Source organism: Gordionus sp. m RMFG-2023, chromosome 4 (assembly GCF_954871325.1).
Source record: "Gordionus sp. m RMFG-2023 chromosome 4, tfGorSpeb1-WG-v2, whole genome shotgun sequence".
Lineage (NCBI taxonomy): Eukaryota > Metazoa > Nematomorpha > Gordioida > Chordodea > Parachordodidae > Gordionus > Gordionus sp. m RMFG-2023.
The window spans coordinates 23700488-23761435 of NC_088778.1; the positions used below are offsets into that span (position 1 = coordinate 23700488).

At 26.0% G+C, this 60948-nt stretch overlaps 2 protein-coding genes across 2 annotated transcripts; both read right to left on the reverse strand.

Moving 5' to 3' along the window:
• Nucleotides 1-11213: 11213 nt before the first annotated feature.
• LOC135928743 (uncharacterized) lies at nt 11214-13962 on the reverse strand. Its single transcript, XM_065465198.1, has 4 exons — nt 13851-13962; nt 13657-13701; nt 13556-13609; nt 11214-11557 (listed from the first exon to the last, which is right to left on the reverse strand). The coding sequence occupies exons 1-4, from the start codon at nt 13915-13917 to the stop codon at nt 11214-11216; spliced, it is 510 nt and encodes a 169-aa protein (XP_065321270.1). The 5' UTR covers nt 13918-13962.
• An 8261-nt stretch (nt 13963-22223) lies between these two features.
• Nucleotides 22224-59420, reverse strand: LOC135927891 (uncharacterized). The gene is made up of 20 exons (XM_065464135.1): nt 59207-59420; nt 51972-52030; nt 44869-44943; nt 43096-43129; nt 37640-37722; nt 32958-33039; nt 32472-32666; nt 31272-31402; nt 30809-31077; nt 30177-30339; nt 29654-29750; nt 28776-29058; nt 28390-28526; nt 27551-28234; nt 27227-27418; nt 26911-27115; nt 26297-26631; nt 25377-25496; nt 23731-24366; nt 22224-23581 (listed from the first exon to the last, which is right to left on the reverse strand). Exons 1-20 carry the CDS (start codon nt 59316-59318, stop codon nt 22755-22757), a joined length of 4719 nt encoding a protein of 1572 aa, XP_065320207.1. The 5' UTR covers nt 59319-59420; the 3' UTR covers nt 22224-22754.
• Nucleotides 59421-60948: the final 1528 nt, after the last annotated feature.

Consider the following 60948-nt stretch of genomic DNA (forward strand, 5'->3'; position numbering starts at 1 on the left):
GGTTAGTATTTGAGAGGTTTTTTTATAGGTTACTTTTTCAGAGAATTTAACTTTAGTTTTTGAGAGTATTTTTTTCTAAGTTTAATTATTGAGATGATTATTTTATAGGTTAGTAGGATTTTTTTTTAAGTTTAGTTTTTGAGAGGATTTTTTTTAAAGGTTAGTTTTTGATAAGATTTTTATTAAAGTTTAGTTTTTGAGATGATTTTTTTATAGGTTAGGTTTTGAGAGGATTTTTTTTGTAAGTTTATTTTTTGAGATGATTTTTTTAAATTTTAGTTTTTGAAAGGATTTTTTTAAGTTTAGTTTTTGAGACGATTTTTTTTTAAAGGTTAGTTTTTGATAAGATTTTTTTTAAAGTTTAGTTTTTGAGATGATTTTTTTTATAGGTTAGGTTTTGAGATGATATTTTTTAAAGTTTAGTTTTTGAGATGATTTATTTATAGGTCAGGTTTTGAGAGGATTTTTTATGTTAGTTTATTTTTTGACAGGTTTTTTTTAAATGTTAGTTTTTGATAAGATTTTATTTAAAGTTTAGTATTTGAGAGGTTTTTTTAAAGTTTAGTTTTTGACAGTATTTTTTTTTAAAGGCTTGTTTTTGATTAGATTTATTTTAAAGGTTAGTTTTTGAGAGGTTCTTTTTAAAAGTTAGTTTTGGATAATATTTTTTTTAAAGTTTAGTATTTGAGAGGTTTTTTTATAGGTTACTTTTTGGGAGAATTTTTTTTAAAGTTTAGTTTTTGAGTGAATTTTTATTAAAGTTTAGTTTTAAGAAAATTTTTTATAAGTTAGATTTTGAGAGGATTTTTTTTGTAAGTTTATTTTTTGACAGGATTATTTTTAAATGTTAGTTTTTGATAAGATTTTATTTAAAGTTTAATATTTGAGAGGTTTTTTTATAGGTTAATTTTTGAGAGAATTTTTTTTAAAGTTTAGTTTTTGAGAGAATTTTTTTTTTAAATTTGGTTTTTGAGATGATTTTTTTATAGGTTACCTTTTGAGAGGGTTTCTTTTAATGTATAGTTTTTGAGAGGTTTTTTTAAAGTTTAGTTTTTGACAGTATTTTTTTAAAGGCTTGTTTTTGATTAGATTTATTTTAAAGGTTAGTTATTGAGAGGTTTATTTTTAAAGGTTAGTTTTTGATAATATATTTTTTAAAGTTTAGTATTTGGGAGGTTTTTTTATAGGTTACTTTTTGGGAGAATTTTTTTAAAGTTTAGTTTTTGAGTGGATTTTTTTTAAAGTTTGGTTTTTAAGATGATTTTTTTAGGTTAGATTTCGAGAGGAGTTTTTTTGTAAGTTTATTTTTTGACAGTATTTTTTTTAAAAGCTTGTTTTTGATTAGATTTATTTTAAAGGTTAGTTTTTGAGAGATTTTTTTAAAGGTTAGTTTTTGATAATATTTTTTTTAAAGTTTAGTATTTGAGGGGTTTTTTATAGGTTACATTTTCGGAGAATTTTTTTTAAAGTTTAGTTTTTGAGTGAATTTTTTTTAAAGTTTGGTTTTTAAGATGATTTTTTTAGGTTAAATTTTGAGAGGAGTTTTTTTGTAAGTTTATTTTTTGACAGTATTTTTTTTAAAAGCTTGTTTTTGATTAGATTTATTTTAAAGGTTAGTTTTTGAGAGATTTTTTTAAAGGTTAGTTTTTGATAATATTTTTTTTAAAGTTTAGTATTTGAGAGGTTTTTTTATAGGTTACTTTTTGGGAGAATTTTTTTTAAAGTTTAGTTTTTAAGTGAATTTTTTTTAAAGTTAGTTTTTAAGATGATTTTTTTAGTTTAGATTTTGAGAGGATTTTTTTTGTAAGTATATATATTGACAGGATTTTTTTTAAATGTTAGTTTTTGATAAGATTTTATTTAAAGTTTAGTATTAAAGAGGTTTTTTTATAGGTTAATTTTTGAGAGAATTTTTTTTAAAGTTTAGTTTTTGAGAGGATTTTTTTTAAAGTTTAGTTTTTTAGATGATTTTTTTATAGGTTACTTTTTGAGAGGGTTTCTTTTAATGTTTAGTTTTTGATAAGTTTTTTTAAAGTTTAGTTTTTGTGTGAATTTTTTTTAAAGTTTGGTTTTTAAGATGATTTTTTTAGTTTAGATTTTGAGAGGATTTTTTTTGTAAGTATATATTTTGACAGGATTTTTTTTAAATGTTAATTTTTGATAAGATTTTATTTAAAGTTTAGTATTAAAGAGGTTTTTTTATAGGTTAATTTTTGAGAGAATTTTTTTAAAGTTTAGTTTTTAGATGATTTTTTATAAGTTAGATTTTGAGAGGATTTTTTGTAAGTTTATTTTTTGACAGGATTATTTTTAAATGTTAGTTTTGATAAGATTTTATTTAAAGTTTAGTATTTGAGAGGTTTTTTTATAGGTTACTTTTTGAGAGGGTTTCTTTTAATGTTTAGTTTTTGATAAGTTTTTTTAAAGTTTAGTTTTTGAGTGAATTTTTTTTAAAGTTTGGTTTTTAAGATGATTTTTTTAGGTTAAATTTTGAGAGGAGTTTTTTTGTAAGTTTATTTTTTGACAGTATTTTTTTTAAAAGCTTGTTTTTGATTAGATTTTTAAAGGTTAGTTTTTGAGAGATTTTTTTAAAGGTTAGTTTTTGATAATATTTTTTTTAAAGTTTAGTATTTGAGGGGTTTTTTATAGGTTACATTTTCGGAGAATTTTTTTTAAAGTTTAGTTTTTGAGTGAATTTTTTTTAATGTTTGGTTTTTAAGATGATTTTTTTAGGTTAAATTTTGAGAGGAGTTTTTTTGTAAGTTTATTTTTTGACAGTATTTTTTTTAAAAGCTTGTTTTTGATTAGATTATTTTAAAGGTTAGTTTTTGAGAGATTTTTATAAAGGTTAGTTTTTGATAATATTTTTTTTAAAGTTTAGTATTTGAGAGGTTTTTCTATAGGTTACTTTTTGGGAGAATTTTTTTTAAAGTTTAGTTTTTGAGTGAATTTTTTTTAAAGTTAGTTTTTAAGATGATTTTTTTAGTTTAGATTTTGAGAGGATTTTTTTTGTAAGTATATTTTTTGACAGGATTTTTTTTAAATGTTAGTTTTTGATAAGATTTTATTTAAAGTTTAGTATTAAAGAGGTTTTTTTATAGGTTAATTTTTGAGAGAATTTTTTTTAAAGTTTAGTTTTTGAGAGGATTTTTTTTAAAGTTTAGTTTTTGAGATGATTTTTTTATAGGTTACTTTTTGAGAGGGTTTCTTTTAATGTTTAGTTTTTGATAAGTTTTTTTAAAGTTTAGTTTTTGACAGTATTTTTTTTAAAGGCTTATTTCTGATTAGATTATTTTAAAGGTTAGTTTTTGAGAGGTTTTTTTAAAGGTTAGTTTTGGATAATATTTTTTTTAAAGTTTAGTATTTGAGAGGTTTTTTTATAGGTTACTTTTTGGGAGAATTTTTTTTAAAGTTTAGTTTTTGAGTGAATTTTTTTTAAAGTTTGGTTTTTAAGATGATTTTTTTAGGTTAGATTTTGAGAGGAGTTTTTTTGTAAGTTTATTTTTTGACAGGATTTTTTTTAAATGTTAGTTTTTGATAAGATTTTATTTAAAGTTTAGTATTTGAGAGGTTTTTTTATAGGTTAATTTTTGAGAGAATTTTTTTTAAAGTTTAGTTTTTGAGAGGATTTTTTTTAAAGTTTAGTTTTTGAGATGATTTTTTTATAGGTTACTTTTTGAGAGGGTTTCTTTTAATGTTTAGTTTTTGATAAGTTTTTTTAAAATTTAGTTTTTGACAGTATTTTTTTTAAAGGCCTATTTTTGATTAGATTTATTTTAAAGGTTAGTTTTTGAGATGTTTTTTTTAAAGGTTAGTTTTTGATAATATTTTTTTCAAAGATTAGTATTTGAGAGATTTTTGTTTAGGTTACTTTTTGGGAAAATTTTTTTTAAAGTTTTGTTTTTGAGTGGATTTTTTTAAAGTTTAGTTTTTGAGATGATTTTTTTATAGACTTATTTAGAGAGGGTTTTTTTAAAGTTTAGTTTTTGAGAGGATTTTTTTAAAGTTTAGTTTTTGACAGTATATTTTTTAAAGGTTTGTTTTTGATAAGATATTTTTTAAAGGTTAATTTTTGAGAAAAGGTTAGGTTTTGATAAGATATTTTTTAAAGTTTGGTATTTGAGAGGTTTTTTTTACTTTTTGAGAGAATTTTTTTTAAAGTTAAGTTTTTGAGAGGATTTTTTTTTAAAGTTTAGTTTTTGATGATTTTTTTTATAACCTACTTTTAGAGAAGGTTTTTTTAAAGTTTAGTTTTTGACAGTATATTTTTTAAAGGTTTGTTTGGATAAGATTTTTTTTAAAGGTTAGTTTTTGAGAAAAGGTTAGTATTTGATAAGATATTTTTTAAAGTTTAGTATTTGAGAGGTTTTTTTTACTTTTTGAGAGAATTTTTTTTAAAGTTAAGTTTTTGAGAGGATTTTTTTTAAAGTTTAGTTGATGATTTTTTTATAGGTTAGTTTTTGAGAGGATTTTTTTTTAAGTTTAGTTTTTGAGAGGATTTTTTTATAGGTTAAGTTTTTTACAGGATTTTTTTTAAAGGTTAGTTTTGGATAAGATTTATTTAAAGTTTAGTTTTTGAGAGGATTTTTTTTAATTTAGTTTTTGAAAGGATTTTTTTAAAAGTTTTATTTTTGAGATAATTTTTTTATAGGTTACTTTTTGAGTGGAATTTTTTATAGGTTAAGTTTTTTACAGGATTTTTTTTAAAGGTTAGTTTTGGATAAGATTTTATTTAAATTTAGTTTTTGAGAGGATTTTTTTAGAAGTTTAGTTTTTGAGAGGATTTTTTTATAGTGTAATTTTTGAGATAATTTTTTTATAGGTAACTTTCTGTGGGGATTTTATTTAAATATGATTTTTTATAGATTACTTTTTGAGAGGATTTTTTTATAGGTTAAGTTTTTTATAGGATTTTTTTTAAAGGTTAGTTTTGGATATGATTTTATTTAAAGTTTAGTTTTTGAGAGGTTTTTTTTTTAATTTAGTTTTTGAGAGGATTTTTTTAAAAGTTTAGTTTTTGAGAGGATTTTTTTATAGTGTAATTTTTGAGATAATTTTTTTATAGGTAACTTTTTGTGAGGATTTTATTTAAATATGATTTTTTATAGGTTACTTTTTGAGAGGATTTTTTTTAAAGTTTAGTTTTTGAGAGGATTTTTTTTAAAAGGTTATTTTTGTTAGGATTTTTTTGTGGGTTAGATTTTGATAGGATTTTTTTTAAGGTTAGTTTTTCAGAGGATTTTATTTAAAGGCCTTAAAGTAATTTTATAAAGGGTTTGTTTTTGTTTTTTTTAATGGTTAGGTTTTAAGATGATTTTTTTTAAAGTTTAGATTTTGATAGGATTTTTTTTAGGGTTAGTTTTTTAGAAAATGTTTTTTAAAAGTTAGTTTTTGAGAAGATTTTTTTTATGAGTTACTCTGTTCGGTTCGTTTTTTATCACTTCCTTTCTTTTTTTCATTTTGTTTTTATTTGTTTATATATTTCTTAGTTTTTGTTTATCCTTTAATTTTATTTTACTTATATATTTTATTTTTTTTATTTTATTTTTCATAGTTATTTTGTTTTTTTTTACCTTTATTTTTTATTATTATTTTAATTTTTGTTATTTTAGTTTCCATTTCTGTTTTAATTATGGATTTATTTTGGATTTATTTTGTTTTTTATTATTTTTTTATTTTACATTTTGCATTTTGTTTTTATTAATTTTTTGTATTTGTTTTTTGTTTTTAATTTTGGTTTTGGCCTTTTTGTTTTAAATTTATATTTTTTTTAGATTGTTTTTATTTTGGATTTTTTTATGTATAGCTAATGTTTTTGTTTTTTATCCTTTTTTTTAATTTTTGATATTTATTTTGTTTTCGTTTTTGTTCAATTTATTTTTTGTCATGAATGTTTATACATAGTTTTTAGTTTGAATGTTATATATAGTTTTGCCATGGAATAGCCATTTTTTAAATTAGATTTTGAGATAATTTAATGATTTATATTTTGACTTTCATTTAAAGATAATTTTATTAAGTTTTAATATTATAATTTTTTTTAAGGTTTTTTTTAAATATTTCACACCTATGTTTCCTCTTTTTTTCTTTCTATGCTCCCCTAAAATCCATCTCCCACCTTCACGTGGTGGGGAGCGAACAGCAATAGCTGACTAACGGGAGCTCTGGTAATCAGGTAAAGTTAGAGATGAGTTATTAGGCTAAACGAGCCTTAAGATATTAATTATTTTAAACCATCATGTGTTACTATATTCGTTAGGAAATAATCCGCTAATAACATCTACCTAAGTTAATAGCATACTTAGATTTTCCTAATGCTGTCATATAGGTAGAAATAACAATAATAGGCTTCTACGAGTCTTTGCATGTATTTGTTCTATACTGAGAAATTTCTTAACGTAACTTTTGCAAGAAACTATTGATTTCTCCAACATTATATGTAAAGTGGTATCATAGGATCACCTAATCCTGGTAATGTCATCAGAGTAAAAATATAAATTTCAGAGGATAATGGTTCGAAACTAGATAATATATATATAATCATCATTAATTCAAGGATTTAGATATATTTATTCAAAAGAATGGAGATATAATACTTTTGGAAAGATGTCATTGGACGAAAAAAAATTAAATAAAGATGTTTAGAAAATAAATAAAAGTTTTATGGAAAGATTGTTTGTGTATTTGATAGGCTTAACTTTCAAAGATAATATTTTAAGACATTCTGAAACTTTTAAACTGGGCATTAAAACAAGTTAATGTTCATTGCAAAGTTAAATGGAAAAGGAATTAAATTATCACACATTAGGTATAATTTCAGTGTTTCATTTTAATAGTTGTGAAGATTATTTTTAGAAATTTAGATGATTATATAATTTTTTTACCTCAATATAATGGATTGTAAGCAATTTATTAAATATTTTTATGAAATTGATTATAATTGTTTTATTAAGTGTGATAATTAAATAGATATTCTTAAAAAAATATGTAGTAAACTCAAACATGGTCTTATCTACTATTTTATTTGGATTTATCCCCAATAAATTTTTAGAGGTCTCTAGACTTATTATTTTGTAGATCTTTGGGTATATTATATATTTTTTTAAATAATTTAGGATTTTCACTTATTTTCTAATGTCTTTAAATTGTAGTTATTTTCAAATGCATTTAACTTCTAATTTTTCTTTCAAATTCTTCTATATAGTGGTATATAATATATAATATTTTTGAGGGAGGAGGGGGCGGTGAGTGTTTAATTTTTAGCTTAAAATTATATTTACGAGAAAAGTAATTTTCTATTGAAAGGGAGACTTTCTTTTCCCGTTACACGCATGTACAAATATTGTGTACGCATGTCAAGCTTCATCAGATGTAAAGATGTTTAGCTACCATTTCTACGCTCCATCAAATATACACATGTCAAGGGTGCTCATTATTCTCATAAACAGATATATATTTGATTAAAGGATTTTATGATTTACAAGAGAAATATACCTTTAGTTTATGTTCCTACTCCACTACAAGCCATAGGAATAGCTTTCCCGAAATCTTATCTAAAATTTAAAAAGAAACTAAATTATTAAATTATATCGTGCATTTCTTTTATTTGACCCTATATAATATTATTTGTAAGAGTTAAAATTGTTTAGAAACAACGCTGATATTACCTATCTTGTCAAATATTCGAGATTAAAAAAATTAAAATACATGCACATGCATATTCTATTATCTTAGAATGACGTCTAGGTTAAAATAATTACTGTATATTTAACCCCTAGTCTGAAATCTTTTATTTAAGCTTAATCTTATGGTCGAATCCGATATTTTTGAATATCTGTGTTTTCAAATACGCGTTTTACTTTAATTACTATTAAATTTAATTCAATTTCAGTAAAGTCATATGATAATTCACATCAATTACTAATCCTTTTTAAGTCACAATATAACAATAATTAATTAATACATATATACAAAAGACACTACAAATGGGAGAAGAATTATAGACATGGTCAAAATAATCATGACTACGACTAGTTTTTAAAATAGATTAAGTAGGAAAATAACTATCAAATTTTAAGTTTATGACTTATTTTAACATCAATATTAAAATTTTATAATCATTTATAAAGACCATAATAATAGTATCAACAATCAAAAAATTATAATCAAATTTTAAAGATGATGTTTTAAATCAACATTTTTAAATTTTCAACCATTTTTTATATTAAATTTTTTTTAAACTAATTTAATATTTATAACTTTGAATAAGAATTGCCCCAATTTACACTTATCTCATTTATTTCAAGGCACACCTTTTATTATATTAATGACTTGCAACAAAAAATATGAATTAATATTTTTCAATGCAACGAAAAGCTTTTGTATAGAAACGAAGACTTTCACATTATTTCTTAGAGCGTTCTATGACACTTGTCGATTCACCGTTTTTGTTCATTTCTATAAATTTACCAACTTGTGAGCGCTACTTTTTTTATTAGCAGTAGTTTAGTGCGCCATTTTAAAAAAAATAGCGATAGCTGTTGCTCGTTACTTTCAATTTTGTATAATAAAGACACGTATAAATTTCTAAAATTATCATCTTTTTAATTAATTTAATTTTGAAATTTAAATTTATATTTAAAAATTGCATTATAAATCTAGTTTTCAAAATAATTTAAAACTATAGAGATTGAAATTGAAAATAATTTTGGTACAGATCATATCGACAAAGTAATTTCTCTGAATGATTAATAAGGAATTTCCTTTTCCTGGATAAACATTTTAATCTCGATAAAAAAAATAACACTGGGTATAAATTTTATTGAAAGATGTGCTGGAAGGTAGATTTTATCATAAAACAAGAGTAGTAGCCTCAACGATGGAACATTTAAAAGTAATATATTAAACAAATTTAATATCAAAGAATAGTACAATCCCTAATCTTTAAAACGAAATTTGAATCAAAGCTATAACTATAATAGGTTTTGACTTAGATGAGCTTATGTGAAAGTTAATTTTCTGGCCGTCCAAACATGGTATGTTTCAACTGGTTATAAGATATTATTCAAAATGTTATTAAAAATTAAAAATTACAATAAATGATTAATTTTAACATTCATTTTGTCATCAAATATATAATTTATAATTATTATGGATGTTTTAAACATGCTTAAAAAACCAATCGTCTATTTATATATTTACAAATTTTATCAAAACATGCTAAAATTATTTATTTCAATCTTTTTGTATTTTTACCAATTTTGAGAGCAATCATAAAAAAATTAAAGGGTGGTGGTGACTAGTTGGTAAATATGGTCATCCACTAATCTCCTACATATTTATTATTTCAACTATTACTATTATAACTTTAGACTGGCTTTAGACAGATAAAAAAAACGCCAATAATTATGGATGAGTTTTTTTAAATAATAATATGAAAATCATAGACACATTTTTTTTTAAATCTAAAAATACTCAAATGAATAATTTTTACGATTGTTGAACTATTATTAAACCATAGCTAGTGTTGTTAAACGGCTCAATTTGAGCTGATTTTTAAAAACGGCAAACACAATAAAAAAAAATATTAAACATGCCTAAAGATTTTGTAGATGGCACCGGACATCCATTAACTAAATCTCGAGACGTAATCAATATTTTCTGGCTAAAATATAGTTAGCCGCATCTTATACTTTTTGATCGTCGCTCTAGACTTAGGAATGACATTATAGAAATCTTATTATTTATTGAGATGCCATTAAAAATAAATACTTATATATATTTGAAATTTTAGTCATATTTTTTATTTGTGGAAATAAGTAATAAAATATTTTTAAAATAAATTCTAAAGTAGCGTAAAAAGTAGTCTTAGCTACTGTTTTTTAAAGTAACTAATTGCGTGCTACTTTTTTGAAAACGCTCTGCTGTAGAGATAAAGCGCTACTTATAAAAAGTAGCTTTTAATAACAATGCTTTTGTTCCATTTCCTTGGTAAAAATTTGTATTCAAAAAATATTTTTATTGTAAAAAATATGAAATATAATATTTTGAATGAAATAAGTTATAACAGTTTTAAAACGACAACTTCCGCCTTTTCTCATCTCCAAGGGCAATAATAAAAAACAATATCTCAGATAACGATTCCCAGAGAACTTCTTTTATTTCCAGTAACCTTTTCAACCTAATTTAAAATATCATCAATTTTTACAAAGTTTATAATTCTAGTGTTTATTATTAGCACTAAACGTCTTTTTTAAATCATACCTAAAACGATCCCCAAAGATGACAAGATGATGTGCCAGCAGCAATCCATATTATCATATATATTATGAACATGTGATTATAAACATGTAATGTTTGAGAAAGATATAAATGTTTGTATGTATGATTATGATATAATAAACAAGATTATATCATTATTATGCTATATTAAATCACGAAATATTGTAGCAAATTTTCTCTAGCAATAAGATGATGTAAAAATATTTCTTAAATGTATAAATTAATTTATGGCTAATGATATATTACCATTTGGGAATTCTTAACTAAATTATCAAACAACGACCAAATATATTATTAATCAATTTTTTAATATAAATTTAACCCGGGCCATAAATATATTTGGAGCAATTTACCCTGCTCGAAAATCCTTTATTCCCGCTCGGCTCAGCGGAGGACTTCAGGTCCAGAGGGGCTGCGTCGATATCGAATAAAAATATCTCACTCTAACACTATGAGCCATCACTCCATTCAAAAATCTATATTTTTTGTATATCATGGCAATTCTCCAAGTATATTATAAATTTATAGAAAGTCGTTTTTATTACATGCCTGTCGACTAGCATTAGCATAAATTTATCCTTTTCCACTTTTTAAATTTTTATGATTTTACAAAAAATATAACAATTTAATATTTCGCTCATGAACCTAAATATAAACTTAAATATTTTATACTAATTGCGCCAATATGCTGGCATAGGTTTTTATATTATAATCTTTTTATAGATGTTTTTGGTAAATCTAAATTATAACTTTAATCTTTTTCATGATAATGGGAAGGATATCATAAAACAATACAATATACATATCGGCGTAATTTTATTTAATAACATGATATTAATTTGTACAAGTAATACAATTTAAGAATTCATAATAACCTATTGTGTCGTATCATATTCGCTAACAAATTTTGGTTAGTATAATAAATAATTCTATTACCAAAACCAAGACCAATAGGAACCTTTACAGCTGTTAGGTGATGAACTGTCTCTACATTTATTGAAACTCCCATTTACATTGTTATCTGAGTTGAAAAACATTTTGATCACTAGATAACCGATGACATAACTAGTTATTATGAGAAATCCCATTGCATTAACTATGTTCCAAACTTTAATCATAAACAATTGACTCTTGATGCTCTTCATTTTGATGTCATTAATATGAGTCTTCTCAAGCTCTTCTTTCAACATTTGTAAATTATCTTTCTCTTGTTTTAAAAGTTTGTATTCTTGCTCCAACAAGAACATATCCTGGTAATTGATAGGGCAAACAGGATCTAATTTTGTAAATATTTTATTAATTTATAAACAAGTAAATAAAAATTTAAAACCCGGAGCCTAAATTTATGCTCTGAAAAATGTTTCTCAACCTTTATTTTATTGGATAGATATGTAAGTTCAAAAGAATCTCTAACAATTCAATTGGCCTGATGAAATTACTAAGTGGATTATTATGGTTCCATGTCAATTCAGCGAAACTTTTATAGAGCATACTATTCTGCGAAGACTATTTCGCGAATGTTTATTATGGAAAATGAATTTTACATGAAAATTTTTACCGCAAATCTATATTCGCGGCAAAAATTTTATAATGAAGTTATTATGCGAAATCTAAATGGCGAAGACAATATAGCGAAAACTATTTCGAATTTTTTGGGTAAAAACGAGGCAAAATATCCTCTCCACACTTAGGACCATGAATGAGAATGTATTAATCGCAAAGTACTCGCGATGGTTAATTCACGACAACTAATTCGCGTGCGATGAACGACATTCGAGATAAAAGTTTGACTTAATTTTTCAGATAGGGATTATTGTGCTTTAACCCTTATTTTTAAATATTTCTGAACTTTATAATTAAAATTAAAATATCAATAATGCGAGACCTTCTTTAATATTTGATATGCTTGATTGGACCTGTAAAGGATCACCAAATGTTTTCAAATTTAGGTTCGAGTCCAACCCTAAAAATTGAGCAACAGGAATTTTTAAAAATATAATTTAGAATGTATACGAAGACATGAAGTAAAAATAAATTTTTGAATAGTAATACAAGGTAAAAGAATTCTAATTGTGTGTTAATAATTTGATTAAAATGATATATGACTAGGATTGAAGAATGGAGAAGAAGGTCTATGAAAAGTTGCGCTCCTTCTTTCCCCCTCCTAATAAAAGATAACTTTTTTATTTAGTCTGCATTGCTTTCCCTTGCCAATCAAAAAATTTATTTATTTCAATAAATATCAAATTTTTTTAGATAATTAACTAATATATGAATCATTTATTTCTCCATTAATTTTTTTTTTTTAAATGTGTAGACAAAATTTAAAGATTTAAATTGAAACATGAGTTTTAAAAAAAAGATTTTTAAAGATAAATTAATATAAAAAGTAAAATCGCAAAACACCATCTACTATTTAATGATTATCTCATAAGCCAAACAAATAATGGAAGGGTTAGTATAAAATGGATATCATTGGTGAGTGAGTATTTGTGGGTCTTAGATTTTAAGAAGATATGTAAAATTCTAGAATAAGGATACCGCTTTCTACCATAGGTTCTAACATTAATCAAACTTAATGGGACTTAAAGGTTGCATAGCAAGATAGTACATTTTAATTCTTTAGCCATTTAATAAATTTTTGCAAGTGCCCGATGAACTCTGTGATGATCTTTGAAAAAATTATCCGTGAATAGGAATACTTTAGTCACATTATAGACGGAGTTACAAAGAATAATATATTACATCTCAATCTAATGCCTGTAAAAAGTGAAGAACTTTTCCTGAGGAAAATGGATATCGAAATTTTGGGTTCACGATGGCTCAAATAATTTATGCATGCTTTTCATAATTGCATAATTCTAAATAGCTTCGAAAAATAAATACTATAACGAACAAATAATCTTTCCATTTTAGATCCCTTACTGAACCCGTAGATATTTAGATTGTTATCTTAATAAATATGTATGAGTAAACCCCCCCCCCCCTCCCTCTTATTTGTAGCAAATACCTTTTTTATTGTAACCATAAAATATCGCGATATCTAGGCGATGCATAATATTCGAATTACACAATTTTATATATTACAGCTCTGCTATTGTTTATTGATTAATTACACACGACACACCCCTTGGGCGACATCGCGTCATCTTCGCGGTTACTATGAACGAGGTCTAAAGCATCATTAAGCATAATAAAATTAAAGCTCCTAATTTTTATTTACGAAGAAAGATTTTATAAATTGACATAAAAGTTATTTTAAATGTATACTAACTTTTGCAATTTCTGCCCGAATAATCTCTCGGATCATCTATGCTATCAATTTCACCTTTAATAAATTTAGAAAATAAAAAATGTCTTTACATATATTATCACCATTATCACGATTTTGTTTCAAAGCGCAAGTCTTTTTGATTCTTTCTTGAGTTAATATTGGACAACATAAAATTATATTCAGATGCAAAAAAAAATACATTTATAGTTCAAATTAAATTATATAGTAATATTTTAACCGGTTAATGGATATTATACAAATTAACAAATTTATTATCATGAGTAATTAACATTACCATTTGGATCTGAAGGTTTTCTGCCCCAAATAGAATCATTTGTACGTTGGCTTTGATCTGCATTCATTTGCTACGAATGTTTAGATTGCTTTTCATGAGATTTACTATATGGTGAATGTAATGAAGCATTTCCAGATTTTCATTAGATCCACCTCTTATAACTTATATAGTATAATTTTGATGATTGTTTCTAGAATATAGAATAATAATTTAAGTATGTAAAATTTAATTTTTATTGAAATATGATAATAATTTATATTAAATATTTATTCTGATCAATAATTAGTTCAATATGAGGCGAAATTATGAAATTTGTCGATTGATCAGATTTCCTATTAATTAAAAAATTGAACCGACAAAAAGAAATGTCTTGATTATTAAATATTTATTCTGATCAATAATTAGTTCAATATGGAAATTATGAAATTTGTCGATTGATCAGATTTCCTATTAATTAAAAAATTGAACCGACAAAAAGAAATGTCTTGATTAATAAAAATTCACAAACCAATAATGTTTTTCAAAAATTTGTGGCAATCATTAAGGAAATTTTAATGAATAATTGTAAATTTTATAAATATTAAAAAAATATTTCCTAAAAAATCTATTTCATTATATTATAGAGCCACTAATTATTATGAATAAATTAGAAAATCTGAGGAAAATTTACAATCTCAAGCTAATATTTTAATTAATAATCACAATATGGTTATTTCTTTGCATTTTAAGGGTTGTTTAACTAAAATACTAAATGTATAATGTAAATTCACAAAATATTAAAAAATTTATTAGATTTTGGCAGTTAAATATATAAAAATCTCTAAAATATTGTTTTTTTAAATTCGTTTTAATAGAAAGCAATAGAAAACATTTCCTATTTCCTACTGATATCTTAAAATCATTTTTGTCTTCATTATGTTTTTCTAAAATCAAACTTTAAAAATATAGCGTGAAGTTAGCACCGCACATTAATAATTTTCACATATAAATTTTTAAAAAGGCATCAATTTGTACTCGATTCGTACCGTTTTAAACTCGATTTGAACCATTATTGTTTTCCAAATATTGACAGTCCAAATTATGGCGCCAAAAAATAAATCTTTAAAATAAGTTTTTTTAAAAAATAAAAGATAATTTTTAAGCGCCATTAGGAGGAAAAGAAGGTTTCTGTTACTTCCTACTAAAAAAATAATTTAAAACCTATTTTAAAGTATTTTTAATTTTTGGCGCCATATTTTTAACGGTAAATATCTGGAAAACCGTTATTGTAATTTAAAACGGTACAAATCGATCCCTTTTAAAAAAATTTGAAATTGCAAATGTGTGAGGCTAATTTCTAGTGTTATTAAAAGTTACTTTACCGTTATATGTATTTCAAAGGTAACTAGTTACATTATAAGGTACTTTATACATCATTCATATAACGCATTATTTATTTACTGAACGCATTTATTTAATATAAAAAAATTAGGATATACAAATTATAATCAATTATTTAAGAAAATATACAATTTATTTATATAAAAAAATAATTAAACCGAAAAAAAAATTGGAAAATAGAATATATTTATATTATATCGATCATTGAAAAAAAAACATATAAAAATTATAGATTAATAAATGTTTATTTGTTTTTAACAACAAATTGATTTCAAAATTTTTACTAAGAAACCCGCTCATCTACAGGTGCACTTGATGTAAGAACAGCGTTATATTTAATAAAAATTAATTTTAAATTTGGGAAATCATTATAAAGATAATGTGTTATTATTGAATTTCATAAAAGTTTCTATAAGTTCATTATCAACCGCTTTAGGTCAAAAAATCCAACTCATCAATGGTTTCAACCATGATTCATTTATCTGAAGGGTATTTGATTAATCTCTTGTTGAAGGAAATGTTTGATATCTACATTATAATAATTTGTTTATCTTTCATAATCTTGGTCTTTCCTTATTAGTAAGTAATGATTATTAGTATTTTATTCAAAATTATTTAATTCTAAAATAATCTGATAATCTGTCTTTGTCGTTCCTTATACTAAGTTCTATGATCTAATTTAGTAAAATTTTTAAAATAATACAGTTATTACTTATGAAATTCCAGAGTAAAAATATTACTAGCAACTTGAGGGCAAAAAATATAGAATATATTGTAAATTTGTAAAGAAATATAATTTAAGAAAAAATAGGTTTATTACTTGAATTTAATTACAAAATTAAGAAACCCAGCAATGTAACAATTTAAGGAAAGAAAATCTATTTGGACGGGAAATTATATTATTGTTGCATATCCTTTGCCAACACAATCAGATATTTAAACAAAATTTTAAATTAATAAATTTAATTTAAAATGATTTTATCACACCCTTGAATAGGACTGCCCACCTGAAATGTAGTGGACAAAACTAGCTTTAATTACCTAGATTCGACCATTGGAGGTGAAGTGCTATAATTCATTTCAGAGATAAATTTCTTGCCAGATTTAATAGGATGAAAAATATTTTAAAATATTTACCTGCTCATCAAGCTTTTTATTTACTTAAAATTTTTTTATTCATTCCTAAAATTTTACACGCCTTTCGTTCATCAACAATTTTCATGTTCCCTGAAATATTATTAAATCTTGAAATTCATTTAAAAATTACTCGAATATATTTTATATATCAAATTCTCATCACTACCCTGGATGCAAGCTTCCCTTCCACCAAAGCTAGGTGGTATAGGTATCTATTCCCCAATATCCTTAAGCATTTCAGCCTTTTTATCCTCAGCTGCTAAATTTTGATACACACTTGGAGACTATCGATTCATATCATATGGCAGCATTAGACCTCTAGATCAAAATTGCGCTAAGCTTCTAAATTCTATAAGATAAGGAGACTGGAATTTACCATTCATCATTGCATCTAATACTTACACTTCAAAGCTGTTCGAAGATAATCTCCATCGCTCTTTTTCTACCTAACCCAACCCCGAGTATTCCTAATGACAACAATACGACTCTTTTGCTGGATCAAATAATTCCAGCCTCAGTCAGATGCCACTTAATTATGAATGGTTAGAAACTATACCTTGTCCTAATTTAAGCATGTTACAAACCAGTGAAGAACTTAGAATAGTTATAGGTCTTCGTTTAGGCTGTGAAATCCTAACGCCGACATCATGTTGTGAAACTCATATCGATAGCCTTGGGCACCACCTCCTATACTGTGGTTTTTCAAAAGGCAGATTACCCAGGCACTATGCTATCAATTCGATCATCAATAGAATCTTGAAATCACACATATTCCTTCTACGCTGGATCCCTCTGGCCTCAGCCCTGATAATCAAACGACCTGATGGAATGACTTTTGAACCAAGGTATACACTTCGCTTAGAATTATACATGTGTAGATCTTTTTTCCAGATCATTTTCTGTCAACTCCATAACAAAAGCTGAAAATACAAAAACAAATAAATATAGCCACCTTAATATCTTTTGTTTGTTCCGGTGACACCAGTGGATCATTTAGATCCCAAGTCCTAAAATTATTCAAAACAATAGGACAAGGTTACATTTAATCATAGGTGTTTCAAAAGAAGACTTCTACCTACGACAAAGAATATCAATCGAAATTTGTCGATCCAACTGTATATCTATACATGGGTCATTAAACCCCGCCGACCAAATCTAAATATATTATTTTATTTTTCAATTTATCTTTTTTTTATTATATATTTTTATATAGAATATAGATATAGTATGTTAATTATAATTTTCATATTCATTTAATAATTAAGTTACAGTTTCTAGGTTACAATTTTTAAAAGATAACTAGTTACACACTAATTTCACACTGTATTTTAATATTAAAGCATGATTTTAGAAAAAACTAATAAAAATGATTTACAGCATCATTAATAAAGGAAAAAGGTTCTGCATCAAATTTTTTAGAAAACTTCTTCTAAATATTTTATTTTTGGAGCTAAAATTTTAACGGTTAATATCTTGAAAACGGCAATGGTCATATTGAACTGAAAAAGTACAAATTAAATATCAAGAATCTAAAAGTGCCTGTCCAATTTTACGGATCAAGGGAAAGTTGATGTTTCCAAATCTTTTTAAAAAACCAAAGGTATGGATAGCATTATAAATTGTGCTTGAAAAGTAGATATTTATTTTAAATACGATGTGATCTTACAAAAAATTGCTTTAATAAATGTTTAAAATGCGAGAAAAGAAATTGTGGGTGGAGTAGGATTAGGAAAATTGTGATAATTTTTTAATTTGTGGATAAAGCACTTTTAGCGTAAAGTTCTGCCAACGTTAATGGAGGAGATGAAAGCATATTTTAATAAATATAAATAAGAATAACGGAATAACCACGTGTAAATTAAATAGTCCTAATCAAAATTTTTAAAAAGGCGAGACCCGGCCGATGATCCGGTAAATGCGGATTTTAAAATCTTTAGATTTTTGGTAAACGCCTCCCGATAAATCCTATCTTTCCCACCGTTTACAAACCATGTAGAGGCTCAAATTATTTTCAAACTAGTCAGCTAATATACAAACTTGAGGCTTGGAAAACACTAAAACTCAAAAGAACTTTTCCGATCTATTAGGTAGGTTATTGTATTAACTTTTATTTCGGGTTGGGTCGAGTTGAAAAAATATTTTTAATAAGATGGGCCAGTTTGGTATTTTTTTTATTGTTTCCTAATCTTTGCCTACATTTTATTTAAAAAAATCAACCCATTTTTTAATTTTTTAATTTAAAAAAAAAACTTACTTTTTCATTGATTTCCGTTCTCTGGAGAAATTTCTTATATTTTTTTAAAAATTTTAATCTGAGTTTTTTCCGTTTTGGTTACCTTTACATCTTTTTTAAACCATTTTTGTTTTTAACTTTATTTTTTATAATTTTCATCTGATTTTGCATTTTCCTTCCCATGTATATTTTGAGTATTTAAAAAAAAATTTAGGCTGATATAAAAATCCATCTTGTATTTTAATTTTTTTGCTCACCCAATTATATTTTACTTTTCCTTTTTGAGGGAAAGACACAGCGTTAGGATATTCAACTCGCAATTCTAAATTATATTTTAAATCAGTCCTTTTGTTTTTAGATCATGTATTACTATTTTAAGCCATTTCTTAATTTTTAAATCTAAATTATGGTTTTCTCACTTATTGAAAATGGCACCCTAAACGTTTATATACAATAATATTTGTATATTTTATTTTAATTTTGAATGTAATAAGGTACCATACCCATACTATATAATATGCAATTTAAGCAGCATTTATAATATTCGTATATATATTTACATGGTAATGTAAAATGTTTGCAATATGTTAAATAATCATTTTATCACCCAACCCAAAACCAAGAGGCACTTTTACAGTTTGAACCCTCTTTGCAATTTCCGAAACTTTCATTTTGGGAGCTATCCGAATCGAAAATCATGTTATTCAATAAATATCCGATGAGGCAACCAATGATTAGAAAATAACCCATCGCGTTTACTATGTTCCAAACTTTGAACATTGATAACTGTTTCTTAACATTCTTCATTTGGGTCTCATTAATGCAAGCCCTTCCAAGTTCTTCCTTTAATATTTTCATAATATGGTTCTCTCTTTTTAAAAGTTTGTATTCATGCTTCAGTGGAAACGTCTCTTGGTAGTTGGTCGAAATTATTGTGGTTGTCATTGCATTGCTCTCCCCATCAGAAATAGCTTAAATTTTATATTATTTACTAATAGTTAAATTTAAATAAATTATTTTTATTTAGAATGTAGACCACCAATACCAGGTTAAAAATTTATACTATGAGCCGTTTTACAAAAAGAATACTAAATTCTAAGAGATTTCTGAAATTCCATAACAATAATGATAAGAGAAAAAGTGATTATTGTTTATGTTTACTTCGGTTTATATCGTGCGAAGCCATTGTATAAGGCTCTGAGTGAGAATCCTTATATTTCGAATATGAGTTTGATTTTTTGAGGCAACCCGTTGTAGATGAACAACTGCTCTCGCTAACACTGCACGCTCTCCGCGTTTTCTTAGTACGCTTTAAAGCCTTGACGCTACCAGGATCAATAATAAACACCTTTAAGCATTTTGTAAAAATCAAATCCGGAAACTTGTTTGATAAATCCAACTTATCAGCGCCTAATAAATTTTCACAACCACCCGAAGAGTTAGTCGTGGCATTTTCATGAGTCTTACTTATCGTTATTATTATCATCTCTTTGATTAAGCCAGATTTTATCCAAAATTGGTCATTCTTTGATAATTCTAATATAACATTAACTTTAATCGAGGATTGTGGCGGAATCAATCCACATTTAGGATAAATTTTGCAGGCAATAGGACCATCTTTCAGTTGTATTTGATATATTATATTTTGAAATGTTTTGTTTTTCAAAAAAATTGTTTTCTTGAGTGATTCATGGTTCCATGGTCCCTTGAATATAAGTTCTTCTTGAGGAGTTAAAGATAGAATATTGTCAACCATAAAAAAGAATACTATATTAATTTTTTTTAAATCGACATTCTCCGAAAAGCGTTTATTAATTATTTGAACTCGTAAGATCTTAGGTTATAAGCATTATAAGTAACAAATAAAATGTTTAGGAGGAATCACATTATGATTGTTGAATATATTGTTAAGACATCATATTATTCTAATTTAATTCATTCATATCTCATAGAGGATAGCATGTAAAAATTTATCGGGAAATTTTTTTTAATAGAAAGTCGTCTAAAGACTTGCATGAACTTTTAATGCCATTTTTATTGTTCCTAGGTATCAAATTTATTATTGTGTAATTCAACCTGACAGGCCCTATTTAGTAGCCAGAACATTATAGAACCATATATTCCAAACCCATAATTTCTAAATGATAACCTGTTTGCCCCTCTTTTTTGACCAGACCAAATTTAAAATAATTCTGAACTAAGACTCATAAACGATTTCTTTCAAATATTATTGATTTGTAGCGAACTCGGTGACATTTTTGTCAGGTCAAAATCCTTGTCTGAACGTTTTACCATCCGAGGTCGAGTGTAAAGGCTCAAAATCCCATAAATATTGAAAGAATCGAAAAATTATTTTTAGGTTAATAATAATATTGATTTTGAGAAAATAGTGAGGAATCGAAATTTATTCTTAATTATAATTTTTTATTTTACTTTAATAATTTATCAAAAACAGTATATAAAACTATACAAATTTTTTTTTTAAAAACATAAGGGGAAGAAAAAAGGCACTCAATGAGAACCGAGGAAACATACTATTTGTCTCGGAACACTGTGATTTGAGTTGTTAACATTTTTAAAGAGGATCCATGATCTCTATTAATCTGAATTTTTTTTAACTTAAAATCTTTAAAAAATGATATCCGGTTGGGGGGGGTGGCTTAGAGATACATTAGTAGAAATAACGATTAGGACAGAGTAAAAATCTGAAAAGTCGTGGTACTTTCCAATTTTTGACCTTTTTATTCTAATGATCAAATGAATGTTTGGGTTAGATGTAAACAGGGAGACACAATTGAAATCTCAAATAAGGTGTTCCTCTAAACCGAGGAATATGAGCCCATCTGGTATTTTCCAATCAGACAGGGATAGGTAAACGTGTTACAAGAAATTTGAGAGTTAACAATGATGATTTATTTCTATTCGTTAGACAAATAATAAATAATCTCTCTTTTTATTCTATTTCTATTACTTTACTCCTATTTTTTTTTCTTTATTCCTCTTAATAAACCTCCATGCACTCGTCACTTTTTAAAAAAAATCATATAACCCTTCCCTGCCTAGTTGTTTCTTTTATTCCCTTCTTCTAATTTTGTTATTCTAAAATATCTACAGAGTTGTCTAAAAAAATTTACACACTATCATTTTATTTATAACTTAAAATTGTATATAATCATTAAATTAAAATTGAAAATATTTTTTAAAAAACATGATAATCTTTTATATCTAACAAGGAATAATAATATTATATATCAATTATAATCATGGGAAGACTTAGATTTATTTAAAATAATATACAATATAAAATCGTTGAAAAGTTTTTTGGAGACCAAATTTTAAAAGAACGTTATTAAGCGTGAGCCAATAAATCATTGTGTTTGAGAATATTATTTTCATAATTGATGAAGGTATATATTTTTCTTTAAAAAAAAATTATTTTTGATCTTTATTTCTTCAAATGTTTTTCAAATATTTAACCGAAATTGTTGGATAGGAAAGAAGCCAAAACTTTTACATATTTATAAATAATTAAAAATAGGAAAGAAAAAAAATAAAAAAATTCAACTTGGAATGATTGGTTGAGCAATTTCAAAAATATATCAAACATTATTAGTGTCATATAAAGCGGGTAACATTTTAGTAATTAATTATTAAAATAATATGCATACAAAAAAATATATATTATAAAACCCTGTATCACATTTTGAAGAATTTTTTTTATAAAGAATATTTATAATTACAAATTAATTATTATATTTTCTATTTCTTCAAAAAAAAAATTTATATATATATATATATTTACAAAATTTACATTTTATCACTGGGTTAAATATACTATAAAATATGGCTTTAACCTTGCATAGAAACGATACGATAACAAAAAATTAGTAAATTATTTAATTGCTGTATAAACTACTTTTTCTTCTTGGTTTTTAAGCATTAAGCAAAATGTTTCCAATCTTGAAAGCACAGTCTTTTCTGAATATGCTTTTGATATTTCATAGGGCATTATAATGTCGATGTTTTAAACGCAATTTTTGATGAATTAAAAGTGAATGATAAACTTTTCATAATAATTATTAATATTATTTAAAAAAACGTGACAATAAATATTTTATATTTAGAAATATAAATAATCAAAATAAAATTATCGGCTATAATTTAATCATAGTTATGATAATTAAAATAATATAATAATATTTTATATCTCCGAGGTTTAAAGAGAGTAAGGATGTTGTTGCTTTACTACTAACACTAACGGATGCATAAGATGTCCTAACTTTAGCTCCCAGTAAAATGGGCATAGGAAGTTCCGACATTAAAGTGGGATTATGAGAACTTATAAGAGCCGATAACCTACGAGCTTCCCTATTACAAATTTCAACGTGTAAAGGGGAAGTAGGAAAGGGAGATTTGGATAGAACTACGAGTTTTTCCTTGTCAATTAATCTTTGGCTATGTAAGGTGTGATTTGTGTCCAAAGATTTGCCTTCTTGAACTAGTAGAATAAGGTTTGGGGAATCCGTCAAATCTAGGTTCGAACTTATAAATTGTCTCCTTTTAGACTCGATGTTGTCGACTTTCTCAGAGTCTTGAATTTTAGCATCATTTTTGGAGTCAAAAAGGCTCTTTTTTAAACTCTTCAATGCTAAATATATCATGTTACGGCCTTTTTCAAAATTGCCAACAAAGCGCGACTCTTCATTTTCCCTCTCTTTAACCCTATCGTCACCTTCTCTTTCCCGTTTCTTTAACGAAATATGATCCGATATTTTAGCCATGGATAATGGACTTAAAATGGGAGCAACTAGAAAGACTAAATCTTTCTCTAAGCTTAGATATCCATACAAATCGCATTCAGAAACCTTCAAATGTCGTCTAAGTTTAGCCGTGATCTGATTTACCGTTATAGGTCCAAACTGAGTTTCCTGAGCTAAGCTATTAACTATCTCCTGGCTGTATAATACCCTTATTTCAGCAGCTGATGTATGTTTTTTTTTAAAAAAAAATGAGTTAAATATTGTGTTAAAATTCACGATTAAAATAAAAACTTCTAAAGCTGAGAAATTTATAATAAAATAATATTAATATATATATTTATTATTTTAAATATTAAAGAATAGCTATTACCGCAAACTGGACAACAAGCTCCGGGGGGTGTAATGCCCATGCAGCTAATAGTGTACTTTTTCTTCCTATCTCCCCTTTTATTGCTCTCTTTATTATTTAATCTTTCATTCCAATCTCTGTTTCCTCGATTTTCGAGATCACTTCTATAAAAATCCATGTTTTCTTCCGTGAGATAAACTGTGTTTTTAACATTCTCGCATAAGGAATTTCTTCCTCCCGCTCCTCCTACGTTGATTGGGCAAGTTGATTCGACTTGGTTAAAATCAAAATTAGAATTGGGCATCAGATTGTCTAACATTATAGATTGAGATCCATATGAACCTGAACTTATAATTCCAGTAGTTAAGCAAGGACCGGCATAATCAATTAACGCCCCATTAAGAGAGGCTTGACATTCGTCATCGTACGTTTCCCCGTTATAACCACACACTGGTTCTTGGCTTGTATCTATTTGTCTATACAATTGACTTAATAGCGGCTGGGGATTCATCTGGCTAAAATCATTTTGGGTGTTTGAAAGGAAAGATAATTTGTACACGTTCTGCTTTTGGATATAAGGGTTGTATTCTGATCCTGAGGTTAGTCTGGTGTAAGTTTCAAAGGGCAATCTCTTGAGGCACTTTGTAGTTCTGATAGCTTTTTTAAAAAATATTCTGGAACTTATATTAGTTATATGAAATTCAAAAGAAAAAAAAAGGTATTATATAATATTTTGCAATCACCATAATTAAAAAATAACGATCCCATTATAGTTTGTGCTTACATATAATTAATGTAATAGAGAGTAAAATTTTAAATTCATTATCGATATTATCTTTATTATATAAATAATATTTAATTTTTTAATTATAAAATTTTTTTAAATTTGTCTAGTTAATTTATTTAAGCTATTGCCATTTAAGAAAAAATAAATATTCGAAATTTACAATTAATAATTCAAATATGTTTTAGTTTTTTATAAACAAATAACTCACTCATTTTTTTAAGTTGAAATATTGATAAATTGAGAATATTTCTCTAAAAAAATTAAAATTTATCAATTATTTCAAAACTAGTTGGCGCTACCTACATCTATAAAAACTAACAACATTTACAGTATTTACATGATTTATTTTTATAGCGTTTTTTAAAATTCACATGTGCTCTTTTTCAAAACAAAGAAAAAGGTTGTATAAATGAAAAATAACATGACAAAAAATTGCATTAACAAAATTTAAATAATCCTTATAATTATCTTAAAATAAATTAGTGGCGTACCCAAGGAGTAATAAAGTGGGAAATTTCCCTACTCATTGGAAATTTGTCTGTTCTAGTAAATAACATATTAAAGCTAGTATAAATGTTATAAAAATATAATATAATATAGCTAAAGATCTATAATAGCAAGTTTTAAAGACCTCCGGTAATATTTATGGCAAAAACCACCATCTAATAGTACCCCCCCCCCCAAGTAAACGTATAGATTAATTTAGAAAAAATTTGCTTATAAAATTAAACATTACATTTCCTATTACAATAAATATGCATAAAGAAAACTAAGGATGACTTCAAACGTAATCATTTTCGTTACTATAATGATCAGTTCTATATATACGTATTATAAATCTATGATTATTATAATATTATTTTTTTGAGTTACAACTTACAAGTTTGAATCGACTCGGAGGTGTCTGGTAAAAATAATTTGTAATCATGATCGCGAAATACGGAACAAGTTGCATGAGATCGGCCTGCATTTTGGTTCGAACAATCCAGGTTCTTGTTAACTATAAAATTCCAAGGATTAAAATGTTTAAAAAACCAAACAAAATAAACATGGGTATAGATAAATAAAATTAATTTTAAAACCGTCCATATTTTATATTTAAAAGAAAATTAAGTAAAATCTGTTACTAGCGATAACTTTTTTTAGATGAACAATATCTGATATAAATTAAAATTTATTAATGTAAATTATAGAGCATGTGTATGCTTAAAGCAAGGGTGCCGAACTAAATGACGAAACCGAAATAGCAGTTATAATTTTGCGAACTGATATATATATAAAATTAACAAGGAGAGAAAGAATAGTCATAAATACTATGGAACCCGGTTTTTGAAATTATAATTATTTATTTTAAATGATGGACATAATTTAAAAAGTTTCATTTCTTATAAACAAAATATCCAAATTACTATATTAAAATATTATTATTCGTGTTTTTGGGGGAATGTGTAGTCTTAATTCCGTTTTAATTAAATTATAGTTTATGAATTGGAATATAGTAATAACAATTCTTTAATAAAGTATATATTTTTATGTGGTTTTGTTACTTAATTTGTTATTTTATTTTTTAAAATATTATTTTTTTATTAGATTATTTAGGACTCAATTAAATAATATTTGAATATGATAATAAACTTTGAAAATCCAACACTTATAAAAACCGGAACGAACCGGCATGGATTTATAAATCGGTATAAACTGGTTTGAATTAGTTTACAGATTACCGTAAGATAAAACTAAAAGTTTTAAAATATGAACTGAAATGCGACTGAACCACTAATCAAATATTAAATAACTTACGGCACAAATATTGCGGACAAGTGGAAATGGAAATTTTGATGTTATTGTTATCAAAATGGTGTCTATTGTGTTTTTCCGATATGAATTTAAGATTATCGATGGAAGATGATAGGCAAACTTGCCTTAAAGGTACGCAAGCTAAATTGTTATTATCGCCGGTTGCGTCATTTTTCTTAAAAACGATTACCTTATCATTCTTGTAAACGGAATATTTTACTCCACAAGGATCCATATAATCTAATTCACTCAAAGGTCTACACACATCGGCTAAAGCGTTTGAACCAGAGCTAGGACAGGCACCATATTCGTATGAGTCAGGGGTTAAACCGGCACATCTTAAAAAACAAATGTATTGATCAATGTTTGTGCGAGTTTGACATTAGTACAAAATTATATTCATTCAGGAAAATTGTGAAATCAAGAATCAAGGAGAGTTTTAAAAAGGGAAAATGAATTAAATAAAATATGTATTTATTTAGTTTTATTTTATTTGGTTATGATAATAAATATCAGTAGGTTATAAGAAAATGCATGAATAAAGCTCAGCTAAATATTGAATTAAATTAACTAATTTCGATACCCTTGAAATCAAGTATAAAATAATCCTTTCGTACTTTGCCAAACAAGAGCTATGGTAGGTTTTGCCATTGGTAGCACATACCGGAACGTAATGATGGGGGCAATTGCAAGGGAGACCCGTGTAACTTAGTTTTTCTTCCTCCGTCCAAAAGATGGATGGGCAATAACGGAGTGTGCACACGACTTTACCGTTATGGCACGAACAAAAATTGCAATCCATCGTGAATTGAGATAGGTGCACTTTTTTTATGAGTGAAGATAAAATGTTATTTATATTTTAAAAATTTGGTAGAAAAAGATTATATACTGATTTTTTTTTATATTTTATTGCATTAAAAATTTATAGTATACTCTTAACGCTATCCTGAATCCAACAATGGTTGATACCATAACAGTTAATGGAATGACAACGAATTAAATCGTTTTTTCTTATGGGGGAACACAGGCAGACCCTGTGACAATTCAAACCTTTTCCATTAATCGGCAACTGAACGAAGGAGCCATGAGGTATGACGAATGAAGAAACTTCTCCCAAGGTGCAACCTAATATATAAAGTTATTTCATTTTTGTAAATGAATTAATTATTGAAATGATGCAAAGTATATAAATGCGAGAATTATTTTATTTTTTTTAATTGAGTTAAAAACGCCTATGAGCCAATAACAAAAATTTACCAGATTGGCAAGCGTATCCTCCTCGCCGTTCTATAGTTGTATCGATATTAGAGTAATGTTGATAATGTCCATTTCTTAGTTTAATATCTCCATTATCTTGATGGTGATAACTCTCACTAAATGCTCCCCTAAGCTTTCTCTTCCCGAGGTTTCTTTCCACAATTGATCCTTGTCCATGTTTATTTGATTCATATTCTTCTTTACCTTCTTTAATATGGTCCGTTTTGGCACGAGAATAACACTGTTGGGCACTGAAAGGTAATTCAAAATAACCTGTCGTTTGAGTATCCTGCGAATTAGATAGCATCATATCGAGTTCAGTTGGTAAGGTATTCGCGCAAGTGAGGCTTCTATCTATAACACAAACTGATTCTTTACGGCATACATTGGCCTCAGTCGATTTAGTACAAGGATAGTTTGAATGGAAAGCGAACATAGATTTTAAGATATGGGAGAAAGGAGGGCTGACCAGAGGCCAAAATATTGATGAAGCATAATGATAACTACCGATCATAGTTGACGGTAAATTATTGTAAGGGTGTAAAGACGAACTGTACACGGGTTTATTATCGTTAAATATTGCGCTGTATAGAAAATTAGTATCAGTATGAGAATATAAGTCATGAAGATTATTTGTAGGATCATTTATGTTCGCGTTGAAGGGATTGGTGGGAAATGTCGAATCTTTTTATGTATTTTGAAATAAATAATCGTCAGGATAGTTTTATGATTATAAAAGTATAATCTAAAAAATTTTCTTAAAATCGACTATAACTATAATAACATTTTGAAAGGATATTTTAAACAAGAGATAATTTCAAAGTATAATAGTTTTATACTCATATATTCTGATACAGATATGCATGACTGTTCTGGGTCAACGGGTGAAAGTATGTTGCAAAGACCTTCTGGACTTTGCCCAGGCATCAATTTTTCACGATTTAAGCATTTATTTAAAATTTTGATACAATCTGATCTGAATCAATAATAAATATTATTATAATTAAATTACCATTACGTTTAATGTAAATTATTTAGGAAATTGCGATTCCGACAATAGAAAAAGTACTGGCAATGAATTATCATAACCCGAAGCTGTATTTTAATAATGTTATACAACGTTAATAAAATAATGGCTAGCGATTTTTTTTAAATTTAAATACTTACATTGATATAATTGTAAAATATCATTAAATAAATGAATGCCATTTATAACTATAAAAACCTGCAAATTAAACTGGTGTGACTAATAGGATGACAGGGCTTAATCTCTAATACACAGGCTATAGCTCTCCATTGCTCTGGCAAGCATTCTTTGATATCAAGGACAGGTATATCTAAAGCAGGCAAGCTTATGGTGGATGCGGAAAACCAAGATGTTATCAGCTCGTGGGCGGAATTATCTGAGGCTAGCTTACAAGAACGGTAAAGTTCTAGAGGCCTGTGATTAAACAGATGGCCGCAAAATGGTAGATGAATTGAGCATCCCAATGTGCATGGTTCATCCACTTATAGTTTATTTATATTTTAAAATCGTGTTAACTAATAATTGTATTTATTTATTAAAATCGTGTTAACTAATAATTGTATTTATTTATTAAAAATTAGTAATATTCATTGAAAATATTATTTTTTTTGATAGGCATTTTTAACAGTAAAGGGGTCAGGTTTGGATGTGTCACTCTAGCTACAATATATTTTTTGAGGGAGTCTGATCTCAAATTATGGTTTAGAAAAGGTCCCATCCTATCTAAAGTAAAATAATCCGATTATAAATATTTTTACTCTCTTTCTTTCTTTCTTTTAAGATTTATAAAAGCAGTAAAAAAAAATAATTTAAATTTTTTCCGAGATCTGAGTCAGACTCAATCTCGGTTCGAATAATTTCATGCAAAATTGCGAAAAGTAATAGAAATTTTTTAAATAATTAAGGATGCATTTATAATCTGCATTAGTTAAGAATAGCCCAATATGTATATATAATTGGATAGAATTCATATTTTTTTTGGTAATATATGGTGTCGATCTGTCATATAAAAATCCTGCTTCTGGCAGAATTTTACTATATATCGTATTTTGCAATATTTATTTATTATTACATACCTTCGGATAAACAAGTTATTAGATTCGTTTCCACTGGATTATATTGGCAATGCTCGCTGAAATCGCTCCAATTGTTGTTAGCCTCCAAACTGTAGGACTAAGTAATATTATATTAAAAATTTATCTATTAGCAGATTCTATAAAATGGTTAGTATAATATAATTAAATCAAGTATAATTTTTTTTTTAAAGATTTTAGATCTATTCCTAGAGCTTCTGTTTATTCATATATAATGCGATATATTTTTAATTAATCATATAAAGACTACAGTGGCATCACTAGGGATAGGTCATTGAGAGCTAGAGCCCCTCCAAAAAAAATCAAAAATACAAATCTTGAAACAAAATAATTTTCAAAAAAATGGTTTATATTTTAAAAATATTTTGACCACCCATTGAGCTCTGAACCCTGATATATTAGAATAATATTTAAACTTATGACAAATTTTACGGAAGCCTAAATTCAAAAAACTATCGAGTATAGTTAAATAGAACTGTTTAAAATACAAATTCCCACTTATAACTTTAGTGCATAGATCCACGCAAGTTTGGGTAACTGCCTTTAAACAACATTGCAATTTAACGGCGTCCAGACCTGCTATATCGAGCTTAGACGTTTGGTGATAATGATGTTTGTCGTACAGCATACCGTTTTCTTGGTGTTCCATGGAACCCATCCTGTTTTGACTTTAAATTTTGAATTACATATAATAGTTAATGCATTACATAATCTAAGATCGAGAAATTTCCGAAACATCGTTTCATAAAATGATATTTAAACCTCATAAAAATTACATTGTTTATAAAATTTTAAATTTTTTTATAATCTATAACCAGATCGGAAACTGGACGAAAAATGTTTCTTCTATTTCCGGCTTAAAATTTTTTTAAAGTTTCTGTATCCTATCTTAAAATTTGTCGTGATTCTGAGGGTTCTAGCACCTGGTTCCAATAAAGAAACATTCTAACATTAATCACACAACAAACAAGTTAGAACTTTTTAAAATGGATTCTGGTTCAGGTTCTAATATATTTTAAAAGAGCTTTCTTTCTCTCTTTGATTCGAGGTTGTGGTTTAGCAATTTATCCCTAATCTGAGATTTCCAGGTTCCGGTTCTAAACTCTGTTTATATGACATGATAAAATTGCGTAAAACCTATCGCCATTATTCCTAAGCCTAAACATGTCATTGTCCTCCTCGTCCATTCCATTATAATCACTTTTGGAGGAGCCAGATTTCAAGATAAGGTTATCATTATTTCCTTCGCCATTATTCAAAAACATATGCCGATTAATGCCATTATGAGCCATATCCTGTTGATCTAATATATAAGATTCATCTCCATCTAGGTTCCTAGTATCTAATGATGCGTCGTTATTACCGCTAACATCGGAATTTAGTATGAAGCATTGCCAAAGTAAATTCTAGGGTCATTACATTTATTTGCACAAATTATATGGAATAATGTAATTGTATAATTTAATATGTAACCTTACAAAAATGGAGATAATTGTATTTTTACACTCTATTTATAAGCTAAATGGAAACTAGTTGGCCTTAAAATTAATAATTTTAGTTTGCCACGAAGGTAAAATAAAATGTAATCAATATTTTATACATTTGGTAAAGTGGGTCCACACACTTCATTCAATTTATCCACTATTTCTTGTTCGGTAGTGGAGTTAAATAGTATCTCCTTACATTTCTCCCGACAAGTTGCGTTCGAAGATTCCTGACAACATTTTAAATCTGAATTATTATATAAATTAAAATAGTTAAATTTCTTAAATATTCATAAAATATTCTCAAAATTATGATTTTGCCCTCGTTGAAGGAAAATTAAATTTATTAGGGGAGACCAGGGTAAAGAGATTGACGCAAACAATTTTTTAACCTTTGAGTATAAAAACCTTAAATTTGGTATGAAGATGTTTTTTATATCTAATTTCTTACCTACTTTTCAACTTTCCTGGCGTGACATATTTCTTTAAAAATTCCTTTTTTTTACCCAAAAATTATAAAAATAAACCCTCTAGTTTATTTTGCTTTTAGCAAAATAATATGTATTCCTTAAGGTCATAGATATATTAGTCACGCAATAACGATTTGTATACACCTTTAGGTAAAGTTGTCATGGGTAAAACGGCAAAAATGTTCCGTTTGATTAAAGCTGTAAAAAAATAATTTTTAAATAATAACGTTTACACTTAATAAAAAGATACTTTAGCATTTAATAAATAATTTATGTGTTATTTGGGATATAATTTTAAAAATAATCGTAAATAAAGCCATTTTTGGTAAAATAATTTCCACTCCGGTATTGAAATGATTTTATATTTAAAAGGAATGAATAGATGTCAAAATTGAAATATTTTGTTCAAAACAATAGTTATGCTCAATTTTATTTTAACAATTTTACCCTGATTCTCAACTATTTTGGGGTATGGGGTAAATGGCGCACTTCACATAATTAATCATTGCTTCTAAATATTATAGGTAATCTTGCGTCTGAAGGATTTGGCTACATATAAATATTAATTTGTTCTGTTTTGTTTCACAATTTAATGTAAAAATGAAAAATAGCAATCGTTTCACCCTGATCTCGTCTGTCTAAAATTCATATAACAATAAAGCATTCTTATTTTAACCCCCCACCCCTCCCATTCTTTCTTATAATCGTTAAGCACTATGATATTCAGTTATTTTATAATATTCTTCCGCAGCAACCACGTTACCCGTTCCAATCGATACCTTCATTTTAGTTTGCATAATTAGCATCGCAACTATTTTATTAGTATATATTCTAAAAATGATATACTTTCTACTGGGTTACGTGCCGGAGTAGTTTTAGTGTAATTTTGAATGCATCTTAAAACGTGTTTGTCACTGAAGCCGCATTTTCTTTCCACGTACAATTTATCATCTTGAGTCGGGCTAGCTTCTTTCTTGAAGATTCTCCAGCAAGCTTGCTTGCAATCCTCGTTCGCAGTGTTACTGCAACATATTTCTCCCTCTTTAAATTTTGGCAATATATTAAAAAAATTTATCTATTTTTAGATATATCTTTAAAAAAGTAGCTAATAGCGCGCTAAGCGCCAATTAAAACTGATCTACTGGCAATATACTATAATATAACTTCAGGATTAAAATTGTCAAAAAAAACAAGAAAACCAAAATAAATATTCTAGTTCTTTAACCTCTATATTATTTTAAATTTTACCATTACTAAATTAACGTAATAAATAACCTGGAAATTATATCAACTATAATTAGAGAATGTTGAATACAAAAAAAATATATATACCTTCCTGCCTTTTTAAGCATTGATAAAAAGATATTTCATCGCTTTGCCTACAGGATTTCGTCAATTGTGACTTGGAGGTAGACTGTAATATATATAATTTGAAAAGTGTTTTTTTATCTTAAAATAAATAAAATTGATAAGCCTCCTTTTAAAAAAAAGGCTGGCATACGCAATTTTATTCACGCCGGAACAGCCGCCGATTGAGATCAGCGGCGTGAGCCGGCTAGCTGCCGATTTTTCTTATGGCGGCGGCGCGGCGTGTATAATATTTAGAATGTTGTTTAATTTTTATATATTAAATTATTATTATTTAAATTTGAATATTAACATTAATATAATAAAACATGAATTGTATTCTATTGCTTTATATAATAGAATAGTGTATATTATTTACATTCATTCATACACCATATTCATTTCGGCTATATTAATTATTTTTATGGATTTGCGCGTTTTAAACCACCCTATATACAATTATGAAATAACAACTCTCTCTACTAATCAAAAATCAAGTTATGTGTGGAAGTACTTTGGAAATCTTATTTTGAAGAATGAGAATTAGAAAAGCACGATAATGCCTGATTATATTTATTGTGAACCTTGTTTAAAATTGGGGAAAAAAGATGAGGAAGATTCGGATAAAAATAATCCATTTTCACAGTAATTTATTTTAATTTTAGACTTATATATATATATAATTTATATTTTAGTTATGATATCAAATGTTATAGCAAAAATATAAGTACCTGTAACCTTTCTCGTCACTTACTTAATGTGCATAAAATATCAGTAAAAACTAATAATAATAAATCCATTCAAACTCTAAAAATGTTTCTAAAGCCAACGCCAACATGTAGCAAGAATATAAAAGATAAAAAATGGCTCTTAGGTTAGTATTAATGTTTATTAATATTCATTTTAAATTTTTAACTGGTTTGTTAAATTAATTTTATTAAGCTCTATTTGTTCAAAACAACTAAATTTTTTAGTTTGTTTTGTCAGCTCTTATTTTGAGAACTTTTTAATGTACAAACTTAATATATAATTTATTAAAATAATTATGTAAAACTTTAAAACAACTAAATTTTTAGTTTGTTTATTGTCAGCTCTATTTTGAGATCCAATGCATAAACTTATAAATTAATAAAATAATTATGTAAAACTTTAAAACAACTAAATTTTTAGTTTGTTTATTGTCAGCTCTATTTTGAGATCTTTTTAATGTATAAACTTAATATATAATTTATTAAAATAATTATGTAAAACTTTAAAACAACTAAATTTTTAGTTTGTTTATTATCAGCTCTATTTTGAGATCATTTTAATGCATAATTTAAATTTATTAAAATAATTATGTAAAACTTTAAAACAACTAAATTTTTAGTTTGTTTATTGTCAGCTCTACTTTGAGATCCTTTTAATGTATAAACTTAATATATAATTTAAATTTATTAAAATAATTATGTAAAACTTTAAAACAACTAAATTTTTAGTTTGTTTATTGTCAGCTCTATTTTGAGAACTTTTTAATGTACAAACTTAATATAAAATTTATTAAAATAATTATGTAAAACTTTAAAACAACTAATTTTTTAGTTTGTTAATTGTCAGCTGTATTTTGAGATCCTTTTAATGCATAAACTTAATGTATAATTTAAATTTATTAAAATAATTATGTAAAACTTTAAAACAACTAAATTTTTAGTTTGTTTATGTCAGCTCTATTTTGAGATCTTTTTAATGAATAAACCAATGATATTTGGAATAAACTAAAAATATATTTTATTAAATTATGTAAAACTTTATTTTGAAAGTTCAAAACTAAATCAAATTTTTTATTTGTTTCTCTTTTTTAAATATCTTTTTTCTAATAGGGCGAAATTATGTTTTGATGTGCTGCTTAGATTTATTGCCATTTGATTCTATAAGCAATAATGGGATGACAGATTTTCTAAAGGTTTAAAATTTAAATAAAATGATTATTAAAAAATAAATTGCCTAAAAAAATAGAAATATAAGATAATTGATTCCTCATCAGAATTGCCTAATAGGACAACAATTAGTCGGGGAGCACTTGATGATGTTTATTGTTCTATAAAGGCACATGTTTTAAACCTGATTGATGCTGGTCCAAAATTCTGTTCCATTACTTTTGATTTATGGAACGATCATTTCAAGCGGCGAAATTATATTACATTTATTCTTCATCATTTAGATGAAAATTTTGATTTAAAATATTTTACCCAACCCGAAATGTGACTCAAAAGCATACTGGGTGGTATCGAAGAGGAGTTTCATTTAAAAGCCAAAATAATACAAATGGTAACTGATGCAGGGGCAAATGTCAAAAGAAGCGTCAGATTGGGGGATTATGAGCATCATTTATGCTTAGGCCATGGACTACATAATTTGGTTACAGTTGATGGCATAAAAAAAGTTGCCAGAATTGATAATCTCCTTAAAAAAATTAGAGAAATTATTTCAGCCCTCAGATATCGAGTAGCTGATTTGGAATGTGAAATTGAAGATGAGCATCGTAAATGTCTCCAGTCAATTTATGAGACAGGTCATATCTTGGATATTGATGATTCTGATCCATACCTTGATGACCATTTTGATAACGAAGCGGATAATAGAAATGTCATTACACCAACCAATCTATATAATACAAAAACGTTAAAATTAAATTGCCCTACCCGCTGGCACAGCATATTAATTATGCTAGAAAGTGTTCGTAGCGTGAACCAAAATCCTATTAATAATGTTTTGAATAAAATAGGAAAACAATGTTTAAAACTTTTTAATAATGAATGGGATATGATTGACGAGCTTTATGCCGTATTAATTCCATTCCGAGAGTCGATGGAATTTCTTTTCTCCCAAAAGGGATTAACTATAAATCTAGGGTTATTATTTCGCAGTGAAATAGAAACCCACATACAGATCAATATATCTGATTCCTCAGATATTATTTGTTTAAAATAAAATATGCAAAAAGCTTGACCATAGGTTTCCCATTACTGAACTTCAAGTTATTTTATATTTTTATTAAAATTATATTTTGAACATTAGATATTAGCGACTCTCCTTGATCCCAGATTTCAAAATCTGAAAATTGTGTCAGAATATTTAAATTCAAATTCTAACACATCATTGCAATTTTTAACAAGATATTTAAAACTTTTAGAAAATGATAAAAATGCACAAAGTGAAATCCAAGTTGAAGATAATGGGGAGACTTCCAGTTCTTATATCGCCAAAATAGCTCGTAAACATTCCATTCCATGCAGTGATTATAACAATATAAGTAATTTAGAACAAGAATGCCATATTTTGCTAAGCCAAAATAATATCCCAGAAGAGGATGCATTAACCTTTTGGAAGAAAAAGCAACTGGAACTTCCTAGGCTTGCTAATTTAGCTAGGAAGGTTCTTTGTATATCTGCAACCAGTACACCCAGCGAAAGAATTTTTTCCATTGCTGGATTAATACTCAATGCAAAAAGGACTTCTTTATGTCCCACCAATCTTGATAAAATCTATTTATTCATGATAATTATAATTTAGCTAAATCTGAATTCTGATTTATTATATTTCTTACTTAATATTTTGTTTGCATTCCAAATATATATTTGTTATAATAAAAATCAATAAAATATTACTAATATGTGTTGTTTATGTGACTCTGATCTGAGTGAAAATGCAATTCCTTAGTCTATTTCTGAGAATGAGAAAATACATGAATTTAAATTGAAGTGAGACAGGAAATAATTTAAGAAATAAACTATGTTAACAATGTGTTAGAAAAGAGCGCCAAATTATAAAAAAATGTAATACATTGATTTATATTTTTTAATAAATATCGCGCCGCCGCCGCCGACAATTTAGTAGGCGGCGGCGAAATCGGCGCGCCGCCGAACGCCGATAAAAAATTTAAAAAAAACTGCCGCCGTCAATTGAGACATCGGCGCACAGGTCTAGACATACCTAACATTCTAGAACCTCTTCAACACACTATCGCCTGGATAAGTCTTTAATTTTGGATTATACATGCATTCATTCGTAAACAGCAACCTGTTTACAGTAGCAGACTAAAAAGATCAACAAGTGAATTGCTATTCCCACTAAACGGAATAGCAATTCGCCTATCACTTTTCGCCTCTTTTAAAAAATGTTTAGCTCACAAAATAAAAATACAAACACTTAAATCTAGTGAATTCTTATATCTTAGACATATACAATTAAATATTTTTAAATTTAACTATTGCTCCTTTTTAGGAACACAATTATGTTTTTCTTAAAGAAAATTTTTTTTATTATTATTTTGATTCGTAAAATGTTTTTAATTATATAAATGATATACTCATAATTATTTTAAACAATTATACACTCAATCGTTACTCATATGAGCTTCGAAATTTTAATAACCAAATAACTCATGATTCAATTTAATTTTTTTTTCATAGGCCTAATCATAATAAACTTTCATCTTTTACGGTCTCAATAAAAAGTGATTACTATCATTATTATAAGAGAAATTTGATTTGGATAGTTCAGAGATTTATATTTATTAAAATCGAGATTTTATGGTTTTAAAATCGAGATTTTATGGTTATTTAATTATTTATATTAAGTTAAAATAGATAATTTTAAATGTAAAATATAATGTTTGTATGAATTACCGTAACACAACTCAAAAAACAATTTTGTTTGAGTGCCAAATTGCAGCAAGGCCATCCCAGCCATCCATTGGCTTGGTCTGTAGCTATCATTTAAAAATAATTGTGTTTAAAATTTTCTATATACTAAAAAAATATATACTAACTACAAGGTGTCTGGTATACTACTACAACTAAACTATTTGAAAAGGATTGCTAGAAAGGGCTGATGTTTAGAAGAATTTATAAAAATAAATTTTGAGAAAAAAAATCTACTCTCGAGAAAATTTTTATTATTTTTTTTCCTGTTCAATTGAATCTTTATTTGATTAAATATAACTAATATAATCAGATACCTCCGGGCCGTAAAAAATTTTTCTAAATAAACCCGGGCCGAAATTTTTTTTTATCTATAAATTCAGGCCGGGCGCAAAATTTATTTTTCTATCGGTTCAGGCCAAATATTTTAAGTTGCAATTATTATATAAAATAATAAAAAATAATATATTTAAAAATTTAAATAATATATCATTCATTCACTTCTCATATTTCCTATATCATTTCGAAACATCGAAAAATTTTTATACACCCGGGCAAAGCCAAAAATTTCACTTTTTTAAAAAAATCCGGGCCTGGCCGGGCCGAATTTTTTTTTTTTAAATCCAAGCCTGGAATGAATATTTTTTACACTGAACCGGGCCATGAAATATGGATAGAGAAAGGATGAAAATTAAAAAAGAAAATAGTAAAGGAAAACTAGGAAGGAAAATAAAATAAAGTTTAAGGAGGCATGAAAGATTATTCTATGGAAAAAATAAAACTTAGGGGTAGTTAGAATGAATAATCGCGGGAGCAATCCTTTGCAGTAAAAAGGGAGATTCCTTGAGCTGATCAGTCTTTTCGCGATCATAAAGTTAGATATTAATTTTAATTAATATAAATTTAAATTTATTATCAAAATTTTCATTGTACTCCAGCAACTATTACAGGTTAAATTTTTTTTTAAAGTTATAATTCAAGTTTGTCTAAGCGTATAACAAATATCGGGCTCAGCTTTTAACTTTGAAAAACCTGATTTTGAAGGAATGTACATGGAGAAGAAGATTAATAATAATCCTCTGAATTTGTAAGTGTATTTTTTTTAAGAACATAAAAAATCTGCAAAAATTAAGAGAAATTAAGAGAATACGTTTAAAGTTCATGGTAAAATCACGGTATAAGTAATCTGTACATGCAAGGACATAATTTCGACCAAATCAGGTCTAAAATTTAATAAATAATGTTTTATAAAATGATTTAAGTTTTAAAAATTTGGGGGAATGAAGTAGATTCCGGAATTTAGAAGAACCTTGGACACAGCATAAAACAAAATTGTTAGTTATCAGACGAGTTATATACAATGAGCGATAAAATTTTTGCAATTTTATTTTCTATACTTTTTAAGTGCCAAAGCTTAAACGTTCCTGTCCTATTGTCTTTAAGTTTTAAAGACGTTTTATAGCTAAAAAAAATATATTTTCAAGAACAAGAAATGAAGGAAATAGTTTTTGTATCTTTAAACAAATATATATATCCTAAGGAAAAATAACTTTTTTTTATTGATATTCTAAAATATACCATTATAAAATAAGATAATATCTTAATTTTTGGTCATTTAGTTTTTATTATGATTTACCGTGATGGTGAAAGTACAAGGAAAGTTTCAGATTATTAATAAATCTATTTAAAAATAAATAAATCTATCTTAAATAAACAAAATAATGTATTTTTTCTAAACGAGTGCGAATTTTTTAATTCAAAAGAGGCTGCTGTAGCACATAGATAACGAGGAGCCTGATACCAATATTATATTGTTGCCGCTGTGATACGTTATATTATAAATTATTTTAAGTTTTATTATCTTGCATGAATTCGTATGATAAATGTTTCATATTTAATAAATAAATATAGGCTTAATGCCTGAATTTAAATATATATTATGCTGTGGCTGACTTCATAAATTTTAAATAATAAATACACTTAGCTTATTTTATATATATATATTACAAAAATTACAATTAAATTGGAATTTTAAGAACAAAACCATATTTGTTTGAAAAATAGAGCCTGCAAGTTGCAATGAGAAAAGATGAGATTCGTTGTTTGTTATAATTCCTAATTCATATAGTTTATTTTTTTTATATAGTCATAATATTTTTTTTCTTCTTTTTTTTAATGCTAACTAATTGACAAATTCGCTATTTATGTTTAGCAAAATATAACTAAATTTTGTAAGTAAGTTGTAGCCGAGGTTGCCACGCGGCAGGTTCCCACAATTTTTTAATTAACATGCAGATCTGGCAAAAGCTATTGAGCCATTATTATGTAATTTTTTTTCTTCGATCCCTAATGTGGTAAATATTTTTCTGAAAAACAACCACTTGAGCAAAGCAAGGACTAAAAGGACATAGATATGGGTAAGGGATATATATCAGAGACCTGTAGAGATACCCATGACACGACCCGGCCCGGATTTGTGAAAAATAATTAGGCTCAACCCGAATTATTAAAATTTTTTTACCGGTTTCTGGGATTTACATTTTCAAATAAAGAACTCATTTTTTTATGACATGAGTTTTTTTTTAAAAAAAGGTTAGCCCCATAAAATATACCAATTCGGTATAATGAAGTTCGTTTTTCAGCTAAAATGAAATCATTTAATATCTAATAACTTTTAAAACTAACTTTTATTTTAAAATGAATATTATTTCCCATTTAATATCAAAGAAAATTTTATTTTATGTTGTATGTTTGTTTGACAAAAAAAAAATTATAATAATTAATTAGTCTCCTAAATTAATAGCTATTTTAATATTCTCGTAAGAAAAAATTAAAAATAAAAAATTATCATAATTAGTGAATTATATTTTACTTTTCTTTTACTAAATAAAACTAGAAGTATTTTCCAACGACATTATATAAATCGTTTTGAAATAGAAATTAAAATATGAGAAGTGAATATAAATCATTATTATTAAATATCCGGCTCGGTCCGGGCCCGAGTTTATTTTTAAAACAAATTTTATAAATTTATTATTAAAAAAATGAGTAGCGATTATTCAAATAAAACCTTAACATCTAAGTGGCCCAGCGGGGGAAGGGGGGTCATCATTTTTGATTTGACCGGCACAAAGTCAATTTCTTGAAAAAAAGAAGCCATATTTAAAATTGACCACCTCTTTTATATGCCAAATCACGCTAGTTATGACGAAATGTTTTTAATTTATAACCGTGTTATAAAAAAAATTCATGGTTTTTTTAGACTTTATAAAAATCATTATATATATATATTACATATTTTACAAAATATATTTAATATTCGTTAACACGTATTTATATTGGACATTAACAGAATAATTTTAGTTTTCGCTTTTTCATTATTTTTTAAAAATTAGGAGAACGACTATATAATAAGATTATGAAAGTTTTCCGCAATTCGTTTCATATTTATTTTATCTCCAGTAATGTTGTTAAACGGTTCGATTTTTTAAAAAGATTGACAAAATGTTTTAGCTAAAAAAAATATTAAGTAAGCCTGGAGATTTTGCTCATAGATGAAAGAAAGGTTTTTTTTTGGTTAAAATATTGGGTTAGCCGCTTTTAAAAATTGACCCGTTTAAATGAAACTACTCCCCCCGTTATAGAAGAATATAAAAACAGGAACAGTTCTTTAAAAAAAAATTCTCAAAATCATCCATTTAACTAATTGATTCAAAATTCATCTGAAATTAAATTTTAAGGATACCAATATTACTCTGAATAGTGATTGCACTTGAATTTAGACTAACCATGCGCAGAAAGGTTTGGACAACCATTTGCCAAATTTTGAGGCTTACATATTATTTGGCTAAAATCTTAATCGGTCCGTTTTTAAAAATCGGCCCAACACTAGATCTTGTATAAGTTCCTTTTTTTTTGCTAAATTGAGCTAGAAATCCTACTATCAATTCTTATGATTAACTTATTTTTTGGTTGATCGTATTTTTATGCATATTATGAGAGGTAATTTGATTTAAAATTCTATACCAATTTTTATTTTTTGGGTAACTCTCATTATGGCAAAAAAAAAAAAATTTCAAATAAATTATTCTTTTTTAATAAAAATAAAATAAGTTCATAATTTATTCAAAAAAAAAAATTAAAAAATAAGATTTATTATTAATAGTATGTCTCCAGAGAAAAAAAAAGGAACTGTAAAAAGTATAATACAATATTCATACATTTTACAATTATATCCAAAATTTTAGTTATATTCATTTTTTTATCGTAAATAAAAAACGAATATACTCAAATAAAAAACCCTAAAAAGTGACTAATTTATTGTTTTTTTTTTATAAAAGGAAGCTGAAGCTATGTGGCCATTCAAATGGAATTTTTTTTTATAAAAAAAATATGACTAGATTAGTGGTATAAAGCAGAGGCTAGCATGGGTACATTATATGGTCAGAACCAGGTCTATCAAGAAAAAAAAATCTCTACACGACTAGTCCGCAGTAACTATTTTTAGCCCAAGTCCGATCCATTACTTTAAAAAAAATTTAGGTCCATTGGGAAAATTGAAATCAAGGCCATACCTGGATTGCAGATTAAAATAAAAAAAATATGTATTTAGAAAATTAAGGATAATTTGTTTGGGATATCGTTATAAAATTATTTCAATATTGCCAATAATTATGTTTAATATATATATAAATTCAACGAAATAACAAGCTCAATCAGTCCGGAATCGCAATATTTGGGTGGAAAAGGAAGGTTATTCGTTACTTTTTTTGAAAATATATATTTATTGCTTTATTTTTTAAAAGGCCGAGTTTTCATATATATTTCTTTTTAGATTTTGATCATCGTCTTCGATAGCAAAATTTATTAACCGGTCGGACCGTGGGGCGATCAGTTCAGTGCATCGGCCCGGTTTTTTCACTATTTATAATCCAAATGGCATAATCCAATATAGTTGTTAATAATTTTCTAAAAGATATCATATGAAAGCTTGAGAAAGAATGGACTTATGATTGTTTGTAAATGAAAAAAATCAAACTATTATATAGACAAAAAAAATTGAGTCATACGGTCAAAGTGTAAAGCAAAGAAGGAAAGCTCAGAAAATCGGTTTAGTGACAACTTATGTTTTGTCGCGAAACGTTTATAAAATTTTAATGGGAATTCGTAAAAATGATGTGCTACAATTTTTTTTGTGGTGATGGGGTGAAAAAAAAATGCATATCCTAATTTTAAATATATTTTGAAAATGGCTAATTATTATAAGGTTTTATTGTAATAAATTAAATGTTTAAATAGACGATTGTTTCTTAGTTTTTATAAATATTATTCATTCAGTCAAGTGTAAGATTTTATTTAAAAAAGTTTAGAATTACTATCAATCGTGATTTTATTTTGATAAATTTAAAATATCATACATGAATTCAAAATAAATGACTTACCATCGATGATCGAATTCATGCATTTCCAAAAAACCTATAATTAAAAACAAATTATATATAATCGATTCTCCATCAATGTGTTATTTTTTCAACTTTAAATCAATTTGAGCGTAAAAAAATGAATATAAGATTAATGCCAAATCTGTCTGAAATTCAAAGGAGAGACATTCTATACATATTGAAATACATTTCGACAAAATCATTTTATAATGATTAAAAATACAATATTTTTGTAACATGTAAAAAAAAAAATTATTATTTCAAAGATTGTTTCATTTGTCATGGATTTATCTTTATTTATTTTCTATTGGTTTCAATAATAAACTCTAAATCCACATATAGCTTTCTTAATAACATATTGTGTCCCTTTTTTAAACACATGGTAACTCTTCTCGTGACCTCTTTACGAGTTTGAAAATATTTGCGAAAATCTTCGAAGATCTACAAATGTGATTTCATCTTGAAAGATTTTTTATGCATGAAAATTACGAAATATTTACTTTTAAAAAGTTTTATATACAAAAGAAAAGATATGGAAATTTTTTTGGAGGAAATCTTTTTATTATTATTATTAACCTGGGGTTATTACGAGCTCTATTTTTTTCCCCTTCTTCTAAATTATTAAACTTTTAGGCCGTGTTCAGTTTATTTCATAAAAAATCTGTTTAGCCGTTTATAAAACTTCCTCAAAACAGAATAAAAAGAAAAAGCTATGAGGGTAGTGCCCTTAGTTCAAAATCTGAATAGAATTATCTAAACAAAAATAAGTGTCAAAAGTATGACCAACCAGGACTTAGGGTAAGAGTTAATTTTTTTAGTCAAAAATGTGGCTATTTAATGATAATGGCCAGGGAAGTTCCCTTTTTTTAGATTAACAGGAACATTTTACCCAATTAATTAAGTAGGATTTAAATGTATTTTTTTGAAATTAAAATAAATTTGTTTTAAATGATATTGCATATTAAATTTGATCGACATTTATATTTTTGGGGTTCGCCATAACCCTGATATCCACTACATCATTTTTAAATGTTTAATCTCAAATTAGAATATATATTATATAAAAAATGAATAATTTATCGTTATAAAAAATAGCATTAAATTTTATATTTATAAGTCCTTTATTGTGCAATTAAATAGGTGTCTTAAAATATTTTAATTATACACCAAATAACATTAACGTTAGCTATAAACATGAATGATTTATTAGTTTAATATAGTTAGTCACTACAGCAATTACCACGATATTATAATAAGAGAATGCGATTTTTTAACAGTTATTATATGAGTTATTATAGTACAATTTGTGCATACATTAACACCCCCTACCTATGCATAATAGATGATATATATTATGCAACTAAAAATTATTAAATATTTATATTATTAATGAATAACTAATTTTACAAAAAATTATGGAAAAAAAAAGTAATCGCATGCCTTAGATATAGAAAACGGTCAATATATATGATTTTTTTTTCTCAATGGTATGTTATATTATATCTATTATACATTTTTGAGGTGAAAAGTTTAATTAATTCCATTATCGGATATGAACTAATTAGAATGGTAATTTAATCAGGTTGACACGCTTTGCATAAACTTTGCCTTATAAATTTTTTGCTAAATTATTTATTATTAATTCTTATATTTTTTATCTTTCTTTCCTTCTATCTATCTTCTTTCTTTCTTCCGTTCTTTCTTTCAATCATACTTTCTATTCTATTTTTTTTCTTATCCAATTATTTTATACAAGGTAAAATTATAGCTTACAGCTTTTTGAGGACAGAGTGCATGAACATTCGCTAGTTTTTGATATCGTATATCTTTAGGTAGAGACAGAGAAACCTTTATTAAAATATATTAGATATATAAATAATAAATAATTATATATATTTAAAAAGAAAATATTTTAGGCCTAAATATAATATTCAAATTCAAAACAAATCATTCTAATTTTTGTAAAAAAATAAATATATATATTATTTTTTAAACTCTTAAGAGGCAAGGTGAGTTTAGCACCCCAGGGTTTTTAAAATGTTAAATTCAAAAGTATCATTTTGATAATTTGATCTGGGTTTTTTTTAGTATAACTTCCTCATTAATTCTAAACTACTTCTGAAAAATTTCACGCATTTTTTAAACCTTATTTGGTCGCTACATTTATCTCATACATTTTAAAATAAATGGGCGTTATTATATTAAAGCAAATAAATAAGTCTATATGAAATATTAAATAAAATTTATGATTATTGCATTATTTAAATAGATTTTTAAAGTTAAAAATGAAATATAATATTTATTATGGCATTTTTGCTTTATTTTCGATCCTCTTTGCAAAAATTCTTGTATATATTTTTTTTAAATCTTCAAAATGTTTATTATATTTATAAATATAAAACGTTTAAAAAAGCACAAAGTCGCGATAGCTTTTATATGGAACTGGAAGGTTGATCTAGATTTAAGTGTCAGATTACTGATCCCTCTTTTTAATGTAATATGTAACACAGATAACTTTCTAGAGGGATGGGTGGCATCGATAATACTAAATTTCTCACAAATTAAAAATACCAAGGACCTTAAGTATTACAGAGGCATTGCACCTATCCAAATTACTCTAAAAATGTAAATGACAGAATTAAACAGAAAATTAATCATTCTTTCTAATGCTATTACATCTTATAGTAAGAGTATAAATACGAGTACTACAAAACTACTCAAGGTTTTTAAATTCGTCCTTTAAAAAGCTAGAAAATATTAATCTACCATTCTCGCCCTAATGTTCGATCTCAGCCAAGACTTATTTGACACATTAATAGTTACAGAATAAAATATGGTCCGTAATGGAATGGAAAGCATAGGAATTAGACCAACCTTTATTTTCAATAAAAAAATATATATAAGACAATCATAACAATAATACACCATAAAATCTAAACTTCAAATTACAGCAGTTGGGGTTTTAAACAAGGATACATACTTTCACCTATGATGTTCAATCAAATCCTTCAAGCAGGAATAATTAAATAAATATTTATGACTATAAATAAAAATAAATAATAAAAGAAGTATTTATAAAAGAAGATGAAAAAAATGTTTAACCAGAACAAATCTAACACGGACAAAGGTTTGCAATAGGCCTGAAAAAACTTTTGAATATTTAGAATTATAGGGATGTCATTTTGTTTATCGGATCGGACATATTTTCCGTTTTTTAAATATCGGTTATCGACGAATATTATAAAATTTCCCAATCAGATCCGATAAGATCGCGTATTAATAATAATAATTGAAATGATAATTTTATTTTTTTTACAAAAAGTAAGTAGATAATTGAATTTTTTTATTATTTTTAATAAGAATTTTCATGATTTTTTAAAACTTAATAAATATTTTTAAAAAAATTCTAACAATTTATATTGACTAGTATTGTTAAATGACCCGATTTGAATTGATTTGTAAAAACGGCTAACTCAATATTTTATCCAAAAAAATATTACGCAACCCTGAAGATTTTGCTCATAGATAAAACAAAAGTTTGAAACATCTATTAGAGAAATCTCAAGGCTCATGAAATATTTTTCTGGATAAAATATTCAGTTCGCCGTTTTTAAAAATCGTTCCATGACGAGCTATTCAACGACACTTAAAGAGCATGATTAGGCATGAAGTGTGGTTAAACGGATATCGAATTTTGAAAATGTCTAACCCAATATTTTAGCCGAAAAATGTTATGCAAGCCTTGAGATTTCGTTAATAGATGCCTCTTTCTGCCACCTATGATCAAAATCAGCAGGCTTGCATAATATTTTTGGAACACGAACTAGACGGTATTCTACTCTCTATAGGATAGAAAGACTTCTGGAACAAAAAAAAATATTTCAACAATCTTACTAAATTAAATGATTTTTTACATTGATGAATAAAACTAAATAAATAGGCCTAGAATGATAAGAATAGTAAATTTTATATGACAGGTTATGGTATAATCATAAAAATTGAAATATATTAAATATGTATAAGGAATAAAATCAGATTTGATATCGGATTGGCCTCCAAAAAGTGGTATAGGTACATCAATATTTAGAATACATTATCTCACTTCTCTTCTAGTTCATAAAACTCAATTTACTGACTAGAACTAACTAAATGTTTATGAAAGTCGGGTGATCTCTAAATTAAAATAAAAAGGTCTCTTATCACGAAAAAGTTAACCTCGTTAAAACTTATTTTTAATAAATTATAATAAGTTATTTTTATCATTTTAAATGTAAAAAGTGAGTTTTCTCAAATTACATTAATTTATTATAGAATTTATAATGCTTTTAAACTTAAGCCCTTCCCCCCCCCTCCTTTTTGTTAGTGTTTGGTTAACAAATAATAAAATGTTATGTTTGATTTTGATTGTATTGGATTTTATAATTATATAAAATATTTTATCTCATAAATTAGATCTGAAGTTACCTTTATGGATGTAAAAAAAAATAAAAAATCTTATTAACAAAATATTTAAAATTACAAAGTATTATTTTATTACACACCTTTTGGTTTAATGTTTTATTTAATGTATTATTTAAAAATAACACCATTTGATAAAAAAAAAATATGGTAAAAATGCCATGTTTCAATGTAAATAATTTGATGTCATAATCTGATTTTTAATAGTGGATATTAATTTAAATCAGGAGAGGAGTAGTGTTGGATACCATATTGTCATAAAATCTTCTTTCTTTAATGTTTTACGATTCCCTGGTTTTTCATTTATACATTTTCCGTTTTCTTTCAGGCACTTCTACTAAGTAGGTTGGTGGGGGCCCACAATGTCAGGATTACCAAATTTTTCTGCATATTTTATTTATTAATACGTTTCTAGAGTAATTACTTTATTTTTTGGGCTTATTTTGATTTCTTAGTACATTTTATTTTATAATATGCTATGAAAAAGAAAAGTTTGTCAAAAAAAAAGAATTTTATATTTTAAATTTGTATAATTTATTACTGTTACTCATATTTGATTTGATATTTTTATCATAAAATAATAATAAAATGATAAAGCAAGAATTAAATTAGGTAAAAAATAAAAATATTTTTAAAATAACAAAAAATAAATAAATGGAGCATGGTCTGGACCAATTTTTTTATCTAATGACCGTGGTCCAGTCCGGTCTGTGTGTATCGGACCAAAGACCGGACCGTGACCTAGTAATACTAATGTAATATATTATACAATAAATATCATTTTCTATCAGAAGAATCTGGAGTTTATATCAACAGTCACAAATAATTCATTAATCAAAAAATTATTTTTTGATAAATAAATGAAAAATGTCCATCGAAAATCGATAATTTTTACCAAATCCTATTTTTTTTTGCTTACTTCCACCACTCAGCCAAATTCATTATATATTATACATGTTATCCAAAAATGGTATATTTTTTTTAAAAAAAACCAAAATAAAAAAAATATTATTTTTGACAAAATTCAGAAAAATAGAAGTAAAGAAAATGAAAAAAATTAAAGGGAGGGGTTAAATGGTGTTACTAGCTATCATCATTTAGGCGTTCTCAAAAAATGATAAGTATAATTTTGTTCGAATAAGGTTCGCGCCAAGGTAGTAAATTTAAAAGTTCTAAGTTAAACTTTTCTCCATCCACTGAGATGCTTACAAATGAGGTTAATATGTTTTATAGTTACCTAAATCTCAGATAAATTATTAGAATTATTGTCATGATTATAATATAATAAAAAAAATTTTAACTTTCAAACTAAATTTGTCATTAAATTACTTTATATATTTATTTTATCAGATCAAAAAATAAATATAGTGACACTGACACAAAATTCCGAAAGATTTTTTTTTATATATTTTGTTATAATACGAATCGAATAATAACAGTATTTAATAGGAAAAAATGAATGAAGACCAAATGGTGTTAGTAATTATAGATAATGCTGATGAAACTGAAATCGATTTATAAGTTTTCCAAATATAATAAAAATTACTGTATATTTTTTAATGTTACCAATTAGTACATACACAAAAGAAAAGGACCTTTTCTTCATTATAGAGAATAAAAACCAATATCAAATGTATGGCATCTTAAAATTGATTGAAGAGACTAGTTTTACTCATCAAGATCTAATCTCCAACACAAAACAAATTATTAAAATATTGGCCCAATAGCAAAGATGATTAAATTTTCATTTATGAACGATATTTTGACTAACTTTTTAAATCATTAAAGAATGTTTAATTTTCTATTTTATTGTGATTTATACTATAATATTTTTTTAACCTTATTATGTTCGCTCTTAATATTTTGTATTTTTCGATATTTTATTATTTGTGTTCGAAATTATCATATTTTTAAATATGATTAGTTCTAATAAATTCTATATGATGATTAGTTCTAATAAATTTTTAATGCTCATAAAAAAATTACTTCAATGTTAAAAAATTACACCCCCCCCCCCTCCCCCGTAGAAAATTTCTGGCTACGCATCTGTTCATATCATTTAAATTTTTAGTTTAAAAAAAGAATTTGGATTCAGTAAAATTTTGAGAGTTGGTTCTCAGCCCTGTTTTTAACAGTAATGCTTTAAAGATTTTTTTGTTTATTTAAAATATTACGAGGTTTTTAAATCACTATTTCTATTCTTTTAATTAATTTACCAATATTTTAGACCCAATACTAATATACCAATACAATATTTCGTTAATCTTGGGTTTTTAATATTGGTTCCCAGCCCTAGACGGAGCCCAACCAGGGTATTTTTAGCATTAGGTAAGGGTCTGCAGATCTAATGGTATATTATCTAAGCCATACCAAAATTATTTTGTTTCTATTAATCCCCATTTTTCCCATTAATAAGATAAATTAAAAAAAAACCAGTTAAATTAAATTTTAATAATAATAATGCACTTTTTTAAAAAATAAATGTATTGAATCTAATGTAATTAATATACAATAAGTACAATATATATAAAATGTCAAAATATAAAAAAATAATTATAGAAAATGAAATGATGTATTGGCAATTTGACTTGCTTGTCGTGAACTTACTTACAGTTGTGTTATTTTTAACTCTTAAAAAAAATTTACCAAAAAAAATATGTAATAATAATTTTATATAGATTAGAAAAGTCTGAGATCAGAATTTCATTCCTATCTAATAAAGAAATAAATAATTAAAATCGATAAATAAATGTAAAAAAAAAATTATACTTATTTTTGGGCATAAAAATAACTAATAGCGGATGGGAAACTCAAAAAAAAATACATTATTAATTCGAAGACAAATCTACCCATCAATTATGTTATAAAAATAAAATTAATGACAATTTACACACATTTATTTCCTTCTTCGAGAAAAATTATTGGTTTTTGAGAGATGAAGGTGGTTATAAAATTATGAAACCTAGAAAACATATAAATTTCAACCTACGATTAATCTTGCAAACATTTGGAAGTATTCATTTTCATTCTTTTTAATAAAAAGTACTTGGGCATGGGTTTATCATAATATAAATATTTACTTTACCTTTTGATTTTTCTTTTCACAATCAAAATTTTTTTAATTACTTTTTTTTAAAGTTTTTATATTTTCATAATGTAGTATAAATTATTTACAATTTTGAAATTCAAAGGTTAAAAAGAAATTAAAACTAATGTTTTTTTAAAGGATAAAATTTTAAATAAAATTAGAAAAAAAATTGGTTGTAAATTATTATTTTGAAAAATAAGATATTTTTAAATGGAGGTGTATAAAATATTGTAGGATAGATATATTTTTATATAAGTATCTGCTTTCTAGTTACATATCTTCAATTAATAGTTACATTTTTGGTGGGTATTATTTTTGTTATATAAAAATATTTAAATTTAATTCTATTTTTTTGCATTTCCCCTCTTTGGTTTCTTTTTTTTGGTAAATATAGATGAACTTTGAAGGAGGTATAAATAAATTAATTCCCAATGCTTTTTGCGATATTTTTTGGCATCCGCAGGCAAATTCTGCAGAATTATAAGATTTTTAGCTATACCCAACTATAGTAAGCCTAAGCACTAAGAATATAATTCCGGTAAAATCAAATCTTTCTTTTTTTTTAGCTTCGTTTTCTTATCTTTCTACTACCACTCATGACAAATAAAAATGATTAATTTAAATAGATGATTTATAAAACGGATAAAGGATTTGTCTAGTAGTTCTTAGATATAATTTTTATTTTTTAATTAAAAAAACCAGTTCTGAAATAAGATAAATGAGAATTTATTAAAAATAGAATATTATTTAAGACAGAGATAACATTTTAAGAAAGAATAAAATTACGAATAAATCAAAAACAATTTAATAAAAATACATGGTAAAACGTCCCTAAGTTTTTGTTAGTAAGTGCAGAAAGAGACCACAACCCATCAAATGGGTCAATAAAAAGGAGATGATCGATCACCTTGTTTTCGAATCTAATTTTTAATTTTAAAACCTTTTATTTATTTGTTTTGTGAAAGCAACATTCACATGATTCAAACTTGTGTTAAGCCTCTTTTTGTTGAGATGGTTAATTTTGAACTCCTTTTCTACTTTACTCGTTAAAATAAACACAGAGGAGAGGGCTACCAATTCATGGTATATTATTTAAAAAAATAATAATTAGCAAACTCCATATTCACTGTGTCACATCGTGAAAGACAATATCCAAAATGGGCTGAAGTGTTTTGGAATGACCGAACCGGGGTTGAACATACAATATAGTGTGGCGAACAGAAAGAAAGTGAAATCTCAAGAGTTAAATATGAACTTAGTCACGTGGGGAAGAGGGGAATTTGTTTCAACAAAAAAAATGTAAATAAATCATTTTTAAAAAAATAATAACCTGTTCGCAAGCCTTTTGACACGATGAATATTCTGGAACCAAGTTACAGCATTTAGGATCTAGATAAAAGCAAAAAAAGAATACAATTTAAATATAATTTTTTTTAAAAAAAATGCAATATATGCATATTTATTTACCAAAAAAAGGCATGTGTTTCATTACTCTTTAAAATATAATTTAATCAAAATTTTATTATAAATAATCGGCCCAAAATCACAATAATTAGAGGGGGGGGAGGAACGTGTTACATAAGGCCTAAATATTATTATTTCAACGGCAAAGAAAAAGTGTATTCTTCTAATAGAATACCTTAAATGGGTTACATCTGAAACGTAAAAATAACTTTATTTTAAATGTGATGTATGTATGCTATGGCATACATTATAACGTCCTATATTTCCAACGACTAAAAAGTGCACGATTGCAACATAGTAGCATATTGCATCTGCTTTCTTTCTTTTGGGTTGGGCCCGAAACGCCTAATTTTTTTTAAAATCTTCATAGAAAAAATATTGTGGGCCGGGCCGGATAATATTTTCAAATATTTCTACGGATCGAACGTAGGGTTACCAGGTCAAAATTTCAAAATAACGGGAGAAATCTGGTCAAATTTTTTATTGAAGAAATGTGAAAATTATTTTTAAAAAAATTTTGCTGGCCCAGCTGAGATATTATTTTGGCCTCCCCGTATTCCTATAATTTTTACTTTATAATGCTTAACGTCCGTATCTTCTTGCGAGAGTTTTGTGGGATTGAAATCTCTGCGTGTTGATTAAAAAATTGCGGAAGTCTTCCGTTGATGGGGAGAGGGGTCTGGCAACCCTAGCACTGTTAATTTTTAATTACAAGCAAATCTGTGTTCTTTTACATTACATTTCCTTCTTATTTTTTTAAAACTTTTTCTTCTTTTTTTAAATCGTTTTTTTTGATGGGGGATATTTTTTCTTCTCTCTCCATAAAAATTTTCACGTCGTAAAAAATAAATTGAATATACTTTTTCAACAAATTTAATTATTTTTTTTTAAATTCAAAAATCTGATATCCTTTCCTTTTTCTCAATTCTCCAATTTGATTTCTCATTTTAAAAATCCCAAAAGTCAATTTTTTTATTCGTATATTCCACTAAGACTTTTACCACGTAATGTTGTGAAAAATCCAGAATTTAAAAACGACCTCGATTAAAATTTTAGCCAAAATAATATTGAAAGTCTCGAGATTTGGTTTATAGATTTTCAAACCTTTCTACCATCTTATGAGCTAAATCTCCAGGCCTACAATGATATTATTTTGAATAAAATCTTAATTGGGCCATTTTTAAAAATCGACCCAAATCGGGCTTTTTAACAACGCTACTACCATGAGGGAGTGGGGGGTATGATGAGAGATCGTTGTTTAAGTTGAATGGAAAGCGTGTCTATCCAAAAAACGAATACAAATCGAATAATTTATTTTCTGCATTCGTACGAATAATAAAATTTACTAATTATAATCGATTCGAATAATTTACAAATTTGACAGATTTATGGGGATTTTTTTTTTATTTGCACGTCTAATTTTAAACAGAAAAAAATATATAAATTTTCCTCGGGGAACATGTTGAATACAGGCGCATTGTTAGTTATTTGAGTTCTGCAGATCCCTTTTTGAAAAATAAGCAACAATTTTGGAAAATGGCCTAGTATCTTATTTTTCAAAAATCAGAATACGATTATTTGAAAAATCAGCACCCATTTAGAAAAATGCATATATTATGTTATCAATAATCTAAAACTTTCTACTTCTCCTTTTTACCAGCATGGCAAAAAAATAATAATATACAAGGATATCAATTAAAAAGTTATTTTTCCCTCGAATATATATCTGTTTAAAGATAAAACTATTCCCTTCCATTTTTTTTGTTCACGAACTGCCTTTCTAAAGCGTCTTAAAACATATATGCTTATAAAGGGACAGGAACGTTTAAGCGTGTATTTATAATTAAAGAAAATAGAATTTTATATGGCCCCCGCTTGTCTCTAATATTTATTAATTTCTCGTTTTTGCAAGATTTGGTAATCGGTTAACATGTCTGACCCACAGATACCATTCAACATACGATAAATTTTTTGCATCGGCATTAGTTAATATATAATATAAACTTTTTTTGCCTTTTATTTCAAATGATGAGCAACTTGGTAGTTTTTTTACTTTAAAAAGTAAAAAAGTTGCTGTTTTTCACATTTTTAAAACGAAATGCTAGTTAAATTTAAACAAATTTAACATTTTCTTTGGGAATACACAACGCTAAACGCTTTTAGCTCAATTTATATGTAACTATAATATAATAATATATATGTTAGCGTCAATGTGTTTTTTCCGGCTTGTTATTTTTTGAGCGCATTTTTAAAATTTAAAAACCTGTATTAGAATATCATGAATTGTAGACAATTTCACCGCCAACCTTTGACTCATTTATAATTTATATAAAAAAATCTAAGAAAAAACTAATATTATTAAGTTCGGAAGTTCATGGCAAAATTGTCTGAAATTCATAGGGTAGGTATTCCAAACGTGATGGAATACATTTCCCGTAAAATCATATAATTAGATTTTAAAAAACTCGCTCAAAAAATGATTTAAAGTTGAAAAGCATTGAGGAAAACACATTGACGCTAACAGGCGCGTATCTAATATGGCCAAAGTCTACAATAAGTGGACCGCAAGACTCCAATAAAATTTATGGCAGAACCCATCTAATAGCGCTCCCTTCCTTAACAAAATCCTGTACGCTAATAGTAGATCAATATTGTTAAATGGCTCCATTTTAAAAAACGGCTAGAACGGCTGGTTCAATATTTTAACTGAAAAATTTTACGCTAGCCTGGAGATTTGGCTCATAGATGGCAGAAAGTTTTGGACATCTACTAACCAAATCTAGAGACTTGTTTATACTTATTTTGGCCGAAATCCTAATTTAAAGTTAGCTAAAGCCGTTTAACAAAATCAATAAAGGGTAATGAGCAGTGATCTGTATCGGTCCTAATTTTTCAAGCCCGGCCCAAAATGTTTTTTTAAAATAATTTGTCTTTACCCCCATGATCATGAAAATTTTTTTATTTCTCCCGAAAAGCCCAACCCGATATAAAAATCATTTGTCCGTCTGACCCGGTTTGAATTAATTTAAATATAGAAAATTTTAATTTTTTATTGTAAAAAAAATATTCTACAAATAAAAAATGATAGCTCCTTGTTTCTTGCAAGAATTTTAAAATGTATCAATTTATTTGACAAAATTATTTAAAAATTTAAACCAGACCCGACCCGAAATTATTTTTTTAAAATAGACGCGAGGATTTGGGCCGGGGCATGATTGCCGATCTCTACTAAGAGTATCTGTTACTTAACATAACTAACTCAATGTATAAAATAGGGATATATAATGTAATAAAATTTCCAAAAGTTTATAATACATTTTTTTGATTTATGTTCCCATTATATTTTTCCCTCATTTTAATCTCTCTCAAAAAAAAAAGATCCAAAGAATATGGTATAATATAAATAAATAAAATATAATCATAAATAATTTCAATACTATAAAAACAAAAAAAACTCCCAAATTTTAAAAATGAAAAAAATATCAAGTGCGAACTGCGAAGAAAGCAAATAAAAAATATGAAATTTAATATGAATAAATAATGGAAAAGCAATCTGGGGTTCAGGATTATTTTGCACCAACTTAACTAGTTAACTACGTTTTATAACTTTTCATAAATTTCCACTCAGCAAAAAAAAATTAGAATATAAGAAAAAAAATTTAAAAATTTTTTATGAATGCGCGGTTTAAAATTTTGTAAAAGTTAATTTATTTTATTTTTTTAAACGTTTTTTTCAAAAGTCTTTAATATATATTTTTTTCTAAACTAATAAAAAAAATTTGGGAGGTTGTTATAAAATTTTGATTTTGAATAGTGTTGTTAAACAGCTCGATTTCGCCGATTATAAATTAAGATTAAGATACAAAATATTATTACGCAGGCCTCAAGATTTCGTTAATAGATGCTCAAACTATTATGTCATAATCTATGAGCAATATATCTAGACTTGCTTAATATTTTATGGTTATAATATTGGGTTAACCTTTTCAAAAATTCGAGCTGTTAAACAACGGATTAGCTTCTCATTTTAAGGCCCGAGTTAAAAAAAAGAAAATACGCCGCCCGGATTTCCATTTTATTCTACTTTTCATGCCCAGCAAGGAAGAATATTTTGATTTTTTTAAATACAATTTTGGGCTAGCCATTTTGTAAAACTATTTCAAAAAGGCAAGTTCAAAAATATGATCGTCAAAATGAATCTTAAAAATATAGTGATTTTTGTTACAAAAAATACCATGTCATGTCGGTAAATTATATAATTCTCCATACTAAAATAATTTTTAAAAATTGGCTAAGAAAAGGAATCTACTCTACATAGAGAGGCCAATGCCTGATGTAGGATAGTGGGATTGATATTAGTGATGTAAAATGGCTAACTCAATATTTGGAAAATTAGGTCTAAGCCTTGAGATTTGTTTAATAGATGTCCAAACCTTTATACAATCTATATGACCAAAATTTCTAAGCTTGCGAAATATTTTTCTGGATAAAATAATGAGTTAACCATTTTTAAGAATCGGCTCAAATGGAGCGATTTTGCATCACTGATATATTAAATGCTAAATTTTTATAATTTTTTAAGTTCGTTTTTAAGATTTATATTATTTGTCTCATTTGCTTGATTTTTATAAAACAAGTATATGAATGGGGTTAGTTCTTCAAAATAAGATACTTTATATATATATGGGTTTAAAATAGATTTTTTTTAATATGTGTGACTTTTAACCGACACCTACGTTCCGTATGTAACAATAGTCTTAAATATTTCATCATATGATTTAAACCAAAGTTACGGCCAGTTCTAGATTTCATATCTAAAAAGTTTTTTTATGTCCAGCCCGGATTTATAACACCATTTTACGGTCAGCTCCAGCCTGGCTCTTAAATTAAAATAAATACTTATATAATATAAAAATAGTATTTAAATACGGGGAATGTAGTCGTCTTTTAATTTTAAATAATGATTTATATTTTTTTTACCTTTGCCATAAAAGATATTTTATTTTAGGTAAAATATTTTTTTTTAATATATTCATAAAAATTGCCTATTATTATTTTTTTTAATATAAAAGACCTGATAAACAATAATTTTAATAAAATATTATATTATATTTTTAGCGGGGGAAAAGTAAAATAATACAAATCTATTTATCGCCAATTATCAACATCAAAAAAAAAAATTTTTGAAATTAAATTATTTTCTTTAAAAAAAAGAGATGATTTATATGAATTATTTGCTTAAAGCTTATGTCACCATTTAAAAATAAAAATGTGGATATATTCTGTAAAAATCCAAGACCAATGGCAGGTCCTATCTTTCTCCCAGCAAGATTGTTAAAAACTGGCCTTTGTCAACTGAATAGAATGTTATGGCAGTTTTTTTAAAATAGTTAGATACATTTTTACAAAAGTTATTGTAACATGATACTTTTCGAGTAATGTATCATGTCTAGATACATTTGGTATTAGTAACCAATACCGGAATCTAAATATATCACGTAAATGGATCGAAGTTTTTTGTCCTCATCTTATTAGCTTATAAGCATGGGCCTAAACTGTTATATATAAAGGATCTGGTTCATGGTTCAGGGCCAAAAAATTATAAAGGTTTCGGTTGAGTTAAAGTTTTGAAAAACTTTTTTCAATATAAAATAATTTAAATATATAAGAAAAATATTAATAAAAACTTTATATAGATAGAAAAAAAAGGGTTAAAACTAGTTCATAAAGATTATAAAAGTTCAGTTTACTCCTTTTAGCGATTAGGCATAATATTTCGAATATGGTTACAAAATAAAAAGGTTCGTTTCATTATAACGGCACCTTGGTTGGGCCAGGGTCCTAGAGGCGCAATGAAATTGTGCCAAATATCAGGGGGATAAATTCAGGAAGGTAACCTCTTAAACATACATAAAAGTGCGTATCCATTTTATATTTTAATCATTGGGGAGCCTCTGTATCATTGCCTTATATAGGACCTAATTGAGTGTTTTATAAAAAAAACAATTCCGTTTGCGTTTTTATTAATGCTTATAAATTGTGATCACTTTGCACGATACCAATTGAACTTAGTTCGCATTATTAAGATGGTTTAGAAGGATTTGGGTTAAGCGGGGCCATTTCTCGAGATTTTTTGAGATATTATAAAATGTTTTTGTTGTAAGCCAAAAAAAAATATATAAATATTTGGCACATAAATATTATTATAATAATTAATAAACATACACTCATGGGCAAACCAATGGAATAAAATAAATTGACAAATTAACTAGAAATTTTTAAATAAAATAGGCAAGATTTATAATTTCATTATTTGGTTTATTTATATGCCAAAATTTAATAATAAACAAGCTGTAAATTCCTATAGTATTTGGTACTGTACGAGTTTAATATATTAACGAAATATTTTAAGCCAAAAAAATGGACCAGATTAATTTTATCTGTAAATGAGTAAATTTATTTTTTATTTCTTCTAACAATTTTTCTTATTTTCCTGATAATTTTACTTTAAATTTATATGAACTTTGGCTCTTCTATTAAGGTTGTCACCAAGATCATTAAAAAAGTTACAATAGCTCATCAATTTACCTTCGAAACAATTTATAAAAAAATAACGCCAAAATTATTCCAAAATAACGAAATTTTATAGATTCCGGACAGGGCTGTAAAAATTTGGGGCAGACTGGTTCAAGCTTGAAAATTTGATCTCTTTTAAAAAAGAATAGAAAATATTGGAAAGGTTAAATAGTTAAGCTGGGTGTTCTTTTATTCTTTTCATTTTAAATCATTTATTGGGCCCATTTTTTTTTATTAGAAAAATTTAAACATATGATTTCGGGTAATATGTATTCTATGCTTATTGTAATACATTTGCGGCAACATAATTTTTAAAAATGGCGAACAATAAATGATATAAGATGCAAAAAAATTTTTTTAAAAACACCCTACCAAAATATTTATGTTTTCATCAAATTAAATTTAGGCGTGTGCCGGGTAAGCCATTGCCTTTCGTCAGCTGTTGCACCACTTGTTCTAAATCTCGAGAAAGAATTTATATATTTTTTTTTAAAAAAAATCAATGAGAATTATGGTTTAATTTACATTTTGTCTCTAGCGTCCGATAAGAAGGTAATAAATAATAAAATATGAATAATATCGAAAATCTAGGAGCTTGAAGATTGATGATTTGATAAATTGATGATTTAGGATTCATAAATAGAAAAGAATTCCTAGAGCTACTCCTCAATTTTTTTTAAAAAAATTATTTATATTTAAAGATTTATGTCTTTTTATAAAAAAAGGATTTCCTCCAATCAGAAGAGAGCGACATGAGAGATTAGATTTTATTTCATTAATTTGTCAATTTATAAAAGCTCATCATATGCTTGCTGAAAATTGATGTTTATTTTATTTTATTTGCTGCTAAAGTATTTTATTACTTAATTTTATTTTAATTAATTAAATGCTTTTTTTTCAGATATATAATTTTTTTATTAAAAAAAATGAAAAATAAAAAAATTTGTTAATGTTTTTTGTTTCTTTTTTTTCTCTTTATTTATTTATTTTTAATTTATTTTTTTTAATATTTATTTTTTTTTTAATCGTTTTTTTTAGGTAATTTTTTAAACTACATAATTATAATTTATTAATAACATACATATTGAATTTGCTCAAACCATTATAATTTTGAAAATTAATATTTTTTTTATTTAACCAATAAAAATATCTTAAAATATATTCAAAATTATATAACATAACATAATAAACTAACCCTTAATTTCAATTCAGTTCTTAAAATCAAGGACAAGCACAGAAATGTCAGACAAAAATACCCAATTTGTCAAATGCTTTTTTTTACCCAGGGTACTTTTGTCAAGAACATTTCTACCCATGATCCAATTTTGAATTCATAAATTTTATATAATGTGAGAAAAAAAAATTGAAAATGATTTGTTATGGATGGATAATATTTCTTCTGTCAAACCTATTAAGGAATAAAATAGTTCAATATTTTTAAACCTGAACTACCAATGTGGAATTAAAATAATGCCCCCATTTATATCCCACTTATGGTATTAGCAGGCGAATTGCCAGCGGGGGGAGAGGGAAAGAAATCTCACCCCCCTGTAGCAAATTTTTTTGAAAAAATATAAAAGGGCTCAGGTGGGTAGCCTAAGGGAGAGGGGAAGGAATCCTCCCTAACCATATAGCAACTATTTTTTAAAAAAATATAAAAGGGCTTCATGAATTTAAATTTTAGAGTGTATCAAATGTTCAGATATCCAAATAGACAGAATTTGCAAATAGCATGCACGACAAGATAGAGCCTTCGATATCCAGCAGTTACATCACTTTTTTGATCCTGGAAGAGCCAATATTGTATGCCCTTGGAGAAATATTAGAATCACTTGAAGCTGATACATTATTAAATTTAATATGACTGATTTTTTCATTGGAATGTATTATTAAATTATTTATTACACAAAAATTTTATGCAATATTTTTCAAAAAAATGGATTTGGCTGAAATTAGAATCGCAAATATTATTATATTACAACTTAGAAGACCAAGAGATAAAATCGAGGAATTTATCGAGATTAATGTGATTGCAGAGTTGTTAATCGCTATTTTTAAAAGTAGCGCGCTACCGCTATAGCTATTTGTCAAAAAAGTGCGCTATTAGCTACTTTTTCAAAGTAGCTTAGCTACTTTTATAAAAAATTTTAGAAACAAATGAAACAAATTTATTTTATTTTTTTTTTGCTTATAATGTAAATGTATAATAAATAATATATAAAAATCAACATTTATAAATATAAAAATATAGTTAGTTTAGATTATAA

Bases quoted from the DNA above. Each gene is read 5' to 3' on its own strand.
- LOC135928743 (XM_065465198.1), bottom strand. From the start codon at position 13,917: ATGAATGCAGATCAAAGCCAACGTACAAATGATTCTATTTGGGGCAGA. The intron at 13,610-13,656 runs GTGATAATATAT...AATTTATTAAAG, and splicing joins GAAACAAAATCGTGATAATG to GTGAAATTGATAGCATAGAT. The intron at 11,558-13,555 runs GTTAGTATACAT...TTACAAAATTAG, and splicing joins TTCGGGCAGAAATTGCAAAA to ATCCTGTTTGCCCTATCAAT.
- LOC135927891 (XM_065464135.1), bottom strand. From the start codon at position 59,318: ATGAATCCTAAATCATCAATTTATCAAATCATCAATCTTCAAGCTCCT. The intron at 43,130-44,868 runs GTAAGCTATAAT...TTTTAATTATAG, and splicing joins CACTCTGTCCTCAAAAAGCT to GTTTTTTGGAAATGCATGAA. The intron at 27,419-27,550 runs GTAAATTTTTGT...TTTATATATTAG, and splicing joins AGGATACGCTTGCCAATCTG to GTTGCACCTTGGGAGAAGTT.